Source organism: Cornus florida, unplaced genomic scaffold (assembly GCF_030987335.1).
Source record: "Cornus florida cultivar Cherokee Brave unplaced genomic scaffold, ASM3098733v1 CherokeeBrave_3.0.0_Hap2_Chr10, whole genome shotgun sequence".
Taxonomy (NCBI): Eukaryota; Viridiplantae; Streptophyta; class Magnoliopsida; order Cornales; family Cornaceae; genus Cornus; species Cornus florida.
Window position 1 is genome coordinate 27427107 of NW_026775580.1, and position 72089 is coordinate 27499195.

General features: G+C 34.7%; 2 protein-coding genes across 13 annotated transcripts; one reads left to right on the forward strand and one right to left on the reverse strand.

Moving 5' to 3' along the window:
* The first annotated feature begins 21872 nt into the window (after nt 1–21872).
* Nucleotides 21873–54403, forward strand: LOC132276505 (uncharacterized). 12 transcript variants are annotated; one of them, XM_059777953.1, is made up of 10 exons: nt 21874–22735; nt 22878–22947; nt 25167–25235; nt 35844–36020; nt 36907–37029; nt 39750–39796; nt 40266–40297; nt 40459–40518; nt 40606–40709; nt 54061–54403. In XM_059777953.1, exons 1-8 carry the CDS (start codon nt 22386–22388, stop codon nt 40515–40517), a joined length of 927 nt encoding a protein of 308 aa, XP_059633936.1. In that variant the 5' UTR covers nt 21874–22385; the 3' UTR covers nt 40518; nt 40606–40709; nt 54061–54403. The 12 variants fall into 12 exon arrangements, with proteins under 12 accessions (XP_059633934.1, XP_059633936.1, XP_059633939.1 ...); XM_059777956.1 differs by lacking the exon at nt 40459–40518 and having other exon boundaries at nt 40266–40382; XM_059777952.1 differs by lacking the exon at nt 54061–54403 and having other exon boundaries at nt 40383–40518; nt 40606–40687.
* Nucleotides 54404–69258: 14855 nt separating this feature from the next.
* On the reverse strand, nt 69259–69993 carry LOC132277450 (uncharacterized). Its single transcript, XM_059779306.1, has one exon. It carries the CDS (start codon nt 69991–69993, stop codon nt 69259–69261), a length of 735 nt encoding a protein of 244 aa, XP_059635289.1.
* Nucleotides 69994–72089: the final 2096 nt, after the last annotated feature.

Consider the following 72089-nt stretch of genomic DNA (forward strand, 5'->3'; position numbering starts at 1 on the left):
CACATTTATGTCATGGATGTTGATTTTTGCCTTTAATGAGATTATATGAAATTCATACGTTTTAGTATGCTATTTTGCGCCGGAGTGTGCATTGTATATGAAAATTTTTCCATTAGCATTCATTCATCATGTATGAAGTGTGGCCAAGGGCCAAACGGCATTTTGAAACCATTTCATGATTTTGAATTCCAAGTTTTCATTCCAAACTTCACTTTTGGCATTTTGGCCGTTGGGGGGTCAAATTTTGTATCGGCCATATTTTTAAGCCATGGACCATTGTAGCACATCTTATTAGGTAAGTTACATTTACGTGCATGGTCGTTTCCGGGCAAAGCTTCTTCTTTGGTGAAAAGAGCCTCCTACGGACTCATTTTACACTTTTGTTGCATAATCTGACCTAAGGGTATTTTGGGAATTTTCTTTAGAAAATAAATTCTATTCTTCACATGGTTGAATTGAAAATGTGATTTTAGGGGGGGTTTCTTCTTTGTGTTTTTCCAGAAAATGCCATCTTGGTATCGGAAATCGATCGCAAAGTTCAACTTTTTGTTTTCCATTTAGCAGCTTTTTCGACCCTCTGGACCAGATTTCTTGGGAGGGCATTTTGGGCATTTCACAGTGAGTATTTTTTGATTTTCCTAACGAGTTATGTAGAAAACTCAATTTTAAGGGGGGTTTCTTCTTTGTGTTTTTCCAGAAAATGTCATCTAGGGCCTCAAAATCTTATTTTTTCCGGAAAAACCCCTACTGCCAAGTTTTTGCTGAGTTGTAGTACAAGTGTACGGGTGGTGAATCTCGTAACCGGTTAGATGAGCGTGGGCAATGAGTTGGTCACTAATTTTTGGTCTTCTAATCGATTAGAAGGATCTCCTAATCGATTAGATGGTCTTGGGTTGACTTTTTGACCGTTTTGCCCCTTCTTCTTCCATTAGCCATATCTTCTTCATCCGGACTCCGAATCAAGTGATTCTTGAGTCTAAATTCATTAATTTTTCGTTGTCTTTCCAATGGCGTACTCAGTGGTACCTACTTTTAAGCTAGAAATGATGTTTTTTCCCCCAGGTTCATTCTTGTTCGTTTTTTAAAACGTTGCTTCCGCATTTGATTCCTTTGGGTTCCGTGACCTCATTGAGTGTCACATTGGTGTCTTAGGGATGTGTTGTGTCTCTAGAGACCGTTATTTTGTCTTTTGCTTCCACATTTCGGATCCGTCATCGGTGTCATCTTTTGGTTCATCACTAACGCACCGGGTTGAAAAACTTGGGCCTTCACAAAAGGTGACAAGAAGGTTACAACTTTATCAAGTGGTACAAACACCTCTGCAAGTTCAATGATGTGAAGCATGGTCAAATCATCCGTTCTTGCCAAAAGACAGCACGATGCGATGAGAGTCAATTCTGCCAAATCTGTCAAAATAACAACTCAAACTCATACCGTCTTCACCTCGCTGGGGACAAGAAGGAAGGTTCCTATAACCTCAAAGGTTGCTCCAGTTACAAGTTCAAGTTCCACCTCGCTGAGGACAAGAAGGAAGGTTCTTACAACCTCAAAGGTTGCTCTAGTCACAAGTTCAAGTTCAAGGCTGGTCCACCCAAGGCCAAAGATTTTTTCTGACTCCATCACTATGCCAGTCATGATGACGAGTACTACTTCGTACGAAGAGCAATTGACGACTATGGCCCATGTAATTGAAAGATTACAACACTCTCTCAAGGAGCAAGATTTGAAAATTGCCTCACTGACAGAAAAGTTAAAATTGCGTGATGACAATGCTGAGTCCAGCAAAGGCCGAATTCCTCATTCTAATTCTATGCCAGAGAACACTCCAATTAATAATCAAAATGACGTGTCCGCCAATCCAACAATTGAAGTTGCCTCCATCACCTCACTTTCTGTCCAATAACTTCAAGACATGATAGTGAATTGCATAAGAGAACAATACAATGGTGTCCCTCAAAGTGCTCGCATGTTCTCAAAGCCTTACACAGAAAGAATTGACATCTTAAAAATGCCAGTTGGGTATCAACCTCCAAAGCTTCAACAGTTTGACGGAAAAGGCAATCTCAAGCAACATGTCACACACTTTGTAGAGACTTGCGGTAATGCTGGTACAAACGGAGATCTCCTTGTCAATAAATTCATTCGTTCCCTCAAAAGGAATGCATTTGATTGGTACACAGACCTCAGAGCTAGAGGTATTGACAGTTGGGAACAGATGGAACTAGAATTTCTCAACCATTTCTACAACACTCGTCGTTCTGTAAGTATGCTGGAGCTTACAAACACAAAACAGATGAAGGGTGAACCCATGGTTAACTACATCAACCATTGGCGAACTCTAAGTCTTGACTGCAAGGATCGTTTATCTGAAATTTCTGTAGTTAAAGCATGTATGCAAGGCATGCGTTGGGAGCTTCTTTACATCCTACAAGGGATTAAGCCTCACACATTTGAAGAGCTTGTTAATCGAGCCCACGACATGGAGCTTAGCATGGAAAATCATGGTGCTAGGAAAGATGTTCCAGATATACTCGACAACCTTCAAGAAGATGAGGGAAGTGAGTCAGAAGAAGAAGACAATATACTTCTTAACTCAGACGACGAAATAGTATCATCTTTCATTATAAGCATCAACTCAAGAGACTTACATCAAGAAATACACCATGCTATAACAATGACTTCAACCGAAAGTGCAAAATCACAAGGGGCATTAAGTCAAGGAAACCAAGAAGAAAATCCTCAAAATGACGATAAGATAGTCTATACCCTTCAGCATAGGTTTGGATTGTTGTCTGATTCTTGCAAAGTAGAAGAATAATTAAAGTTGAAGTGTTCCCAGATACAAGCCTAAATTGTCGATGATACTCCCTGGCACGAGTATAAACTGTCAACTTGAAAAAAAAAATTACACTCCTTCGCACGACTATAAACTATCTAGTTGAAAAACAAATTAAGAACTCCTTGACACGAGTTTAAACTGTCTACTTGAAAAACAAATCAAGAATTCCTTGACACGAGTTTAAACTGTTGACACGAGTTTAAACTGTCTACTTGAAAAACAAATCAAGAACTCCTTGACATAAGTTTAAACTGTCTACTTGAAAAATAAATCAAGAACTTCTTGACACGAGTTTAAACTGTCTACTTGAAAAAAAATCAAGAACTCCTTGATACGAGTTTAAACTGTCTACCTGAAAAGGAAAAAAAAAATGGCACTCCTTGACACGAGTATAAACTATTTGCCCAAAAACAAAATTTCGATGATACTCCCTAACACGAGTGTAAACTGTCAACTTTAAAATAAAAAAAAAAAAAAAAAAATTGACACTCCTTGACACGAGTTTAAACTATCTACCTGAAGGAAAAAAAACTGACACTCCTTGATACAAGCTTAAACTGTCTACCTGAAACAAAAAAAATGACACGAGTATAAACTGTTTTCAGAAACAAAAAAAAAAAAAAAATGTGTCTTTATTAAACTACGTGATGACTTAATCCCTTTCTCTTTTGAGGGTACGTAGCTTAGGATGTTATTCTAAGTTCAGTTCGACCAAAAAAAAAAACTCCTTAGAGTTGCAAAATAGTAAAGTGTGCTCGTCACATGATATCAAAAACGCTCATCACAAATTTTCAACTTGGATTGCTATCAAGATGTTGTCACTCATCATGCGATATCAAAAGTGCTCGTCGCGACCTGTCAACTTGGCACGTCACTGAATTGTAGCTGTAAAAGAAATTTTGGTCTGTCGCCAAACTGTAGCTGCAAGAAAGAAATTAGGTCCGCCGCCAAAGTGTAGCTGCAAACAATAATTTTGATTCGTCGCCAAATTGTAATTGCAAAGGAAAATTTGATCCATCTGCAAAGTATAGCTGCAAAGAAATAAATTGGTTCGTCACCAAACTGTAGCTACCTAGAAAATTCTGCTCACCGCCAAGGTATTTCTAAAAGAGAAATTTGGCTATCCACTGAGGTGTCGCTGAAGAAAACAATTCTGCTCACCACTGAGGGGTTGCTGAAAGAGAAATCTAGTTTTCCAATGAGGCAGTGCTTCAAGGAAAATTCATTATTGTCTGATCTATGGCTAATGAAGGCTAATAGACTGCATCTACATCTATCGTTGCTCTCCGAATTGATTCGGGGCTGCTGACGACACTGTCTATGCTGGTCGCATGACCTCTCGGAGTCTGATCTCGCTCTATCAATGGCTGTTAGATGATCCATGGCTGATGAAGACGCTCTCGCGGCGGGTGTTGACAATGTTATCTGTACTAGTCGTATGACCTCTCGGAGTCTGGTCTCGCTCTATCAATGGCTGCTGGATGATCCATGGCTGATGAAGACGCTCTGGCGACAGGTGTTGACAATTTTGTCTGAGTTAGTGGTAAAAACTTCTCTCCATCTGCATCTGTAGTTACTCTCTGGGCTGATTCGTGGTTGCTGACGACACTGTCTGTGCTGGTGGCATGACCTCTCAGAGTTTGTTTGCGCTCCAAAACGGTGATAGTATGGGGCTTGAAACTCTTGAAAAACACCATGGTTGCCTAGCACCCTTGTTAAAAAAAAAAAAAAAAATGAAAAGAAAAAAGTGCGAATTGGCATGCATGGAAGATTTTTGTTCCAAATGAACAAAGGGTCCTTATGGACTAGATGCGTTCCAAAAGAACAAAGGGTCCTTGCGGACTAGTTACGTTCCAAAGAAACAAAGGGCCCTTATGGACTAGATGCGTTCCAAATGAACAAAGGGTCCTTACGAACTAGTTGCGTTCCAAAGGAACAAAGGGTCCTTGCGGACTAGGAACGTTCTAAAGGAACAAAGGATCCTTGCGGACTAAGGGCGTTCTAAAGGAACAAAGGGTCCTTGCAGACTAGGCGCGTTCCAAAGGAACAAAGGGTCCTTGCGGACTAGGTGCGTTCCAAAGGAACAATGGGTCCGGACTAGGTGCGTTCCAAAGGAACAATGGGTCCCAAAGGGACTAAAAAAAAAAATTATTTCCTCCAGCAAGCATGAATATATATATATATATATATATATATATATATATATATTTGTTTCCTCCAGCAAGTGGAGAAGGAAAAAAAAAAAAAAAAATTATTTCTCCAGCAAGCATGGAGAAGAGAGAAAAAAAAAATAATTTTGTTTCCTCCAGCAAGTGTGGAGAAGGAAAAAAAAATAATAATAAAATAAATAAATAATTTCTCCAGCAAGTGTGGAGAAGGAAAATAAAAATAAAAAAAAAATTGTTTCCTCCAGCAAGCGTGAAGAAAAGGAAAGAAAAATAAAAAGAAAAAAAGAAAGTGAGTGAAAAAAAAAACAAAACAAAACAAAACAAAAAAAAAAAAAAAAAAAAAAAGAGGCGCATGAAAAAAAAAAAAAAAAAAAAAAAAAAAAAAAAGAGAAAAAAAAAAAAAAAGGAAAGAAAAAAAAAAAAAAAAAGAAGAAGGAAAAAAAAAGGGCATTGAAAAAAAAGTTCGTTTAAAAAAAAAAAAAGGCGCATGAAACAAAAAAGAGAGGAAAAAAAAAAAAGTCGTGAAAAAAAGTGAGAAAAAAAAAAGGAAAGAAAAAGAAAAAAAAAAAAAAAAAAGAAAAAAAAAAAAAAGAAGTAAAAGAAGAGTCATACCAATTATTTGTTCGAATAGTTGCCGCAATCCAACACAATCTTCAGAGGTTGTAATCTGACAAGTTTTCAGAAACTAATGGAATTGAAGTCAAACTCTACAATATTGAGGGTATATGTAAGCAACAAGATACCTCCAAGTTGTATTGGGATTTAGACAATTCAGTTGAAATAGGAAAGTAAAATTTCAATCCAAAGTTGGAGATAAAAATAAATAAATAAAATAAAATAAAAAATTAGATACTTCAAGTCCCACTTGAAAAAGGAGATAAGTCTTGTCAATCTTGGGACTTGAAGTGGGGGCAATTTGTAGACACTAAAATTTTAGTGGGCTTTAGTTTTGACAAATGGACCCATTAAATATGGGCCTAATGTTTAATTAAGTTATTTAATTGGACCAATCCTGGTCCACTTAAATTATTGAATTAGCCCAGCCCAGATGATTAAATGGAAAGATAATTATTTCTAATAAAATATATTTGGAATAATTATTTTTAAGGATAATTATCATAATATAACCGGCCCGACCCAGTTATGATATTTTCCTTATCAGAAAGGACACGTGTCATCATCCTATGGATCCAAGAAGCCTATAAATAGAGGCCTGGAGGAAGGGAGAAGGGGGACAAATTTCAGAGTCCAGAAATTGAAAGACTTAGAAGTCTAGAAGGTCCAGAAATTGAGAGGGCCAGAAATCCCAAGGGCATACCTAAAGGCGAAGAACACCAAACACATTTAAAGTCGTGCCGTTCTTCACCAAATTCAACAAATTCTCTTCTCTTTAAAGACGAAGAATAACAAGCACATCCAAAGACGTGTCGTTCTTCCTCAAATTCAACAAAGGACACAAATTCAGAATTCAGAAGTCCAGAAATTCAGACACAAATTCAGAATTCAGAAATCCAGAAATTCAGACACGAATTCAGAAGTCCAGAAATTCAGACACAAATTCAGAATTCAGAAGTCCAGAAATTCAGACACACAAATTCAGAATTCAGAAGTCCAGAAATCCAGAGACTCTGAAATCCAGAAACTCAAATTTAGAATCCAAACCCAAAAGCGAAGAACATTGAGCACATCCAAAGACGTGTCGTTCTTCATCAAATTCCACAGTGATCAACAACAAGCACATCCAAAGATGTACCATTCTTCATCCAAATTCCACGGTGATTCAAGATTAAGCTCGTGCAGCCCTTGGATTCAACCAACCAAAAAGGAGATCGAATCAGAGGACCTTATTCCTTGGAATATTATTACAAAGGATTGTACTCCAAATTCACAAATTAATAAAAGTTTTATTTTGCCCATGTTTTGTTTCTTATTATTCAGATTACAAAATTTGTGTTTACATCCATATCAAACGCATATGTACAAGACTACCCCATATGTGTATGTGATTCAAACTAAGATTTAGTCAAAAACACAGCTCAAAAGATATCCTTGAGACAGACTAAGATGGAATGCAATTCATAATGTGCACTGATATCGTCAAAGCTAAACTCTAAAATGAAAGAGATAATGTAGCATAACAGATCATAGATCTAACTATGTTAAGTGGAATTCTGTTATTCCTTTTTGACACCTTAATTTATTGAGCGTCAATTGCGGAAAAACTAGTACACAACACCCTCATTGACCATATAGTCTTTACACTATCCTAAGAAATATTCATAACCACGATCAGATCGAAGTGTTTTGATAAGTTTACCTAATATGTGCTCTACATCAGTCTTGACACTCTCGAAATATACCAAAAGTTTAAGACTCGTGTCACATCAGATAAATTTATCCAAAATGTGAGTAATCTTGCTTGGATGTTCATAAGACCATATGTGTCTGTGTGTACCGACTCTAATTATTCTTTATGTCTATTTCATTTGGCTGATTAAGCCCTTAGGATTCTCTATCATTCAATACAAGATTCACAAGTTGGTTTAGGCTCCCATACCTCACTAGGTTATAAACATTCTTTGACCAATCTTTGAATCTTATTTTGACTGATTACAACCCAAAAATAAAACTAAAACAAAACAATGAGTCAGGAATAACAACTTTTCTCTTAACATTCAATCTAGAAGATGCAACATTAGTTTCTACATCCTGCAAATATTAAGAGTTTGTGGTTATAGTCTATCAACCATCTTTCAATGCACCAGAAGCAATCGCACATCTATTCAATTTTATAAAACCAGTTTTATAAAATAACAATACAGTTTTTATAAACCAAAAGTGAAACAAGAATGAGATTGTGTCTAACATTTGTGCATAAAGATAGTTCTCTAATACCAATATCCTCATACTCTTTACTTTCAGATGTAATACTCCCACTGACTTAGTTACAATCTTGGCATCAGGTCAAGGACAAATATATATCTATATCATCGAGGCTTCTAGATTCCTGAAATCCTTACAACGAATTGCAAACATGTTTAGTGGCTCCATAATCTATCCATCAGGAATTAATAGATACAACCACATAACATGGCTCAATGATTAAATATACATTTTCCTATGCCATGTCATTGCTTAAACAGTTCGTCCTTTAGTGTCTTACTTAGCGACAAAAGAAACAGTTTCCTTCACCCTCAACATACACTGCATTACTCCCTTTAATCTTTTGGATACCCATGGTTTGTGCTAGCCTAGTCCTATTATCATCCTTCGTCTTTCATTTGCCCGTCCACTTAGGCCTAGAAGAAGATGGTATAGACTAGATTAGATTGATAAGAATGCTTATACTTTTTATTATCCATTTATCTGTTACCAATTCTATAAGAATATCAACGAGTGTGAACTCAAACTGGTTCCTTATTTAGTTCACTCTAAAAGAGTCAAATGAGTTTGGTAACAAGGTAATAATCATGTTAACTTGAAACTTACCATCCAAGTCAGCCTTATTGACCTCCAGTTAAATTTTTAAATAATAAACAATCATTTTCAAAATACGATCTCTTACTGGAGTTCCTTAGACTATCTCAATGGTAATCAAGTCTGACACAGTACTAAGGCATAAACTCTATCTAATCTCACCAAAATATCTCATTGATTTTTAACATGATGCTTGAAGAAAATAAAATAATGCAAATGTTAGATTTGGAGAGTATTCGAGATAAATTCTAGAATATTGCATCAAGTCCTATCATTTGTCTTATTTCACTTATTAAAATTATTAATGTTCTCTTGGGTATCTTAAAGTAAAAGGATTAGGTTTAGGAGTAGTAAATATATTTTGTACCACTACGTTGTGAATAAAATATCTAAGTGCCTTTTCCAGTCAATATAACTGAGGTCCAAATACATTGAATATGTAAGCAAGCAGATAAAATGGATTAGACATAATATCTGAATATAAATGCATTCATACAATATGCAAGGTGAATTATTAATACTATCATGCATATTTAAAATTAAAATGAGTTTGTTAACCGCATAATATAATAAATCTCAATAGAATAAGAGATCATTATCATTATTGATAAACAATCCCTTTTAATTAATGTGGGTCCCTCAACTTCGTAGCAAAATAAATCACACAATCAATACATCAATAACTTATCCTGATGGAGAAATTCATTATTACTATGTAATACCACAATAATTTTAAAAGATTTATTAATTAGGATTAATTATTTTATTTTAGTTTTCAATGATTTATTTTATTTTATTGAGTGCTAGATTAATTATCTTATTTTAATTAAGTTATATTTCGTGATTATGTATGATGATTGATTGTTTGTGTGGTTGATTATTGATTGAATTATTGGTGTGTTGATTTTATTGGTATTATATGACTTAGTTGTAAATTCTTGTTTGTTTATGTGCTTCATGTAATTAGTTATTTTAATTTCTGTATTTAATTAATTATCTTATTTATTTAAATTAATTGGATTGGGCTTAAGGAAAGTTGGACCAAAAGATGTGGTCTTGGGCTTGTATGAAACCTTATTGGGTTAATTAATGAAGGTCCGTGGTTATTTAATTATTTAAATGATCACTTTTGTATCAATTATATTTATATATATATATATATATATATATATATATATATAATTATATATAAATATAATTAATTAATAATTGTTATGGAAAGATATATATATAGATATATATTTATTGATATTTATAAGTATATATGATTTAATTAACTAATGAGTTAATTATGGAAGGAATATATATTTATATATAATATATGTTTATAGATATAAATTATTTAAAGGTTATTATTTTAATTCATAATACTAGTTGGAATAGGATTTGGAATTTAAGGTGTATAAAAATACACATAAGGCTTTAGGGTTAAAGGTTTTACACGTTAGAAAAATAAAACAGACAAAGAGAGAGGAAGAAGAAGGGCTGACAAGGAGGAGGTCGGATCTGAAAAGGAAGACGTCGGAATTGGAAGAGATAATTAAAGCTTAAAGCGTCGGTTTCGTTTCGAAACCTTCAGGCAAGTTTTCTCTAACTTTCCTCTTAGAACTCATAAGGATTTCACCTTGAATATCAAGGCTTTAATTAAATTTATTTGTTTAAAAATTATGGTTAGATCGGAATAATTAAAAAGTATAAACTATTATATTTGATTTTTAGATTATTGGATTTTAATTGATATATATAGGTGTTATGTATATTTTAAAATCAATCTATAGGTGGATTTGTGACCCAAGAGAGTTAATTATGGTTTCTTTATTATCTAGAATTGTTCTGTAATTTTCTGGAATTTTTCTGATATTTTTAGGAATTTATTAGGATTTATTTTCCTATTATTTGTTAGGAAAATAATTATATATATATACTAGGTAACTGGCGCATGTGGAGCGGCGGCACAATAAAGAATTGATCCAGTGCGGCGCGGTGTAGGATAATAGGGTGTATACGCCAATTAGGGCCATTTGATTAATTAAACTTATGTGAATTGATATGGTGCATCGCGGCGCATAAAACTTTGGTGTGCATGTGTATCTGGACCATAGAAGTGGTCTGGTCAACTATGGGATTATTTGGTGTATTGCAGACTATGAGAAGATGGTGCACTCGCTGATCTGGACCTTAGATCTATTATAGTTAATAGAAAATAATCTAGTGTGAGCGTGTTCATTTGCGCACTCATTTATGACCATTGGATGCGGCATAAAGGAAGTGATGGATTCAGTGTGGTGAGCTCACGGTAGCTGAAAGAGCTTAGCCAATACCAGCACACAAGGAGGCTTGAATCTAGCGCGTGCAAGTGCATAGTAAGCACGTGGGCGCGCGTGGGAAACTATGTTGGCCTAATTCGACACTAGAAATTAAAACGGTCATAACTTAGTCATTTTAAATCGAAATTGGGTCATTCTTGAGCTCAAATTCAAGAATTTTTCGTCTTCTTTCCAATGGTACCAATTTCATTATCAGATTCCCATCCTACTAGGAGATATTTATGTTTTAGTGAGAAAGTGTCGGAAAACTATTTAAACCAATATGGAGTATTTAAAGGAAACTATTTCTGACATATTTAGTTGCACTAATTTGTGTAAATATAATAAATTAATAATTTGTTATGGAAGGAAGTGTATATATATATATATATATATAAAATTATTTATATATGTGTATATATAGTTTAATTTGTCTATGAGTTGTATGGAAGGATGAATATATATATATATGTATGTATATATATATATATATATATATATATATGTATGTATGTATGTATATTGATTTTAAATAATCAAGGATTATTAAAGAATGTGTTAAACACATATATACATTAAATAACATATGTGTAGGTATATATATATATAAATCATTTAAGATGATTAATATTATCATTCTTATTTGGCATATCTTAATAGGCTGGTTGTTAAATTAATGATATGCGTATAATATGCATGTGATGGCTATGTATGATTTAGCGTATTGTTAATTTTAAAGTTAATTCATGGTTAAAGTGTGGGCATGGATGAATTGTCAAATGATTAAATATATTACCTAAATATTTGTATAAATAGAATACATATATGGAAAGCATGGATGAATTGCTAATTAAATGTATGAATAAATATACCTGTGGAGGCATGGTTGAATTGCCAATGTATAAATATACATACACGGAGGCATGGTTGAATTGCCAATGTATAAATAAATATACTTATGGAGGCATGGTTGAATTGCCAATATATAAATAAAAATATTTACAATAGCATGGTTGATTTGCCAAAGCATAATTACGTTGTTATGTGTTAGATGATTAAAATATCATCTATGGTTGTTGTATGTACGGATTGGATTAGGGTTAGATATTCTTAAATGAGAATAGTTTAGTACTTACTGGTTAATGTATTATTTTCCATTAATAAAATAATATTGGGGAAGACGTGGATGATTTGTCAAAACTTGGATTTTGGATATGTGATTTAAACAATTAAAATCATTATCGGGTTGGGATTAAATAGAGTATTTCTTTTATTATAATTTGTTGTTTAAATGATTAGACAACTGACTAGGATGGGATTAAGGTCAAAGGAGTTTTTATAAAATGAAATGGTAGATTGGTCTAGGTATGAATATTATTTTAATAATTATTTAATAGGTATGGAAATTTAATAAACCTATTAATGGATGTGATTAGTATAGTATATATAATTATATATAGACATGTATATCGTGCTTTATTAAAGTTAAAACTTTATTAGGTTTGGTTTTGATCAGAGATGATCTGCTTATTGGTTTTCAGAGGCCTGGTAGAGTGAACTTGCTCGTAGGGTTTAACCCACGATTTATTTTTCAGGTTATTAGAGGTTCCAGTCTCGAGGTTGAGGATCCGCAGCTGGGAGACTGTCATTCGTCTATTCATCTTGTGTACTTTTAAATAGTATTGGATTATGGGATAATGTTTTAAGGGGTCCTTGAGTTATGGGATTTCCGAATTGTAATTGTTGGAGAATCATTAAGTAATATTTATTTATTAGTTTTCTTCAGCGGTTTATTTATTCTTTATTATTCATCTTTGTATTATGTGCTTGTTAAATACTTAAATTGTTTTGATATCCCTTGATTTTGTGCGCGGACTTGATCAATCCGTGTTCCAAAATTAGGGGGTATTACAGTTGGTATCAGAGCATTCCAGGTTCAAGTGTCCCTAGGGTGTCTTTCGTTGTGTGACTTCCGCGTTGTGTACTCTTTTACTTAGAGCTTAAGTTTAGGATTCATTGTATTCTATATTCGGTCCGTTAGTGTGTCCTAATGGTAAATCATTGAGTCTTATCAGGAAAATGGTAAGACATCGATTTAGAAGGTATTGGTAAATCGTTGAGTCTTCCCCTAATTTTGAAGTATGGGTTTTATGGATTTATGCACCAATAAAATAATATGGAGGTATTTTAGGGACGGATTAACGGAATAGTTAAGTCCTACCTATTTATTTATGAATTGTATGGTTTAATACACCGGTATGGAACGGTGGCATTTGAGGGACGGATTAACCAAAGAAGTTAAGCCCTACCTATATATTTATAAGGGAACGGATTAACCATAGCGTTAAGTCCTACTTATTCGTGTCAGGTCAACGGAATAGTTGGATGGTATGCCATTGAAATAATATGGTTGGATAGTTTACTTTTATGTGGATATAATGGATTATATATATATATACACATACACACACACATATATGGGCCATGATATAAGCTTGAGTCTCAGGATCAGTGGTTAGGATGGAGGCGTATATTGCCGATTGAGATGGGTAGCTGGGTTTAAGGATGTGTGGGCTCTGGTAGAAGGAGGACTCGTAACCACCTTTGTGTGCGTTTTACATGAGATACCCACTATCCGGTTGAAACTGCTTTAGTCCAGTGAGAGTCTCTAGTGTGTACTTATATTTATCAATTATATAAATATGGAATTAGCTAATTACGTGATGTGTCTGCTAATAATGAATATGTGTGGATGGGTTAATTTCCACACGGATAAAAGGAATAATGAAATTTGAAATTAAATAATCAAAGTTTTTATTTCATGGATTTGTGAATTCCGAGGACGGAATTCCGTTTGTTAGGGGGGAAGAATGTAATACCCCGATAATTTTAAAAGATTTATTAATTAGGATTAATTATTTTATTTTATTTTTCAATGATTTATTTTATTTTATTGAGTGCTAGATTAATTATCTTATTTTAATTAAGTTATATTTCGTGATTATGTATGATGATTGATTGTTTGTGTGGTTGATTATTGATTGAATTATTGGTGTGTTGATTTTATTGGTATTATATGACTTAGTTGTAAATTCTTGTTTGTTTATGTGCTTCATGTAATTAGTTATTTTAATTTCTGTATTTAATTAATTATCTTATTTATTTAAATTAATTGGATTGGGCTTAAGGAAAGTTGGACCAAAAGATGTGGTCTTGGGCTTGTATGAAACCTTATTGGGTTAATTAATGAAGGTCCGTGGTTATTTAATTATTTAAATGATCACTTTTGTATCAATTATATTTATATATATATATATATATATATATATATATATAATTATATATAAATATAATTAATTAATAATTGTTATGGAAAGATATATATATAGATATATATTTATTGATATTTATAAGTATATATGATTTAATTAACTAATGAGTTAATTATGGAAGGAATATATATTTATATATAATATATGTTTATAGATATAAATTATTTAAAGGTTATTATTTTAATTCATAATACTAGTTGGAATAGGATTTGGAATTTAAGGTGTATAAAAATACACATAAGGCTTTAGGGTTAAAGGTTTTACACGTTAGAAAAATAAAACAGACAGAGAGAGAGGAAGAAGAAGGGCTGACAAGGAGGAGGTCGGATCTGAAAAGGAAGACGTCGGAATTGGAAGAGATAATTAAAGCTTAAAGCGTCGGTTTCGTTTCGAAACCTTCAGGCAAGTTTTCTCTAACTTTCCTCTTAGAACTCATAAGGATTTCACCTTGAATATCAAGGCTTTAATTAAATTTATTTGTTTAAAAATTATGGTTAGATCGGGATAATTAAAAAGTATAAACTATTATATTTGATTTTTAGACTATTGGATTTTAATTGATATATATAGGTGTTATGTATATTTTAAAATCAATCTATAGGTGGATTTGTGACCCAAGAGAGTTAATTATGGTTTCTTTATTATCTAGAATTGTTCTGTAATTTTCTGGAATTTTTCTGATATTTTTAGGAATTTATTAGGATTTATTTTCCTATTATTTGTTAGGAAAATAATTATATATATATACTAGGTAACTGGCGCATGTGGAGCGGCGGCACAATAAAGAATTGATTCAGTGCGGCGCGGTGTAGGATAATAGGGTGTATACGCCAATTAGGGCCATTTGATTAATTAAACTTATGTGAATTGATATGGTGCATCGCGGCGCATAAAACTTTGGTGTGCATGTGTATCTGGACCATAGAAGTGGTCTGGTCAACTATGGGATTATTTGGTGTATTGCAGACTATGAGAAGATGGTGCACTCGCTGATCTGGACCTTAGATCTATTATAGTTAATAGAAAATAATCTAGTATGAGCGTGTTCATTTGCGCACTCATTTATGACCATTGGATGCGGCATAAAGGAAGTGATGGATTCAGTGTGGTGAGCTCACGGTAGCTGAAAGAGCTTAGCCAATACCAGCACACAAGGAGGCTTGAATCTAGCGCGTGCAAGTGCATAGTAAGCACGTGGGCGCGCGTGGGAAACTATGTTGGCCTAATTCGACACTAGAAATTAAAACGGTCATAACTTAGTCATTTTAAATCGAAATTGGGTCATTCTTGAGCTCAAATTCAAGAATTTTTCGTCTTCTTTCCAATGGTACCAATTTCATTATCAGATTCCCATCCTACTAGGAGATATTTATGTTTTAGTGAGAAAGTGTCGGAAAACTATTTAAACCAATATGGAGTATTTAAAGGAAACTATTTCTGACATATTTAGTTGCACTAATTTGTGTAAATATAATAAATTAATAATTTGTTATGGAAGGAAGTGTATATATATATATATATATATAAAATTATTTATATATGTGTATATATAGTTTAATTTGTCTATGAGTTGTATGGAAGGATGAATATATATATATATGTATGTATATATTTATATATATATATGTATGTATGTATGTATATTGATTTTAAATAATCAAGGATTATTAAAGAAGGTGTTAAACACATATATACATTAAATAACATATGTGTAGGTATATATATATATAAATCATTTAAGATGATTAATATTATCATTCTTATTTGGCATATCTTAATAGGCTGGTTGTTAAATTAATGATATGCGTATAATATGCATGTGATGGCTATGTATGATTTAGCGTATTGTTAATTTTAAAGTTAATTCATGGTTAAAGTGTGGGCATGGATGAATTGTCAAATGATTAAATATATTACCTAAATATTTGTATAAATAGAATACATATATGGAAAGCATGGATGAATTGCTAATTAAATGTATGAATAAATATACCTGTGGAGGCATGGTTGAATTGCCAATGTATAAATATACATACACGGAGGCATGGTTGAATTGCCAATGTATAAATAAATATACTTATGGAGGCATGGTTGAATTGCCAATATATAAATAAAAATATTTACAATGGCATGGTTGATTTGCCAAAGCATAATTACGTTGTTATGTGTTAGATGATTAAAATATCATCTATGGTTGTTGTATGTACGGATTGGATTAGGGTTAAATATTCTTAAATGAGAATAGTTTAGTACTTACTGGTTAATGTATTATTTTCCATTAATAAAATAATATTGGGGAAGACGTGGATGATTTGTCAAAACTTGGATTTTGGATATGTGATTTAAACAATTAAAATCATTATCGGGTTGGGATTAAATAGAGTATTTCTTTTATTATAATTTGTTGTTTAAATGATTAGACAACTGACTAGGATGGGATTAAGGTCAAAGGAGTTTTTATAAAATGAAATGGTAGATTGGTCTAGGTATGAATATTATTTTAATAATTATTTAATAGGTATGGAAATTTAATAAACCTATTAATGGATGTGATTAGTATAGTATATATAATTATATATAGACATGTATATCGTGCTTTATTAAAGTTAAAACTTTATTAGGTTTGGTTTTGATCAGAGATGATCTGCTTATTGGTTTTCAGAGGCCTGGTAGAGTGAACTTGCTCGTAGGGTTTAACCCACGATTTATTTTTCAGGTTATTAGAGGTTCCAGTCTCGAGGTTGAGGATCCGCAGCTGGGAGACTGTCATTCGTCTATTCATCTTGTGTACTTTTAAATAGTATTGGATTATTGGATAATGTTTTAAGGGGTCCTTGAGTTATAGGATTTCCGAATTGTAATTGTTGGAGAATCATTAAGTAATATTTATTTATTAGTTTTCTTCAGCGGTTTATTTATTCTTTATTATTCATCTTTGTATTATGTGCTTGTTAAATACTTAAATTGTTTTGATATCCCTTGATTTTGTGCGCGAACTTGATCAATCCGTGTTCCAAAATTAGGGGGTATTACATACTATTACTGAAATTAATTTGTTATTAGGCAAGCACTTCCATTAAAATAGTATGTGGGTCCCTTAACCACTAAATGAAAAATCGGATAACCAATATGGCAATAACTTATTCGGTTGGCGAAGTTCATTATTACTATTGGCGGGCAAATCTCATCATTTCCATATCTTTGAAGACAATGCCTTGTCTATCATATGAATTGATTCTCGATTTTGTTTAGCCTTTCTAAAATCACCTAGTGTAGACCACTCCGTTAGGGAGCTGACACTATTAATTTTAGATTAAGTATATAACGTTATTAAAGCTCTAATGAAAAATAAAACATTAAATATCTTGTCATTATAATCTAGACTCTTTAAATCATGCGTAGGGCCTTATTTTTAAAGATCTAATTATAATGAACATTTAATATTTTTATTTTCATGAGACAATCATTCTTGTAATATTAAGACTCTTCAAATCATGCGTGGGGTCTTATTTTTAAAGATCTAATTACAATCGTTTTAATAATGAAGGTCATGGGGTAATGTATAAAACTCCCCGCTCCCACTCAATTTTTAATCATTCATAATTAGGGTTTTCATTTTATTCATTTACATGATATAATGCATGCAAAACGCTTTGATCTTAATCTAATTAAATTTAGAAAATATTTGGACTTCTAAATGATTCACTAATATTTAATTTGAAGCACACTTTAAAAATAATTTACAAAAATAATTTTTCGTTTCCCAATAAGTGCCCTCAAATTAATTAGTAATCAAATCCAATTAATTTTCATAATTTAATTGATATAAATCAAGTCATTTAATTAAATATCATGGATCAAATGCATGAATAATAATTAATAAATAATTATATATTCCATGCATCACATACATCAATAACTGACAGATAAAACAAACAAAAATGGCCAATGGAATTAGCTTTTAATATTTAATGCTCTAAGTATTGCGCGAGGGTCAATCAAAGGCTTGTGAACACTTGCAGAGGCTTGTACGCTGCCCCCATGCGCTATCGAACACCATCGGAAGCCCCTAGGTGCATTTGACGAGCCTGTACGTGCCAGGAAAGCTTTCCAGCGCGTGCCACGCGCTCCCACGCACCTGCATGTGATGGAGGAAGGTTCCTTGCATTAGTCACGCGCTCCCACGCGCGTGTGGGAGTTGCCAGCGCGTTGCACGAGCTGGCACACACCGGTAGGCTTTTGCTGCCAATGCGTGTGTACCTCACGCGCCCTTTTGTTTGTTGGTGCATCAAACGGCTTGATGATGCACTACACAGGATCAATTCCTTCGCCGCATAATGAAGATCAAAGGCTGCCGATGTGGATGCATGTGCACCGCACCGGATCAGCCTCCCCTATTCCGCCGCTGCTCTCGCCGCCAGCGACCCTCCGGTCGTTGGAAAACTGCCGAAATTGCTAAAAATAGTTTAAAAATTTTCCAGAAAATTAAATTTAGCCCAAAAAATTCCAGAAAAATTCCGAAAAAATTGTAGAAAATTTTTGAAGCCTAATTTAACCCTTTTGGAACTTCTTGAAGCTTCATAACTTCCTTTGATGAAGATTACATGGCTTTAAAAATATTTATAATTTGAAATACAATGAAAAAAATTAAATTACATCATTGAACTTTCAAACGGCTAAATCAAAGCCTTAATTACATTCATCCAAAGATAAAATTATATTCAATTAACTTATAAACTTCATCCATGACCCAACCATACATCATCATCCATTCACAATTATACATACATCATCAAATATCAATATATATCAATATATTAATTCATACATCAACATACATCAATAAATAAATATATGCATATCAAAATTGGATCCATGAATGATGAATTTTGATAAAAACATGATCTCTAGTAATGAATCAAACCATGCTCTGATACCACTGTTGGGAAACGTGCAAGATTTAAAAACTTTTTCGAGGGATTTTCATTCACAGATCTTGATTCATCACATAGAAACAAGTTTTATGCAAAAATAAAATATGATGTATCATTCAATTAACAGAATGAATACTTACATCAAAGATTTGAGTAAACCTTAGATCTCTCCTCTAAAGTGAATGTTCTCACTTATTGTAGATCCTTTTGCTAGATGCATTCTCCTTAAATCTCCATCTACTTGGTAATTGTCTTGTCTTTAGGAATCACTCATAAGCCACCATGAACGACCTTAGAAAACTAGCTTGTGGGAGCCTCCATTAGATGAGAACATTAACCCTAATTTTCTACAGAGAAAAAATATATTCCTTTTTCCTTTTTCCAAAAATCACCCCAAAAATATACATAAACCATCTATATATATAGGCAACATAAAGATAAGGAAAAAAAAACAATAAATCCTTCTTAATCTCTAATTCACATGTCTCAAATCTAATAGGATTCCAACATCAAGTTGGGTTATGAGTGAGAATCCTTTGGACTTCTTATGTATTGGCTACAATGAATTAATAATTGGCCCGATTCATGGACCCAATTCAATTAATTCATAAACTAATTTCTATTGCACTAAAAGAAATTAATTGAATTTCAATTAAATAATAAATAACCTCTAAGTCAATATTACACTTTGACCCCTTTATGCATAATTAGTTATCGGATAAATAAAGACATCAATCTGACAACTGAATTAATATATTTATTTTGGTACCTTTGATTATTTCTAACTCGATCATAATAAAACATTTGTTTGACAAAAATAATAATTTAAATAAATATATATATAATAAATTATTTTGTCTAAAAACACACGAAGACCTTCGAATTTAATTTGTGATCAAATATAATCAATACCAAATAAATACAAGTAGCATTGATGCAAATATTGATAATATAATCCTCTGACTATTAATTACATAATTACCCAAAGTGTTGGCCTAAGAATCCGGAAATATCTGCCGAACAAATCAAAGTAATTATTAATTAATAAAAGAGTCTATACTTCTTTCATACTTAAGAGTCAAATGTCATGACGGTGATAGGGAGCAATTGTATACGACGGCTCTCGTAATATATCTCAACCTAGTGCGAATCCAATTCAAACCTTAATTAATTATGAGTCCATCCATAATTACCGATTATAAACAATTTATGATTACAATTTATATTCATATATTGATTGTCATCACATACATATATAAATATATTTTGTAATCAAGTGGACGCTATCAATTCCATAATGAATCGAAACATAATATATTGAATTCACCAATTGTATAAAGTATAAATATTTCAAAAACGTCAGCAATATATGTCACTATAATCTAAATAAGAATTTGTCACATATAAATTTCTAAGGCAGAGTGCCCCGCTAACTTTGAAATATGGGAATCCAAAGAATCAGAAGTCAGTAAATTTAGTGTTATAAAGACGTAGAGAACCCATACAAATTTGGATTAAAAAAAACCCAAGAGGAAGGTATTTTGTCATAGTTTCTTTATTATCAACGTAAACATATATTAATTAATGTGGCGGTGCATAAAATATTACCGTAATTGTTGACCCAATTGTTGAGTTGTACAATCAATATATATTTAAAATATTGTGATAGGCGACTTGTCCCAGTCAGTGTGCGTTTATCATTTTTCAAAAATAAAATATGACTCCTGTTTTGGACCTGGTCGGCCAAAAGATCTTGGGAACTACGCCTTCAATCCAAGCTTCGTGATGCGTCAAAAACAGTCAGATATATATATATATATATATATATATACTGATAATTTAGTAGGATATATCAACAGGTTACATGGTTTTCTCTTCTCGATGGAGCTGTACTCTCGTTGAAGGTCTGGGGTATGTAGTGGACCAGAGCTTGGCCGGGTTAGAGAAGGTGAAGTTATATAATTAATTAGGAATATATATATTTTTGTTGGATGGCGCGCAATTAGATTTTTTTTGCTCATCTATTTGATTCTGATGATGAGATGAGTGATGCTAAAACAATTTCAACGTTGTTCCGGAAGTCAGATAGTTTAGTTTAATTTGCTGCAATTGGAATTAGATGGAAGCTCAATGATTCTATGTTTGAGAGTACGAAATCAAAATTTTAAATTTAGAATTAAAGTAAATTTAGTTTTAAGTTTAAAATGTCCATTCATACTCTCAAAAACAATATTAGCTTAATTTGTAAGGAAATTAGATAGATCATGATAAACTTATCAGTCTGTTGTGGTAAGAGGTAGCTCATTTAATTTGGTTGGTTGGTTCACAGGTCTTTGGGTTAATTTTTGGATATATTATTTTTCAAGTCTCTACGTTACGGATTGATTAAATTATGATGAGGTTACTGCATACATCGATGCATGTGTTCAGCTATATATATATGTAATATAATATATATAGTAGGATATATTAAATAAGCCGTGTCTGTAACTTTCCTCCATTGCTCTTTAAATCTTCTACTACTAGTATTTTTTTCTTTTAAGTTATTCAATCATTATGAGTTAATTTTTTATCATTCGATGCAAATCAGTGAAGAAAGTTAAATTGATGTAATAGTAAATTGTAATTATATTTATTCACCTATTGCACGAAATCCAATTATTATTATTATTATTATTATTTTATAATCAAGTTCGAATTAAGCCCATTTCAAAGATAACAACCAAAGTTCATTCGGGCCTGGGTTTCGCAAAATGCATTTAGACTGTGCCGGGCTGGTGATCAATCAGGCCTTGGTCTTTGGTTCTCAAAATTGCGGCCTGCTAGGTTAGCCGTGTTTAAGGGCACAATCATCCTCATCCCCCCACCTTAAGGCTTTGTTTGGATAGACAATTGCTCTTGTAACATCCGGAAGAAACCATTCTTAAACTTTTTGTTTCTTGTAACATCCGCCCCAGTATCCCTTGCCTGAATAAGGTAAGATCTGAGGATTGAAAAGAAAAAATAAATAAATAAATAAATAAAATAAAATATTAGACAAAAAATAATAATAATAATACTAACTATAATTTATACTCATATTTGAATAGATGGGAAAAACTTTTTTGGTGGGTTAGCAGTGCAAAATCATTTCAGCCTCCCAATAGCCTCGATCTCATTCTCAGCCTCCCCGTCTCTCTCTCTTTGCAACTGCAAAACTATATATATATATATATATAAATATATTCAAAACCCATATACACGAATCAGAAGTTCAAAACCCATATGTATTCCTCTCTCTCTCATCACACTGAACCGTGTGGAACTGAGCTCTGTGATTTTGTGTTTCAATGGCATCTTTAACAGATCTTGCTCGTATGCTTTGCATGCTAGTAACTGAATACCCCGAAACCGACAAAGTAGAGATCATACCGGAGTATTCGGGAGTAATAGACAAAAACCAGGCCATCACTTTAAATAGTCGGAAACCTACCGGAATAGACGTTATGCTATTCCGGGGCAAAAGTGTCGGCGGCGGCGAGGGTGTAGTCTTGTTAATTTACAAGAATGGCCGCGACACAGGAGCGACACTCAATCCTGCTCACTTAATCAAGTACGTTCTAATTGTTGTTAAACCAGAACATGGAAATGTGGCTACGTTTGGAAAGCTAGCAAAAGGCGACTTCTTCAGGCGGATTTCGTAATCTCTCTATCTCTTTTGTGTGCGTGTGTGTGTGTGTGTGTGTATATATATATATATATATATATCATATACTATACATGTGCAGCTGTGCTGATTATGTTCTTTTATATATTTCCTTTTGTTCTGGTTGCATCATCAGCGGGCTGGGCTTCCTACTGCCCAAGGTATATTCATCGAGGCCTCTGGTGCGGATTCCTCAATACTATCAGGTTCAATCTGCTTCATTATATATGATCCACCCAATATCTATCTCTGTATATCTATGGACAAAGTACTGTTTGATTTTATATGTACTCTTTACTCGAGTGACCTATAGATCTCAAAGACCACTAACAGTGACTCACCCAGAAAAAAATTTGACAGGGTGTGGCCACCCCTAAAGGAAATTTTCATAGCTCCATCCTTGATTGCTACAAGTTGTTACGTTTTCTGCTACAAAAGTTTTCATAGCAAAAGGTTATTTTTTTTGTAACATAAAGATTTTTGAGAAAAAAAGAAATGTTAATTCAGTCGCAACAAATTTTGAGTTTTGTCTACAACTTGATTTTGTAGCAGTGTTAAGGTATTTGCTACAAAGATAGGACGTAGCAATTTAACCATTGTCTATGGTCCAATTTCGAAGCAAATAATTTGTTTCAAAAAGAAAATATTAAATTAAATCTAAATTTAAAATCAAAACAAATTCTAAAAAAAGTAGAACAATTGGAAAGCCTTGTAAAAATTTTAAATTTTAATTTATAAGAAAGGTCAACAACAAAATTCAAACTCTGAGAATGATCCCCCCAATGTTCAAACATAGCCCGGATCCTCTCCTCTATAATAGAGATGACCCTCTCCTTGATCCTTTGCCCGAACCTCTCCTTGATCCTTTGCCCAACCCTCTCATCGAACCACCCTCTCGAACCACCCTCTGCTTGATCTCTCCTCCAATTGCTTTGCAACTAGTTGCCTCCGATTTTGTTCTCGTCCATCTGATGAAATGAGCTTTATGCCATACATGAGCCCACAACTGTAGTTAGGTTCTTTCAAGGATCTAAAAAACACCTACTGGAGAACCTGTTTGTATTAGAGCCCCAAAATTCATCCTTTAAACTATGTTTGGTTAGAGGGAAGGACTGAGGGTGATGGATGAGAGGAGGGATGGATAAATACTTTCGTGTCTGGTTGGAGGGAAGGGAAGAAAGGGAGGAAACAAGGAGGGATGCATCCCTCCTTCCTTTATGTTTTTCTATCCGCCCACTTTTGGGGGGAAGAGAGGAGAGAAAGAAGACATAACTACCTATAAATATGTAATTTACAATTTTAACCTTTTCAAAAAAATTGAAATAAATATCTACCTTTTATAGTTTTATATAAAAGGGTGTATTGGTAAAAATAATATAAGAACTCTCCTTCCCTTCCTTTTAACCAAACAAAAAAAAAATATCACTCCATTCATCCTTTCTACTATCCATTCCATTCAACCAAACACAAAATGGGAAAGACACCTTCCCTTCCTTAGGGATATCTCATCCATCCCTCCCTCTATTTCTTCCATCCATTTCTCCATCCCTCCAACCAAACGGAGCATTAGTGTTCTGGCTCAGTCGAGATGAATCCTCTGGGTGACACACAAGCACCTGCTCATTAACCACAAAGATCACAACTTTCAAATTCTAAAAAAATACTATTTATTAATTTACACATTGACTATTAAGGCTACAAAGTTAGCAGTTGAATTTCACAAACTCGGTTTAGGTGTGTGTTTGATGATACGTCAAACAATTATAAAATTCTTACATATTGCTACTCAGTTTATTCTAGCTCTTCAGTTATTAGACATTAATAACTTGAGGTTTATATTCTCAATTTGCTGTCTAAAGTACTGAATTGGTTACTTGATAACTTCAAACACCATGAAATTCTAGTCAATTCATATATAGACAAATGATAAAAGCATCTCTAAGCATCGTCTTTTTATATAGACAAATGGTCATGCTGATATATTCAATTAAGAAAAACAGGACTTCTACCATATTGCAATCTAAAGTGATAATAGATTCATGTTTTACTACTTGTGATAATTATCCATAATTTGACAAAATAACAAGTGTGGAAATCAGAATATAAACAAATATATATATATATATATATATATATATATATATATCTATAGAAAGAGAAGTTATTGGCACTTAATCCTCAGCTATTAAAAGCATTATACAAGACCTTAGCAATAATTGACAAAGGAATGCCTTTTTTCATAATTAATACATTGGATGCAGCGTACCTGCTTCTTGAGGTAGCGAACATAAGATTTTGATCCAGCATAGTGTGGCATCTTTAGACAACTTCAATTCCTGCAATTTATCATTTTTATCATCTTCAAATACATCTTGAAGCCAATTAAAATGAACCGAAGACTGCTGACATGAGTGACATCTTGAAGGTGTCAAGGTTTCCATTTTGTGCTGTGGTTATGGCTGCCACAAACCAGAGGATTGCCCTACTTCAGCAGGTTTGATTCCTAGGGTTCTGACTCATTTTCACGTGTTTTTGCTAGAACAGAAGAACCTAGAATATGCACTCTTCAGTCAACAAAACCTAGCCTTTTCCTTGCTATTTGAAGCAAAACCTGGAATAGATACCATGTTAATAATTGGGAATCATAGACCAGGATATTATGCTGGAAAAAAGGTTGGACTCTGCATTTTTCCAATGTCAATGATGCTTGTTTGACCAACCTAAGACTGTGAGTATGTAGTAAGCGTAACAAAATTGAATGACTTATCAATTTTTTTTAATAATCGACATAGAATTGATTGAGACTCTTTTTATGAGATGATAATTTTTTATGGATATCAATGTAGAATTTTCACATGTGTTGTATGTTTTGTGCCCTTTTATGTTGTGTAATATTCTAATAATTACATGCGATGATGATTTGAAGCTTACTCTGAATAACTATCATGTGCCATACTACTAATTTTGGGTTTCTTAGCTCGCACATGCTCATGTTGCCTTTTGTTGATTGTGCTGTCAACTCAGTTAACTATATTTATCCCCTGTTGATGTTACTTGTGATTTATTTTTCTTTTCTTTTTCATATATATTTGTTTGGCTTTGATTGCACACATTCAAGTTTTATTATTCTTGGTAAGTCATCAGTAAGAGATACCTGTTAAATTCCCCAAAGTTGCTCACCAATGGTTTTATGCCAGCTGGTTTAAACATTTGATTAACTTATGTAATAAAAAGTTCTTTGTACTTTGAAAAATACAGTTCGTTCATTATTAAAGTATAAGGTCTGCTTTATTTGTGATAGAGAAAGTGATATTAGAATGTTGATTTTTGTGATGATGATTTCTTAATTGTGCATAATTAAAAAAAAAAAAAAAAAGGGTTTTATAAGTATAAGAAATAATTCAAGTGACTCAACAAAAGTAAAAAAAAAATCATAATAATTTGATTGCAGGTTTTTGTCTTTGTCAAAACATATTTCTTTTGATAATAGGGATTTTATTATTTTATTATATTTTATTTTTGTTTGTGCGAGTATATGGCCAAAATATTTAGATGCCCTAGGTTTTTTAGTTCATTAAAGATGGTTTAGGATTTTGATTTCACTTGAGTCTCAAGGGGATCTCGTTACAAAATTTGGATTCAACTCTACTGATTCAATTGAACCTTTGCCTACTTACAAGTAACCAATTGTTGCATGAAAAAAATCCTATAAAAGCATGGTGAAGAGTTATTATTTATCTCAAATAATGGTTGAGTTATGATAACCCATTATCTTTTCCCACCCCCTTGGCGAATTTTTTTTTTTAAACTTCATTTGCTAACATAAAGTAAAGAAACTCTAGTTGGGAAAGGGTGTACTTGAGAAACATGTACATTGATAGTGATTCTAAGATGGTTATAGCGGTTTATATGCATAATTATGTATCTCAATCATTTTATTAATCTGCTGCACATACTGATTGCCAGTCTACAATTCCTAGTTTGTTAGATATCATATATTTCCTTGTAAATATATCCACACATCATCCTTAGATTTCCTGTTCTTCTCCTGCTGTTGCTGCATATGATATTATTTGGGAAGTTTTGAATTTCTTTTCTCTTGGTCTAGCAGACATTCTAACCCATTCATTAAAAAATAAAAAAAATAAAAAAAAATAGATTTCCTGCTCTCCTCATGGACTAGTTTAGTTCTATCTTCTTGGAATTCGTTCTCGTGAAAAGAAAATTCTCGTATTGGAGCTCTAGAGAGTAACTTTGGAAGTGATAGTTCAAGCAATCTAATGTTTGTCTTTGATATTTGCAAGATATTGTGTTAGTTTGACTGTGTTATGGCATGTATGTTGATCCTGCAGCCTGTAATATGGCAACTTGCATTGATGATAAACCCAATGTTCTTGCGAGATTGATGGCCTGGTAACCAACAATATTTGATTGAATGAATGGAGGACCGACTGACCAGGGTTTTCTCTAGTATTGATGGGGTTTTCAAGGATACATTATTTTATAAGGATTGTAGAAGCTTGGTTGTCTTGCAAAAGATGACAAGCTGATGCATGGTTATCAAGGGTTTTCTGGCTTGCGGAAAGAAAGAATTTGCTAGGTTATCCTTTTTTTGCAATTAATAAATGTAATGCTAAGATTAGCGTTGGGAGATTCTAGAGGATGCGATTAACGTTGGTAGGTTATTTCAAAATCCATTGCAAATCAACTGATTTCATATCAGGTTCTCCAAAAATTGACGATTTTTCAAACATTAAGAAAATAAAGATTGTAGTCAAAGGAGGTAGCCTTTTAAAAAAAAAAAATGAATTGTGTTGTAGTCAAAGGAGGTAGCCTTGATGTCATTGCGAAGGAGGACAAAGTAATACACGGTAATTGAGGTTTAGTGGCTAGAGGAAGGAACTAATGTTCTTCTTATCTTCTTCTTGTTCTTGTTTTTTTTTTTTTTTTTTTTTTGGTTCTAATAACAAATTTAGCACAGAGATAACTTATTTATTTTATTAGCAGTGGGTGCTGGGAGAAATCATATCAAGAGGTTAGCTTTGTAAAGGTTCCTTTGAAATACTATATGAAGTGGTGTTGTTAGTATTCTCCTTTATAGTCAGTTCGCTAGAAATTGATGATTGTTGAAGCTTTAAGAGATGGCAATGAAATCCTTTGTCCTGGTAGTTTCAGTTTTCCACTATATGTGTAGATTTGGGGCTTGATTCAAGAGGCCCCAATAGTTCCTGCACAGTATATATTATGTGAACTGCATTGTACCTTTATCATATTGATTTTGTTCCTTGGGTGTGTGAATTCAGTGATGTGAGTTAGTTTACTGTTTTGCATCATACTGTTGGATTGCCTTTGCACATGTAACAATAATAGGTTATTAATTTAAATCCTAATTAGATAAAGGGTAGTGAGACCAGGGGTTTCGGGCAATATAGGTACAAAGAACGCAAATGGCTATATCTTATTGAATGGATCTTGGGGTGGAGGAGCAAGTATGTTGAGTGATGCATTTCAGAGGCATCCCCTTTTTATGCTCATTAATGGGATAGAATTTATTTCTTGTTTAATTCTTGGGGATCAAAGCGAAGTGAGACCCTGTTGCCTTTTCATTACATCATGTGTTGGAAGCCCTCACAAGCTAATCCTCTTAATTTTTGCTTTGTTTGAGAACTAAGATCTTATAGGTTCAGAGATTCAATTCACAAATCCCAATGTTTTGTAATGTCATGATTGTCATAACCAATTTTAGGTAATCAAATGTATTTTAAGATGTTTAAGGAACCATTGAGATAGCATTTGAGTTAAAAGTTGGGTATAGGCTTATGGCATAATTCTGGGGTGGGATGTAGAGAATTGGAGCTGTAACATGTACTAGAAATTTAGACATCAGCCTGCAAATTTTAGTTTTCATTAAGGAGTAGCATGGGTTTTGTAACTCTGTTGGCGGAGAGGCATGAGAGGAGGTTAGTGACATATTGAACAAATTAGGCACTTCTTTAACATCTTGTTTGCCTTCATACCCTCTTATTGCCCTTAGCTGGTAGTTTCGATGAGAAAAACACGCATTTGTATCTACGACCATTATTACACATGGTTTTATTTTATCTTTTCATTCCTTAAACAAGATTCATCTGCTATTGGTAAGGCTATAAGCCAGGAATTAGATTTCTCAAACTACTGCCTGCTTTGTTGCTACAATCTGCATCTGCTGCTGCTGCTTTTCTGCATCTGCTGCTGCTGTTTTGGTGGTAGCCATTTTTGACCTGAAGAGATTTTGTTTCGTAGTAAGCAGGTTTGAATTAAATAAATCCAAAAGTGAGCTGGTTTGATGAGGTAACTGACTATAACAAGAGGTGGAATGGCTTTGGATTGGGAGGTATGTTCGTTGTCATCATCATCATCCCTTCTTATTTTGGTTTCCCTCTCCGTTTCTTACCTTCTATTACAACTAGTTTTTCCCTTCTTTTTTTATTTTTTATTTTTTATTTTTTATTTTTTATTTTTTTTTTATAAGTAAATATGTATTAAAGAGTGTTCAAAAGGGGAACGCATCCCACGGAAACAAGAAGACCTAGTAGGGCCTTTAAACTCTCAAAGAGTCCAAAAAATCAACAATCTCATCCACGGATTTACAATTTCTCCCAAGAACCCAACAAAAAATAGTACTAATAATGGAGAATTTCAGCGTGCCAATAGGGGTCTCCTTTCCTTCAAAAGATCGCCTATTTTTTTCAAGCCATAAGTGCCACCAAACGTATAAAGGTTTGACCCTCTAGAAGTCACGAGCTTGGGCCCCACTATACAACCTTTCCAAGCCTCAACCAAATCTCTGGAAGACCTGAGCATAACCCACTGAACCCCAAACAAAGTCAACATCAAAGCCCAACAGTCCCAGGGCAATGCAAAAGAAGATGATCTACTGCTTCCTCATTTATCAAAGACATGCAGCAACAATTGACCACTTTGAGAGGAGCCTTAGATAGCCAAATAGCCTTCCACGGGAGCGCTTCCCTGGAGCCTCTGTAAGACACCAAAAGAAAGATCGAACCTCAAAGCGACCCTGGGGAGATGAATCTACACCATAGAATCAGGAACTCCGTCCACAATCTAGTGACGATACAACAGCTCCAAAAAGCCAATAGCCTCCTCAATATCTCAATCTTGAAAGTTCCTTGCAAAATGCATACCCTAGGACGTTCTCCCACTATCAAGGTGATAGCAGTCAAACACCAAAGCATTTTTTGTCTGTGGCAATCTTGAAGAGTCTGGGACATAATAGGGCGAGAGGACGCTCACCACACCAAATATCCTCCCAAAAACGAATCCTGCTACCATCCCTAACTCAAAACATGATGTTTTTGGCATGCTTGGTTTTTGTATAGACATGAGGTGGATGGTAGAGGGTCTGATTCTTTGGTTTGGGTGCCTTCTCCTCAGGGGAGGTTCAAGGTATGTTCTTTTTTCCTCTGCCTTGCCGGGTTTCATGGTTCCAATTTCTCGTGAAAGATGGTGTGGCGTTCGAAGGCTCCTCTCAGAGTGGCTTTTTTGTCTGGACTACAAATTAGGACAAGATCTTGACCTTGGAGAATTTGAGAAAGAAAAGACAGATCACAGTCAAGTCGACTTAACTGGTGTTTGTCTATGTAAGAATGATGGAGAGTCTGTGGATCACCTTTTTTTGTATTGCCCTGTGGATCATGTGTGCTGGAGTCTTATTTTTGGTTTGTTCGGCGTTTAGTGGGTTTTGCCTTGGTCCTCGAGGGCTTTCATTGACGGTTGGAGAGGCTTTAGTGTGGGGGCCAACGCTCGGGATTTTTGGAGGGCATCTTCCCTTTGTGTTTGGTGGTGTATTTGGAAGGAGCAGAATAGAAGATCTTTTGATGAGAAGGAATCTTCCATTAGGGTGCTAAAATTTAATATTATTAGTTTTATTTTTAGTTGAGTGGTGGGGAGAAATTGTATATCTTTAGATGAAATCATGGATTTTTTGAGTTCTTTGGGTCCCTAGGACCTTTCTTTGTTTTGTTTTTGGGATGCGTTTCCTTTTTAAATGCTCTCTAATATACTCTTTATTTAAATAAAAAAAAATGAATTTCCAAACCCCAACACCACCCGAGATTCTCACCTAAAGAGAACACCGTCTGCCAAAATCCTCCCCAATTCTACTTGCTATCACCATCCATAAACGATGTCTCTCCACCCCAAATCTCCAAAGCCACTTCCCTAAGAGAGTCTTATTGACAGGTACCAGTCTTTTGATACCCAACCCACCCTTTCGAATCGGACTACACACCTGCTCCCAAAGCCACTACTTTTTTGACCAACGCGTCACTAGGTCTCCGATGTATATGACCAAACCATTTAAGTCTTCCGACAATACTCTTAAATTTTTTCACCAATGGGAGTCGCGCCTAATTTCCCTCTCATTAGTGACCCTATCTCTTCTAGTTACTCCACTTATCCATCTTAACATTTTTATTTCCGCTACATTAAGGCATTGTTCTTGTTTCTTTTTTACCTCTCTATACAACGTAGCATGGTTATCAAAATCGCAATTTTGGGTCGTAGGATCGCACGATCCTACGAACCAACATGCCCAAATCGATCCGAATTGCATCGAAATCATAGCTTGTGCAGAATCGCGGGTAGAATCGCTGGGATCGTGGGTAGAATCGTGGGATCCCAGCGATTCTGAATTACTCCATATTTGTGGTCTTGTTTTGGGTAGAAGAAGCCCTAGATTGATTACAGACTTTACGGTTCTTCTTTTTCGCGATCGACAAAGCAACTCTGATGAAGAGATAAGATGCCTAAGGAAAAAAAAGAGTTGCTAGGGTTTTGGGTGAAGAAGAAGAAGAAGAAGCAGAGGAGGAGGAGGAGAGAGGGAGCAATATCGAGACTAAGAGAACATACCTGAGAAAGACGAAAGGAGCTGCCGCTGATCTTTGGGTGTCGGCTGATTTCGTAGACTCGTACCATAGATATAGACAAAAGATGTATACTTGACCTAAAATCTATAAACTTACCGTATTACCCTTCTTGATATATTAGAGGCACTATGTTATGTAGCAGGGTCTATTATAACTATTATGCAACCAATCATATTTTAACCAACAAAGGGAAATAAAAAAATAAAAAATTATGAATTTAAAAGAATCTGTTTGAATATTTTTATATGAACTTATCCGTTATATAATGTACTTATATATATATATATATTTTTGATGACCCAGAACTCCCCAAGACAGGACCCTTTGGACCCCACCCTAGGCACCAAACTGGGGATACTGTAGCCTGCCCACAGCTACAATACCGGGTAAGTCAAGAATCTAGCAGGGGGTAAGGCTCGAACCCGGGCGAGTGATTACCCAAGGCCAACACCTTACCATCACTGCTAGGCCCCGGGGGCTCTTATATATATATATATATATATATATATATATATATATATATATTTATTGTGCTTTGGCGTATTCTCTATTTATTTTAAAGATAACTTTTGTTTACAAAGCTAGTTTGAGTTGTATTTTTATTAGTTTGGTAGAATCTTACGATTCACAATCCGATTCTACTATTCCGATTCTACGAAGTCCAAAACGATTCCACGTAGAATCCCGATTTTAACAACCTTGCAACGTAGTTGGTCCAATAACGGTCCTATAGAATTTTCCTTTTACACAAAATCACTCTAGCTTGCCTCTAATTTGTCCAATCCGCTCCAATTCTACTATTACATCACCATCTATCTCTCCATCTTTTTGTATCATTGATCCTAGATATTTAAAGTGGTTGTTTTAAGTAATCCTTTGCTTTTGAAGTGCTATCATTATATTATTGATATTCGAATCTCTATTAAATTTGCACTCCATATACTCGGTTTTAATTCAACTAGTTCTCAATCCTTTTGATTCTAAAGCATTTCTTCACATTTCTAGTTTTATTGGCAAGTCTTCTTTAGAGATATCCAAAAGTACGATATCATCGGCAAACATCATGCACCATGGAATCTCATTTTGAATTCTTTTTTATTTCATCTAAGATTATTGCGAATATGGGCTTAGCAATGATCTTGACGCAATCCTATGTGTATGCAAAACTCACTAGTGTCACCAGACATGGTACGAACTTTAGCTTTTGTATTCGTATACATATCTTGAATAGTTTTTTATGATTTGTAAGGGAATTTGTTTTCTTTGTAGGGCCCACCAAATTATACCTCTTGGGACCCTATCATATGCTTTTTTCTATGTATATAAAATTCATATGTAGGTCTTGTTGCTTATTCCTACATTCTTCAACGATTTGTCCAAGTATATAGCTTCCACTGTTGATCTCCCGGGAATGAATCCGAATTGGTTATCGGATACCATGGATTCTTTCCTTGGTCCGTGTTCTATAATCCTTTCCCATATTTTTGTTGTATGACTCATTAATTTGATTCCTCTATATTTGCCACATTTTTTAATATCCCCTTTATTTTTGTAAATTGGTACTATTGTACTTTTTCTCCACTCAATTGGCATCACGCCTTGTTTTAGGATGTTGTTCAATAATTTTGAAAGCCATTCAATTCCTACATTTCCTAATGTTCTCCAAGTCTCTAAGGGTATATTATCCAGCCCTACGGCTTTATTAATCCCCTTCTTCTGAAGTGTGTCCTCTACCTCCTTGTTGGTGATTTTATTTATCATGCTTATGTTAAGTTAATTTCCCTCTACTTCTTCTCTAGGGTATTCCTCATTTAATAGATTTTGAAAATAATTCTTCTATCTAATTAATATATCACTTTCTTTGACTAAAATTGTGTTGTCTATGTCCTTGATGCATCTAATTTGATCTAGGTCTTTAGTTGATGTATCTCAATTCTTTGCTAATTTACAAATATTTTTCTTGCCCTCTTTTGTGTAGATTTTCATATAAGACATTTAATGAGCTTTACTTAGCTTTCATTACTGTCTTCTTTGTTTCACATTTGAGTTTATTGAATGAGCTTTACTTGGCTTTCAATAATCAATTTGTGTTTTATTTGTTTCACTTTTAAATGCTATTAAATGTTTTTCTCTTCTTTTTTTTTTTTTTTTTTTTTTTTCAAAGAAAGTTTTTGTTATCACTAAGTCATATGCTTTTGCAAAGTCTAAAAGTGTTTCTCCTATCTCATTTGCGCTCCCCAAAACCATATCCTCCATTGAAACGTGTATATCCACATCTCATTATCCATTAAAATCACCATCTACAAATATGCTTTAATGATCAGTTATAGATTGTATCAATTCATCTAACGAGTCCCAAAAGAGTTTCTTTGTATTGTTATCTAATGCTCCTCGAGGCACACTTAGTATATTCAAGATGTGATCATGGCAATTTTAGTAGTTATTAATCTATCTCCTTGTTTTCTCACCCCTAGTACTTTATCCCTCATGTAATGATCTATTATTATACCTACTCCGTTTCGTTGGTAATCTTTCCCCGAGTAAAAAAGTTTATATCCTTCCCCAATCTCCCAAGCTTTTTCACCTTTCCATTTATGATTCGTTCGGTAGGAAGGAAAAAATTAGATTGAAGGGAGCGAAGAAGGGATGGATGAGACATCCCTAGAGAATAGATTGTGTCCTTCCCTCTTTTTGTTTGGTTGGATGGATGAGTAGAGAAGATGCTGACAATTTATTGGGTTTGTTAGGAGAGAAAGGAAGAGAGTTTTAAATTATTTTTACCATTATACCCATCACTATATGTGGTATTGTAATTTATGAAGTATAATATTGTAATTTTAAACTTTTATAATAACCCCACTTGTCTTCCCTCCTCTCTTCTATCCATATTTGGAGGAATGAAAATTTGTGAAGGAGAAAGGATGATTCATCCATCCTATTATCATTTCTCTCCTTGTATTCTTTCTACCGTACGAAGGAACTTCATTTTAAGGTATCCACTTGTTTAATACACCTACCTGTTAATGCCCCTATCTTCCATGTTGCTGTCCTATTTTTTTGTGACTTAATTATGTCATATTTTTTATTTGAGGAGAATTCATCAAAATGATTTGATGATAGGTTTTACAGTCAATTGTCTACCTGATACTAAACCACCTCCTTTGTCGCTTCTGGCCTTGGGTACCCGATTGGGAGTTATGTTAAGTCATGATACTAGCCCATAGGATACACAGGAATAGCCTTATCCCTTTCCTCTTGGGGAGGATTGTACTTTATTTTATTTTATTTTTTCTCTTTGAGGCTTGGGTTGGGTAAAAAAAAAAATCATTTGTCTATCATTGTGTTGCTGCTCACATGTTGATTTTTTAGCAGAAAATTCAAGGGATATTTTAGTATTATGTTGTCTTGTTATGTGGCCGGGGCGCAAGTTAAAACCAATCTTTTTTCTGAAGAATTCTCTGTTAGGGTTTCAAATTATGTGCTTTGTTTTCGACATTGTAATCATATGCGCAATATGTACCTGTTGATAGCTTTCAAATTGCTTTGATGGAATTTGATGTGTCTTCCTTTTGCCACATTTAATGGTTGAGTTCAACCTAGATTTGTTGATCCATGGAATAGAAGAGCAACTAGGTTCCTTTTGCCAACAAAAAATAAAGGTGATTCATTTCTCATCTCTTATGTTACTTGTTCAACTTGGCGTTGTCAGGTTTGTGTTGAACTATATAGTGTGTATGAATCTCATCAATGGTTGTTCCATTTATATATCCCAATCTTTTCCAGAATAATGTGTAACACGTCATTTTTTTCTCGTATCTGTTATAATTTGTGTCTATGGTCTGCCATGAAAGACCATATTCCATACAGAAAGTAACATCATTTTGCACACGAGGTAGTTAGAATTTCATCCATTTTAAGTCAATTCTCGTTCTGTGTGTGCGTGTGCGTGTGCGTACTGAAGTCATGTGACAACAAACTTGCTTTATGTAATTTGTTTGATTATCAGCATCTATCATCTTGAAAGCTGAATACCAGTTTTTCTGTTTATGTCTGCGTGCGTACTGCAGTCATTTGACAACAAACTTGCTTTATTTAATTTGTTCGATTATCAGCTATCATCTTGACGGTCGAATGTTTTTCTTTTTTTTTTCTTTGTTCTTATCATCTTGCTGCAGAGAGTGCTTGAAGAGAATGCTCCTGCTCTTGTTGCAGAAGAAGGAAGAAACAACACGTGTTCGAGGGAGGAGCAATATGCTGCTTCTCGAACAGCAATTGATGCTGATCTAGTACATTACTTTTTGGCTTTGGGCATTGCTTTATATTATCCTGAAACAGGTTTTGATGTAATGCAAGTAATCCCCTCCTGTTTGAACCGACTCTTAAAATTTTTAAAATTCATGGCAATTTAACTAACCATAAAGGGGTCCAACCCCTTGATATTTTGTTGAAAAAGCCAATGTTTCACTCATAGTCATTTATGCTATATGAAGATCATATTGACTTATATAAGCTGATGTCCTCTTTGGAACAAACTCATCCATTTCATAGCCATTGTATGTCAACTCTCCCCAAACCTATGGTATGCATAAACAATATATGATTACAAGAGCCATACTGAAAATATATGCGCGTATAAAAGATAAGCGGATGAAGCAAATCTGGGAATTAGTTAAAGGACTACAATATTTCTTACTTTTAGATCTGAACCAAGTTTCCCAGCCAGAGCTAGCAGCAGTGTGGTTTTTCCAGAGGGTGGTGAACCTAAAGGCAATGCCATTCTAAGTAAATTATCGTTCTCTATGCGTGTATGCGTGTTTGTACTGAAGTCATGTGACGACAAACTTGCTTTATATAATTTGTTTGGTTATCATCTATCATCTTGAAAGCTGAATGTTTGTTTTTCTGTTCATGTTTGCATGCGTACTGCAGTCGTTTGACAACAAACTTGCTTTATTTAATTTGTTCAGTTATCAGCTATCATCTTGTAGTTGGGAAAAGGCTTTGGTGGTGGTTGTTTTTGTTGTATCAGTTATCATCTTGAAAGCTGAATGTTTGTTTCTCCAGTTAACTGTGGTCCTGCGTGAATTTACTTTACTAGTTTGTCTGTGTGTCTGTACTGTAATCATCTGACAACGAACCTGCTTTACTTCATTTGTTCGGTTATCAGCTATCATCTTGACGGCCGAATGTTTTTTTTCTGTTTATGTCCTTATTCTTATCATCTTGCTGGTATCGCAGAGAATGCTTGAAGAGAATGCTCCTGCTCTTGTTGTGGCAGGGCTTGATGCAGGAGGAAGAAACAACATGTGTCTGAGGGAGGAGCAAGCTGCTACTTATCGAGCAGCACTAGAAGTTGATCTGGTATGTTACTTTTTAGCTTTGTTCATTGCTTTATATTATTCTGAAAAAGGACTTGATGTAACTCAAGTAATCCCCTCCTGTTTGAAATTGCTCTTAATTTTTTTAAAATTCGTGGCCATTTAACTAACCATAACAGGATCCAACCCCTTGACATCTTGCTGAAAAAGCTAATGTTTCGCTCAGTCATTTATGCTATATGAAGATCATATTGACTTATATTAGCTGATGTCCTCTGTGGAACAAACTCATCCATTTCATAGCCTTTGTATGTCACTCTCCCCATACCTGTAGTATGTATAAATAATATATGATTACAAGAGCCTTACTGAGAACACGCGCGCGCGCGTATAAAAGATAAGTTTTCTAGATCACAGACTACAATATCTCTTACTTTTAGATCTGAAGTTAGTTTTCCAGCCATAACAGGGTCCAACCCCTTGACATCTTGCTGAAAAAGCTAATGTTTCGCTAGGGGTGGCAAATGGGTGGGTTGGGCCGGGTTTGGGTTGGGTTAAAATGGGCGGGTCAACATGGGTCAAGACCCATATTTAACCCGTTCAGAACGGGTCGAAAATGGGCAGGCTCAACCCGTTATGACCCGTGGACCCATTAATTATTATTTTTAATTATTTTAATTTTTAATTTTTAAAATTTTTTAATTATTTTTAATTATCTTTAAATTTTTTTTTAATTTATTTTTAAATTTTTAAATTTTTTTTATTTAATTATTTAATTTGTTTAATTTTTTTTTAAATTATTTTTCATTTTGAAATTATTTTTTCGGAAGGTTTTAAATTATTTTTTAATTTTTAAAATTATTTTTTTTAGAAAAAATTTCTAGAGAGAGAAACTTAAAGAGAGGGGATTGATGAGAGACAAATTTAGAGAGAGAATTTTAGACAGAGAAATGAGTTGAGTGCAATATAAAATAGATGTGTGTTGTGTGTTTATTATGTGATGGGTGAAATATGGGTTGAATGTGGTTAACCATATTCAACCCATCTTGACCCTCAAATTAAGTGGTTAAAAATTACCCAACCCATCTTGACCCTCAAATTAAATATGGTTCACCCATAACCATTAAAAAGCGAGCGGATATGGGCGGTTGATGGTTTCTGATCCATTTTGCCACCCCTATGTTTCGTTCAGTCATTTATGCTATATGAAAATCATATTGACTTATATTAGCTGATGTCCTCTGTGGAACAAACTCATCCATTTCATAGCCATTGTATGTCACTCTCCCCAAACCTGTAGTATGTATAAATAATATATGATTACAAGAGCCTTACTGAGAACACACACACACACACACACACACACGTATAAAAGATAAGTTTTCTAGATCTGAAGAATGTGGGAATTAGTTAAATGACCACAATATCTCTTACTTTTAGATCTGAAGCAAGTTTTCCAGCCAGAGCTAGCAGCAGTGTGGTTTTTTCCGAGCTTGGTGGGCCTAAAGGAAATGTCATTCTGCAAAAATGATTAAATAAAATGAGAATCTAAGAGAGTTCATTATGGACAGTTATAATATTTTGTCCTCTCCACCTTCCAGGCTTGATGATTCCACTGACATCATGAAGGATTGGTAATGGTTTTTCTCTACTAGGAAGAATGTGGGGATAATTCATGAACCCCTTTAGAGAGAGAGAAAAAGAGAGATTGTAGGGTGAGTCTAATTTTTAAATGAAAAGATAATATTATAAATCATGCAAATATATGTTTGTATTAATTTAAAAGATGAATTAAATCTAGCATACTCATCAAGAAATTGAATATAGTAGGCAATGCTCTACTGCCAGCTAACTCCAACTCTGCATTTTTAAAAACAAGGAAAACCAAAATGAATAAATTATTAAAACATGCTTCAGGGATTTTTTTTTTAAACATGTAGACCAGCGTACAGTCTAATGAAGCAAGAGATGTATGTTTTTTTGTGAGATTACCGCTCAATGCGTTCCTTGAGCTTCAACAAGAAGCTCTCATTATCTTCCTTTTCAACTTTTACAAACCTCTCCAACAAATTCTTTTTCTCAGGTAGTCCAAGATTCTTAATATCAATTTCTCTTGGTTGGCCCTCTTCTTCAGTCACTATACTTCTCTTTATACATAGATATGGTGAATAGCAGCCCATTTGAGAGACTCTTCATCATCTTCTTCCCAAGAAGACTTTGAAATTTTTTCTATGGCATTGTATTAGAACTACTTCTACTACTCTCCATTATCACTGCACAGAGCTGCAGAGGTTAATCAACCAAAGTCCAATAAATTCTTTCCAAGTTTCCTGCAAAGAAACTTAAATGCTTGAATTTCTGCTCTCTGTCTTTCTTCCAGTGTTTATTTGAGAATCAGAAAGATACAATAATGTATCCCTCTTTTCTAATTCACCTATAGTTTGTTTTTGAAGGGACTTGGTAAGAAGGGTATATATACAAGTACAGGGGGTCAACTTTAAAATGCTTTGTTGTTGGTTGGCATGAGGGTATGTAATTGCAGTTCACAGAAACATGAAAAAGTCTAAAATAATTGAAACTGTGGACTTGATAAACTTGCACTTAAGATGCCAACTATTTATGAATAGATGGGTATAGGAATTTAATTTCACTCGAATATGCAATATTTTTTGGGTCAATGTAAGATTTTCCAAATAATTTTCAGTTGAGGTCTAATGAAAATATGCATACAACGTGTGTTTGTTTTCTCCTCTTATTTTACAGCAAAATGACCATCTTCGTGAGGGTGCATCCACTTCGCAAATAATTTGGTACTTGTTAACTTTTTCAAGCTATTATTGTGAATGTTACCCTTTTTAGCAGAACCAGCACAGGTATTACTGGAACTATCACCTACCAAATTAACTCATTCTCTAGAAGGTCGCATGATTTGGTACTCTAAAGAAAATAATTCGATCAACTCATTTAGGATGGGGCTTCTTGTAGAGTTGTCTGCCTGTCTGCCTTTAAATCTTTACCATATTTCTCCTGTATTGATTCCGGTGATCACCATTTGTATATGGGTTGGTGCTATCGCTAAATTTAGAGTTGTGTCCCAAAACCATGGATGGATTGACTCATTTCTTGTGATCTTGAGTTCATTAGGGGTGTGTGTGTGTGTGTGTGTGTGTGTGTATATTTACCGTATTTCTTCCTTTTTTCTATCAAATTGGTTCTGATATTTTATATATATTTGGTTTAAATTGTTTAGTTTATTATTTGTTTTTGTTTTATTTTCAGGTTGCAGATAGAGTCATCCCTCGTTATTATAGGTATAATTTGCATGCTTCACCTCTAAAGTAACATAAATTGTCATAGACTCGAAGAACCTGAACATGATTTCCATTTACCAACAAGGTACTTTTTGTCACCAAAATTTTTTCTTTTTCGCGGGCTTGCGGGCTTTTACACCGACTCTCTACACTCACATCAGCTGACTACTTATGCAATTGGTTTAAAGTCGATTCCAGTTCTGTTCGTAACTATACATGAGGTCTTCTTTTTATCACACATCATTACTACATTTTAAAATTTCTGATTATATATAATCAATATAATCTTAAGAATTCCTTGCATACAGGATTCATTTTTGCTGTCTCCATCTGCATACTTGATTTCGTCCAAGCGACGTAAGCGGAAGCTATGAATGTTCACAAGGAACGATAACAACTTTGAATCCACCAAGTAAGAGATAAATTCAGAGAAAATCTGATATTGTATTGATAATTGAATGAATGATTCTGCTCTTTGCATTACATATATTTATAATGAAAGAAAACCTTAAATCATAAGGAAACTAATTGCATCAGGAAAAATACCGGGAAACATAAATCTCGAAAGGAAACTAAAACTCAAAAATAAACCTAAAAGTAAAGTTTCTCTAAAAATTCTAAAAAAATAGATTAAGAAACCTAATCAATAAAAACTATTAAATATAAAAATTGAGAGCAATCCAAGTTCATTTAGACAATGAACGAAAAAATCCTGAAATAATGCCCTCCTATACAACAAAAACTCCATTTTGAGGCCCTAAATTGTGGAACTCAGCTGAAAAAACGACGTACATCATGGCGTAGCGGTGTCTTTGGGCCGTTAAAAAAAAAAAAAAAAAAAAAAAAACTCTCCTTTTGGGTCTGGGTCAAACATAGACACTTTGGGATCAGGCTAAAATATTTGTCGACATGCCCGTTTGGCCCTCTGGCGCTCCAAACGGGCCATATAGGTTACGTCATTCAGTTCTGCATTAGTCTCCCCTGCTTGAAAAGAACTTGTCCCCGAGTTAAGATTGAAAAAGCATGTCTCTTCTAACAGAAAGTACTAAAATAAATCTGCAACATTAAATGTAGGGGAAATAACCATGTCGTTGGGAGGTCAACAACATAAGCATTATCATTAATCTTTTTCAAAATCTGATAAGGCCCATATTTTTTTTGTCAAGCTTATTGTAGGTGCCAACAAGGAAACCTCTCATTGCGTTGAAACACAATAACTAAATACCCTTCTTGAAAAGCTTTCTCCGCCTCTTCTTGTTAGCTGCTTCCTTGTATTTCGCATTGGCTTCTTCAAGATGCTTTTGAACGTCATCTTGAATTGCATGGATGCAATATGCCGTATGCTATGTAGCAACACTCTTTCCAAGCAACTTCGGAAGTGGGACCAATTTCAGCGCATGCTTCGGCGGATGACAGTAAGCAATAGCGAAAGGTGATTTCTTAGTTGATCGATTGACCATGTTGTTTGGCATGTGCCAACACAAGTTTCCGTTGTTTTGGTTTTTCACCAAAAATACAACGAATCAGATTGCCCAAAGTCTAATTAAGCACCTCTATCTGTCCATCAGATTGCAGATGACTAGTCTTGCTGAAATTCAAAGATGTATCAAAACACCACAAAGTCTGCCAAAAGAGTGATAGAAATTTGGTGTCCCTATCTGAAGTGATGGACTTGGGAACTCCATGCAGACGAACAACCACCTTGAAAAATAGATTTGTCATGCTGAAGTGTGACATCTTCAAATAACTATCAACAACCACAAAAACTAAATCTACCTCTCGTTGAGTGTGTGGAAGTCCCAAGACAAAGTTCATGGAAAAATCCTCCCAAGGAATAGGTAGAGGGAGATAAAGACTAGTGTTTTGAGATTAACCCTTAGCAGATTGACAGATTGGACCTCTCTTCACATGGTTGCAAACATCCCTCTTAAGTTGTGACCAATAATATCGCTCTTGACCAGTGCTATGGTCTTATCTCGGCCTAGATGTCCACCCAAACCGCCTCCATGCAATTCATGAATAATCTGCTCATGAAGGAACTCCTCAGAATACAAAGCTGATTATCCTGAATTAGAAATCCCTTTTGTATATGCATACCCTTAGCAGCCTGCCCAGCGTAACACATAGCCAGAATTCCTTGAAGTCATAATATTCCTCATACAACTCCTTTACACAGTTAAACCCCACAACTTCAGCTCGCAAAGTCACCAAGAGTGCTGCTCTTCTACTAAGTGTATCGGTTACTTTAACTGACCCGCAAAGAGAAGGTAAATCGCTGCAGAAAGGAAACCTATCGGGCATGCATCTGGTTAAGACTATTCTGACTGTTGATGAACTTCAAAGCCTGATGATCAGTGTAAAGAACAAAATCTCTCTGAACCAAATAATGTTCCCAAACCTTCAATGCACGTACCACTTAATACAATTCAAGCTCATGGGTAATCCATTTCTTCCTTGGATCACTAAGCTTCCCACTGTAGAATGCAACTGGCCCGCCCTCTTGGGATAGGACAACACCAACTCCGACAACTGAGGCACCACACTCCACTTAAAACAATTTCTCAAAGCTTGGCAATGCTAAAATAGGTGCAGTGGACAGTCTCTCTTTAATTAACGCAAAGCTCTGTTCTACCTCTTCGCCCCATTATATATTCAGTAATGGGAGCCACAAGTTACTAAAAATCCTGATGAATTTTCGGTAAAACATCGCTAAACCATGGAAATTGCGCACATCGCCCACTATTTTCAAAGTAGGCCACTCTCGTATTGCCCGAACCTTTTCCTCATCAACCCGAATGTCTTCAGCACTCACCACAAAACCCAAAAATAGCAAACTGTTGGTCATAAAATTGCACTTCTTCAGATTAATGTTCAACTTGTTTTTTTGCAAAACTATCAGTACCTCTCTCAAGTGCGATTGATGCTCCGTTTTGGACTCAATATAAATCAGGATATAATCAAAATAGACAACAATGAATTGCCCAATAAAAGGTTTTAATACCCCATTCATAAACCGCATGAAAGTGCTTGGAGCACAGCCCAACGGCATCACTAACCACTCATACGAGACTTTTTTGTTTTGAAGGTATTCCATTCGTCCCCTGGTCTAATACGAATCTGATGATAGCCGCTTCTCAAATCAATCTTTGGAAAGATTTTCGAACGATTCAGTATATCTAACATATCATTTAACCGTGGAATAGGAAATCTGTATTTTATGGTGATCTTGTTGATGGCTTTGTTGTCGATACTCATTCACCAACTACCATCCTTCTTTGACATTAACAAAGTTGGAATAACACAAACTCATACTCTTTCTCACCATCCCCTTTTGAACCAACACCTTAACTTGACCCTGCAAAATGTGACTCCTTCGGGTTAATGCAATAGTGCAATAAATGCGGCAGATTAGCACCAGGCACAAGATTTATGTGATGCTAAATGTCTCGCGTAGGAAGAAGCCCACTAGGCAACTTGTCTGGAATAATCTCCTGGAATTCTTCTAGCATAGGTTGTAAAACTATTGGAATTATAGAAGGGGTATTAGACACCTCTTGTCCAACCACCAATGCCAAAACCTGTCTGGACTCCTTGGCCTCCTTAAAAAACCGTTGCTCACTGCCAATTAAAAGAATTGATTTTCCCTTAGCTTGTGAAATCTTGGAAGGACCCAACATAATATTCTTCCCCCCGTTGTCAAACATATAAACATTATCTCTTCCCCTATGAGTGACATTACCGGCAAACTGCAATGGTCTGCCCAGAATCAAGTGTAAAGCATCCATATCAACCACATCGTACAACGCCTTATCAATATACTTATTCCCAATAGAAATGGGAACTCTGCAAATATCTGTAACTCTTGTTTCTGGCTCTTTTTTTAATCCAACCAATTTTGTAGGGACTCAGATGCTTCTCTATCTTCAGCCCTAACTTCTGAACCATCGCCCTTGACATAATATTCTAGTCTTATTGACAGTGCACCGTGTCCGAAATTTATTTTTCCTCTGTGGATGATGTTCCTTCTTCGGGGCTAGTAACAACTTTCGCATTACTAGAGAATGTGAAAGTAACTCCCCTTCATCTTCTCCTATTACCTCTTCCTCGTCTTAGAAAGCCAACTTTTCGTCAGCATCCCTATCTTGATCCTCCACGCCCTCGGGCTTTATTTATTTATTTTTATAAATAAAAATAAAATAAAAAGGCGTTCAAAAGGGGAACGCGTCCCTTATACAAAAGTGGAACCGGGTCTGAGGCCTCTAAGAATCCAAAAAAATGATTAAATCATCGGAAGAGGAGCAAGCACTCCCTTCACATATTTGAAAAGAGAGCGTATAATATGAAGTTTCAGCGTCGCCGTGGACGACTCCTTCCATTCGAACATTCTGCTATTCCTCTCATTCCAAATGCACCACCATACGTAATGTGGAACAATTTTCCAATAATCGCGTACACCACTTCTCAGATAACATCCTCTCCAAGCATGAATCAAATCCTTAGAAGAACGTGGCATTACCCAAAGCATGCCAAACAAACCAAGTATAAGATTCCAATAGTCGTACGCCACGAGACAATGCATGAGGATATGATCAACTGACTCGACATCTTGTTTCCACAGGCCACCAATTTTTTTTTTTTTGATAAGTAAAAATAATATTAAAAAAGGCGTTCAAAAGGAGAACGCGTCCCAATTACAAAAGTGGAACCGGAGCTAAGGCCCCAAAGAATCCAGAAAAGTAATTAAATCATATGAAGAAGAACAAAAGCTCCTCTTCACATAATTGAAGAGAGAACTAAGAATGTAAAGTTTGACCGTTTCCGTAGGCGACTCTTTTCCTTCAAACATTTTGCTGTTTCTCTCCTTCCAAATGCACCACCATACACAATGTGGTACAATTCTCCAGAACTCGCGAACGTCTCTTCTCACTCGACAACCTCTCCAAATATGAATCAATTCCTTAGTAGATCGTGGCATAACCCAACACATGCCAAACAACCCAACAATAAGATTCCAACAGTCAATCGCCACAGGGCAATGCAAAAGGAGGTGGTTAATGGACTCCTCGCCATCCTTGCATAGACAACAGCGATTAACTATACAATTGCCCCTTTTTCTCAAATTATCAATTGTCAGAATCTTTACCCGCACAGCAGTCCAAACAAAGAAAGCCACCCTAGTTGAAGCCATAGACCGCCAAATAGTTTTCCACGAGAAGTCTCGATTAACAAAATTTGACAAACATAAGAACAAAGATCTAACTTCGAAACGATCATGAGAAGAGGGAACCCAACTTAAAACATCATTACCTCTGCCAACGCCCTCCTGTCGATACAGAAGATTCAAAAAAACACATACCTCGTCCATCTCCCAATCCTGAAAAGAGCGCCGAAAATGCACATCTCATATAATCCCGCTGCTATCAAGCCGATAGCAGTCGACTATGTAGGCGTGTTTATTAACGGCAATACTAATCTTGGAAAAGTACGAGAAAGTGACTGATCCCCACACCAGAGATCTTCCCAAAACCGAATGCAACGTCCGTCATGGAGTTTGAATCTGATATGAGCCGAAAAAACATCCCATCCTTTCCGAATAGCCTTCCACATCCCTACTCCTCCCGCTAGGGTAACCGGATGCGTAGACCAACCTCCAGCCTCTTCGCCAAACCGACAAGAGACTAGCCTGTGCCATGGTCGATCAAAACAATTACCTCTTCCTCAAATTGTCAATCGTCAAGATCTTACCCCATACAGCAGACCATACAAAGAATGTCACTCTAGTTGGAGCCATAGAATGCCAAATGGTCTTTCATGGAAAGTCAAGGCTATTAAAGTTAGATAGACATGAGAACAAGGATCGAACTTCGAAGTGACCATGGGAAGAAGGGATCCATGTCAGATCGTCACTACCTCTGCTAACTGCCTCCTGCCTCCTGCCAATACAACATATCCAAAAGAACACATACCTCGTTCATCTCCCAATCCTGAAAGGAACGCCGAAAGTGCACGTCCCACGTAATCCCACTACTATCAAGCCGATAACAGTTAGCTTCGTAGGCATGTCTATCAACTGCAATACTGTATAATCTGGGAAATGTACGAGATAATAGTTGGTCACCACACCAAAGATCTTCCCAAAAACGAACACAACTGCCATCACAAACTTTGAACCTGATGTGAGAAGAGAAGACATCCCAGCCCTTCCGAATGGATTTCCACACCCCGACTCCTCCCACAAGAGAAACCGGATGGGTAGACCAACAGCCACTCTCTTCCCCAAACCGACATAAGAAGGGCGATGTATTTCCCTCCCTTGTCTCCACAACCATTTACCCATGAGAGCTTGATTAAAGAGAACCAATCTCCTGATACCTAGACCACCCAACTTCACGGGCTTGCAAACTGACTCCCATCTGACAAGGTGATACTTAAACTCTTCGCCCCTCCTGCCCCAAAGGAAATCCCTTTGTATTTTTTCAATCCTATCAGCAACAAAGCATAGAATTTGGAACATAGATAAAAAAAAAAAAAATATGTTGAGGCTCGATAAAGTGCTCTTTATAAGAGTAACTTTCCCTCCCTTAGACAAATATTGCAAATATTGTTTCTCACATCCTGCCAATATCTTTGCATACCTGTCAATCACAGGGTCCCAACTCCCCACTCTCCTAGAGGAAACCCCTAGGGGCAAACTGAAATAAGGAATAGGAAAAGAGCTCACCCTACCCCCAAGGACTGCAGCTAAGGAGGAAATATCCTGAACTACCGGGACAAGCACGCTCTTAGCCGCGTTGACCTTCAGCCCAGAAACCGCTTGAAAACAGGCCAGGATGCACCTCAAATATCTAAGTTGAGACACATCAGCATCACAAAAAACCAAGGTGTCTTCCGCAAAAAGTAAATGAGAGATCTTTACCTGATGGACTAGATCTCTACCCGCCCTAAAGCCCTTTATAAGACTGAGATCCTCTGCCCTCCTCATAAGTCTGCTCAAGCCCTCTATAACAATTAGAAAAAGGAAAGACGACAAGGGATCTCCTTGTCTTAAACCCCGGGTACACCCAAATAAACCAGCAGAAGACCCGTTCACAAGAACAGAGAACTTGACAGACGAAAGACATGTCTATTTCCATTTCCTCCATCTACTTCCAAACCCCATTCTCTGTAGCAAATATAGCAGGAAATTCCAATTCACATGATCATAAGCTTTTTCAATGTCAAGTTTGCATAAGACTCCGGGAATACCACTTCGCAATCTAGAATCTACACATTCGCCTGTAATAAGAACTGAATCAAGAATTTGCCGTTCTCCGACAAAAGCATTCTGGGAATCCAAAATAATCCCATCCATGACATCCCTCATCCTAAGAGTAAGAACCTTAGCCATGAGCTTGTAAATACAACCTACTAGGCTAATTGGTCTAAAATCTTTAATGTCAGAAGCGTCACCCTTCTTAGGGATAAGGGCAATGAATAAGGCATTTAACGACTTCTCAAAGATGCCAGTAGAATGAAACTCTTGAAATGTACCCATCACCTCGTTTCTCACTACCGCCCAACTTTCTATCAGAAACCGCATAGTAAACCCATCAGGCCTCGGAGTTTTGTCCCCTTTACAACTTGATAAAGCATTTAGAACTTCGTCTTCAGTAAAAGGAATCTCAGCCCATCTCTATCCAGCTTGGAAATAGCCTCAAAATGGAGAACATCAAGTTTGGGTCTCCAAGCTAACGGCTTGGTATAAATCTTCTGATAAAAAGAAACGATCCCATTACGCATCTCTTCCTCCCTCTACAACTCTACACCATCCACCCGAATTCGTCCTATGTGATTACTCCTTCTGTGGGCATTAGTGAGTCTATGAAAAAATTGTGTTATGATCTCCCTCATTTAGCCAAAGAGCCTGAGATTTTTGTCGCCACGAGATCTCTTCCATACTAGCAATCTCAGCAAGAACTGCTTGACAGGAGGCTCTCCTAAAACGTAGTGACTCCACATCCCCGCCCGCCTCTTCAAGACGATCAATCTCAAAAAAATCAGCAAGGACTCTATTCTTCCTTCATTCAAGATTTCCGAATTCATCCTTATTCCACTTCTTAAGATCGAATTTGAGAGCCCTTAACTTCTTAGTTAACGTAAAGCTGGGCGAACCTGTAACCATTGCTCCCTACCACCAAGACCGAACTTTCCCTTGGAAATCCTCTACTCTCAGCCACATATTCTCAAGTCAAAATGGGGAACTTCGAGAACGCAAACCCCCACAATCCAAAACCAAAGGAACATGATCAGAGGTGACCCTTGCTAAAATCGCCTAAACAACATCCGGGAATTTCTCTTCCCACTCCCCCAGAAATAAAAAATTGATCCAGCCTTGATAAAGTGACTGGTCCCTGCCATTTGACCATGTATAGGTTGCACCTTCCATTGGTAAATCAAATGCTCATCAATAAAGTCAAAAAACTGATCCATATCTGAAGACCTCCTTCCCCCTGTAGACCTCTCTAACGGGGATCTAACAGAATTGAAATCCCCACCCAGGCACCAAGGAAGAGACCGCGGTCCTTGAACATGGCAAAGCTCCTCTTAAAAAATAGGTCGATCACTATCAACAACCAGTCCATAGACCCTAGAAAAAACCTATATGAAATTGTCTTCTTCCATCTTAAACACATAGGACACAGAAAATCTCCCCATCCATACGTCCATCCTAGACAGCCATCTACAATCCAACAAAACTAAAATTCTGCCCGAAGTACTTGTAGCATTTAAGACCTCCCATTCCACAAACCTTCCTCCCCACAAACTCCTAACCATCCCATCAGAAATAGATGCCAACTTGGTTTCTTGCAAACAAATAACCTGGGCTCCTCACTTCCTTAAAGCTACCTTTACCACCCTCCTTTTGTCCGAATCGTTGAGACCACGAACATTCCAAGTAATGATTCGTAGCTTTATTAAGAACTAGATAAGATTATCTCCCCTCCTCCCTTCCTTATACTCCTACTTCTAGTCCTTCCCCTCTCCCTCACCGCCCCTCTCTTCCCTTTATAATTGACATAAGAGATAAGATTCTTGACCTCCTGTTCCCCTTTCCAGGACGATAAAGGCCTCGTGTTCACAACCTCGTTAGTCACTGCAACCTCTCTTCCTTCCACTGTTGCATGAAAAATGGATAATGTCTGGTTGTTGTTACCCTCTGATGAGACACCCAATAGCTCACTAGTAACTCCTATATTTGCGACTACCCAATCCTTTCCCATATTAGCAGTCGTTCCAGAGCAACCAGGTCGCACAATAGCCAATGGTTCCTCCACTACCAAGTCATAATGATCAGTCTCCAAGGGACAAACTCATTAGAACAAACTTGTTGAATGGAAACCAGGTCATCAATCACCTCCTCTTCACTATCTCTTTCATTCACAGGCGGCTTTATCATCGTATTCGAATCTGTAGTATAGTCGCCCATTCCATTACTTAAGAATCTGATAGACTCATTCTCCTTTACGCTTGCAGGTGGCAAACAATTAAGGCCTTTCAAAGCTACACATAGGCAGAGCTCTTTGAGCAGAGCCAAAGCCAAATCATTAGACAGCTGAAAATGGAGATCGCACCCCACACATACCGTAACCCCCTCAGGCGAGTCCTTAACTGCACAATCAGCTGGGTCAGTATGCCCAGAGATAACAGGCCCGTAGGCAGCCTGTCCTTCAGCAATCAAACCGGGCTCAACTTCAGGTGCTGAAGGCACAATTGATAACACAGCTCTTCTCCGTTGCCGTCTTAACATCATTCCTCAACACCCCACAAGAAGTAGAAGAAGAAGGAGCAGTTTGAGAACTCCGAGGGTGAAAAGCAGAGGACATACTTGGGTCGTTAATAGAAGGAGTGCGAGTCCTTTTCTGTTTATCTTTTCTAGATCATCTATTACCATGGCTATGCCTATGAAAGTCCCGAGATGAAAAACTATAGAGTCTTCCCTTCGGCAATGCAGTGATGGGAAAAGACGCTTCTGATGTATCAACATAGCACTGAGTATGACAAAAAATCTTCTCATCTATGCTTACACCAGCCTCGTCTACGCTAAGTTTCATCCATCACCTCTTCTCCGGCGTGGTCCATAAGCTATTTGTAGAAGAGCCGTGAAGAAAACGACGCTGTGGATGTTCAATATTGCTGGGTTCTATAATAATAGATGGGTTGTGCTTGGTGTTTAGAAAAGAAACGGAAATCAGGTTATTGGGCCTCAAGTAACCTTTCTTTTTAAATCTGTAAACTCTTGTGGTCGATTACACAACTTATCTAAAAAGTCATCGTGGCTGGGCTTGGGCAAAGTCTGTGGGTTGGGCTTGTCATTTAGAAAGGAGATGGATAATTGGTTGCTAGGCCCCTACGTAACAGTCCTCTTAAAATCCTTAGTAGCCTGTGGCCCATGACGTACTAACAGCCCATTATCCATAGGCTTAGCAGGCCGAGAACTCAAATCAAGCCCAGACTTAAGGCCCATCAGAGACCATTGCTTGAGAGGCGCCTATGATGCCACGTACTCGTCCACGTGGTTGGTATCCATTAAGGCGATCATAACGAAGATTTGAAGGGCGTTATGCGTATATCTCATGGGTTTGCTTTCCCCACTCGCGATCGGCGCGTTGACAAACACTCGTCTCTGTCCTTGGGGGCCGAGATGGATCTGCAATTGTTGGCGACGTCCACCAATGTTCATTTCAACAGGCATGAGGTGGGAACCCTCACCAACACCATAATAGGACTTCAGAAGGATACAAGGTGAATTTTCCTCCATCAAGTTGACCTTAAAGGCCACTCGCTGGTCTTCAACGAAGACAAACTCCGGCATTGCACCTCCAGCAGAAACATAGAGAAGAACTCTCACCTCTCACCAAATCATCTGCCTCCACACCTCTGAATCCACTGCATAAGTCTCCTATGGCTTCGAACAGCTTCTGGCACTAGAGATGAAGGGGCAAGCCGTACATCATCACACTTCTTTTTCCTTTCTCGGTCTTTCACTGCAAAACATCCCACTGCAAAATACCAAATATCGATGTCTAAAATAGCGCCTCCCCATCTCTTCTTCCCTATATCCAGAACCCTTCGTGCCTCAACCTCCGATGGTAGCCTAAATAGAAAGAGGCCGTCAGGTAGGGATGAAACCGTTACCCCACACGAAACCTTCCAAGACGTCGTCGCCCTCGCCTCAATCCCCTCAATACACCCCCCATCTTGATCAAAAAGGCCAACCAAACAAAATTTCAGAACAGATTCTCGTTCCGTTATGCTTTGGTGATCAACCCTAAAAACCATGTCTTTGCCGATTGTACAGCTTTTGATCTCTTTATGGGGATTGAGGCGTGAAAGAGTCGCCACATTGAGATATGACCGTAGCATATCACGAATCGCCACATTGAGATAAATTGACTGTGTTCCTTTGAGGACATTTGATTAGAACGATGACCTGGCTGCCTGAATCGATAACACTTAATGGGGTTTGGCCGATTGTAAGGATTATTTTTGGGCGCGTTCCTACTTGTTACAGGTGGTGTTATGGTTTTTTTGAGCCGAGTACTGATTCTACCTGAATCAGGCACTGCTGTAACGGAAGGCTGAGGGTACATGGGTGGTTTTGTTTTTATCATTGCAGAGCACGTCGAATTAAAGTAATTTCTGGAGCCAGCCTATGTTTTCCCCTCAAAAAATGCTTATGCCCTCATCATTGCATTCGTGGCTTCTTCTACGGTGTAGATTATCTACATTGACACACTTTTCTTGAATGGCAAATTGGAACTCGTTCAGATAACGAGTAACCCGCTGCATCTCAGTTTCCATCAAATTGTTTTGGGACGTTAACTGAATAAATTCCTCCGTACAGGCCTGAACCGTTCTACTTTCTTGCTCAATCCTGATACTTCTGGAATAGGGTCTGTTCATAATCTAGTGGCAAGAATCTGCCCTTATCAAACGCTGCATCTTCTGCCTGGAGCGTACTGGTGTCTTCCGTTGCTGTTAGCAAGAAACCTAAAATTGTTCCCACCGCTCCTCCCTTGAGCCTATACGCCACCAGTTTCACTTTCTTATCTTCTTGGATATGCATATAATCAAAGAATCTCTCAACTTCTGCCAAGTAGTCCAAGATTTCTTCTATATTAAAGTGACCATTAAAACTGTGAAAGTCCATATTCATACGAAACTCTCTAGAATCACGATCTCCTTGATCTCGATATCTTCTTGCACTTCTATGTGCCCCAAGCACCTCTTCATCGTAGTCTTCTTCATCACTGAAGTTGTCCTTGTAGGTTGGTTGTCTACGTGGCGGGATGGGGTTGTGATTCTGAAAAACACAAACATGATCTTCGTCGACGTTACACAACATGTTATTATCGTGATTCTAATTCGGACCTAACACTAGCTCAGCAAGGGTTGCTTGTATATCTTGCAACACAATTTGCTTGTAATGCCTGCCCGGTTGTCTGTTGAAAGTCCTGAAATTCGGCCCTCGAAAGTGCCTCTCCTTACCGATCTACGTTGCCATCAGCCTAGGAAAAGACAAGACTCTAATACCAACTGACGTAAGCGGAAGCTATGAATGTTTACAAAGAACGATACAACTTTGAATCCACAATGTAAGAGACAAATTCAAAGAAATTTTGATATTGTATTGATAATTGAATGAATGATTCTGCTCTCTGCATTACATATATTTATAATGAAAGAAACACTAAATCATAAGGAAACTAGCTGCAACGGGAAACCTTATAACATAAGGAAACCTAATCTCGAAAGGAAACTAACACTCGAAAATTAGCCTAAAAATAAAGTTTCTCTAAAAATTCTAAAAAAAAAAATATTGTAAGAAACTTAATCAGTAAGGACTGCTAAATATAAAAATTGAGAGCAATCCAAGTTCATTTAGACAACGAACAAAAATCCTGAAATAATCAGCAGACCTCTTATACGACTGGAAATCCCGTTTTGAGGCCCCAAACGATGGAATTTGGCCGAGAAACGGCATACATCACAGCATGGCGGTGAGTCTTTCTCGTTGGGCCGTTTCCAGTCAAAAACTCTCATTTTGGGTAAAAAACAGACACTTTGGGATTAGGCTAAAAAATCTATCAGCGTTCCCATTTGGTCCTCTGGCGATTCAAATGGGCCATATGAGTTTCGACAATCAGTTCTACATCACCAAGGAACACAATGAGGAATTGTAAAATACATATTCAAGAATGAGCAACAAAGGTTTGAAATATTTTAGTTCATGAGTAATAGGCAATTAAGGTAATACTAATATATAGGTAGTAATTCTTTTGCTCTCCACCGTGGGTTCTAGGTTTGAAGTTTACTTGATCAGGATACCTAGCCTTCTTGCTAATCTAGAGATGCCCGTCCAATCCTTCTTGCTTCTCATTTTTCAAGCTACTTTCTTTACGTCTTCCTTTGTTCTTTATGGCTTCATTTCTAAAAAAGATATGGACAATGTTTATTCATAGATGCTTTATTTATACTCTCTCTCATTTTACTCCTACTGTTTGTGAAATTTGTGAACGGTGCTTCAAATTAATATATCATTTTGAGTAGTTTAGAGTTGAATTAAAGAACTCTGTCTATTTGTATTACTAATGCTTCGTTTGTTCTTTGCATGACACTTTTTCTTTTTCCTTTTTCTTGTTAAGGATGTCTATGGTAGCGACTTATGCACTATACCAACTATTCTTAATTTTTAACATTTTAAAATTTTATTCTATTTTCAGGGTTCTTGAAGAGGAGGATGATACATGCAGAACACTTGATATTTATATCATACATTTTTTTTTTTTTTTACCTGAGAGAGAGAGAGAGCACAGACACACACACACCATATTTTTGGATAATTTCACCATAGTTCACATTTTCTTTGAACTTGTTGGGGGATGGATTTATTTATATCATTTTCAAATATAGTTTTTGGATGGACATCATGCTAACCCTTGTTAGCAGGGCTTCAATGCTTTAAAATGTGAACATTTGTAAAATGGAAATTGATGTGCAGCATCTTGTGGACATTCTATTTGCATTTTGAATAAGTAGTTTTTTTAATACTTTTCCCAGCCGTAATTATTGCTAGTGATTCCTCATTAACATTGCTTCTGGTAAAAACAAGATTTGTGTGAAATCCTTTATAGTAGGGAGATTTTATATAGAACTCAGTGATTGCACTATTTGAGCAATTTTGTGGCTTCTTAATGGCTGGACTGAGCCCAGTACTTGATACTAATGAGCTGTGAGCTTGGGTTCATACGAATAGATTTTTGCTTGAGCCTTGGGCCGGCTTGCTCCTGGAACTTATAGTATTGGTATTCAATTTCGAAAAGGTCGTTTTCCTGTTTTTGGTTCTCATTTTCATTCTGCAATATCCATACATATCCTCCATTTATTAGGAATTATCCCTATCTTTATTTTATTTCATTTTTGTTGTTTCTTACTCATTTTATGACTTTTATTTTAATTTGTGTCTTTTTCTTCATTAAAAAAAAAAAAAAAAAAAATGTTGGGAGGTTTTTTAATAATGACATTGTGATAATAATTGGTATCAGAATTTCAAAAAGTATCGCAACTTGCAATCAATTAAGGAAGGAATATCTTATCTGTACATACATGCCTAAGCATAATGTTAGTAAAATGAGAGAGTTGCTCTTTCTTTTCTTTTTTTTAATTATTGACAAACAAAACACACAACAACAACTACTGATAATTAAAAATTAAAACATATATTAGACTAAAAGAAAGCCATATGTGTAAAGGATTGTCATTGAAGGATTTAAATATTCCAGTTATATCTCTCACAGTTTAAATTTTTAGATTAAATTAGAACAAATTCACATACTTTGTTCTGGTGTAAAAAAATTCTGTCCCATTGTGCTTTAAAGCTACTCCCTTTTGTCTTTTTGGAAAATTACTAAATTGTCTTTTGAAGTTTTTAATATTTAAGTTTGAAATTCATAACTCAAAGTATATATATGGAAAGATGTAAAATATATTGTTTAAAAAAGAAAAGTGAACAATTATTTTGAAACAGATACGTATGACACTTATTTTGGGACAGAGGGAATCTTCTGATTTTCTATTATGTTTGTATTCATTTTTAATTCGATGAGACAAAACTTTGACCTCCTTGACCTGAAAAAATAAATAAATAAATTATCTTCCTTGTTAATTATATTATACAAGTTTGTCAATAGGAGCAACATTTAATGCTCCTACTAGCTTCATGTTTTTTAGCCCAAACTATATAACACTTCATGTATTAACAATGGGTGCTTTTTTTTTTTTTTTTTTCTTTTTCTTTCCGAAATAAAAACAAACTTCATTCAAGAGCAGAAACATTACAATCATAAATTCAGAGAAGCAAGAAGCCATGGGGGATAGACATCCCAATCAACTTCCCCAATTTGATTTTGAAATGCAAATCTATTTAAACAGTGAGCAACCTTATTGCAGGACCTTGGACACCAACTCAAAGCCCCGTTTAGGATGAAGCTTAAGAAGGTGTTTAATGTCAGCACAAACCATGGCAGCAAGACAATCAACCGGAGTCAAAGCAACAACCCATTTGCAGTCACCTTCAATAATAACATCTTCAGCATAACCCCATTGTAACAGAAACTTTAAACCTTCCCGAAACATCGCCGCTTCAACCGTCTTTGCATTCCCCACATGCATCACAGTAGTAGCAACCTTTACAACTCTTCTACGAGAGTCCCGCAACACAAAACCCCCACCACAGAAGATTTTCCCTGACACAAATGATGCATCAAAATTTAACTTCCAACATTCCACTATTTGGAGCAATCCACTTTTGAACCGGAGTAGAAGGGTCAGCAAGATTAGAATTTGGCAAGTCCATGGCTTTATCTTGAAAAGAAATACCTTCCAACTCATAAAAGTTAAACATAATTTTATCGAGAATTTTAGAAGGTTCCCATCTAACCCCATTAAAGCACTAAGAATTTCTGGCCTTCCATAATTGCCAACAAATAAAAGCGCCCCCAAACTTAACAAATCAGTATAATTTTCCAATTGAGACCAAAGACAATTCAAGCGGATCCACACTTGCTTCCAAGAAAATTGAGTTTACTCACCAAAATAGGACTAGCTTTCCATACAACCTTTGCAACAAGGCAGAAACAAAAAAGATGAGACGTAGTCTCCTTTCTCCCCCCGCACAAATTACATTCTACGCACTTCACTAAACCTCGAATTTTCAGATTACTCAACACAGGAAGTCTCTCGTGACAGCACTGCCACGTGAAAAATTGAATCTTCCTAAGAGTTTTTAACTTCCAAATACCCTTCCATAAAGGAATAAACTCCCTCTCAATGTTACTGCAAGACCTTCCGTCATCAGACCGGGAACAATCAACCAAGTATTAACAATGGTTGCTTTGGAAAAGTCAACAATTGCATGCTGGAAGAATTTTGGATGTAAATAACAACATACATTCTGCCTCAAGATATATAAAGAGCAAAGAGCTCAAAGTGAGCAATTGGAGGGTAATAGAGTTTAACCCTTTTGGATTTTGATATTAGTGCATTGATCTTGATTTTCTTGTGGACGTAGGCATATTATTGAACCACGTAAATCTTTACCTTCTTTTGTGTGTGTTCTCTGAAGAAAGGGAGCTCTGTAATAAGATGTTGTAAGAGCAAATTACAGTACATTTTTCTATATCTTTGTACATAACTATAAAACATTTATAAAGAGAAGAAAGACTACAAGGTATAAGAATTAGGAGAGATTTCAGGACTAGATTAAGCAAGATTTGGGAAGATCATAGGAGGAAAATCTGTTAGTAAACTCTCTAAAGATTCAGAGCAATCTTAAAGATAAATCTTTACCAGCTGTTATGGAATTAATGGAAGACTTTCCATTCTTGTTTTCTCTTGGGCACCATTGATTTTCCACATGAGCAAAATTGATTCTCATTAATTTTGCACATGTTTAATCATTCCGCAAACATATCTTTTTGATATCTTCATTTTCAGTCCCCTTCAAAAATAGGATGTGGGTGCAAACAAATGCCCAATTTGACTTTGAGATCACAGAACACCTTCGGAGCCAATGGTTTATTGAATATGTCAGCAGCTTGTTGATCTGATCGATGGCACAAACTGTGTGAGCAATGCTCCATATGCAACTTTTTCTGGCACATAATGACAGTCTTCAATATATTTAGTCCTACCATGAAAGACTCCATTCACTGACATATATCACAAAGCGCAAATGTGAGCCAAGTTAACTCAGTTGCAGTATACACCATTGACCTGTATTCAGCTTCAGCACTTAATCAGGCAACTGTAGTCTGCTTCTTAGCACACCCGGAATTACAATTGCTTCCAAGAAAAGTAGAAAACCCCGTTGTTGAACGACGAGTTAGAGGACAACCTGCCCAATCAGCATCAGGAAAAACATATAAGCCTAAAGAGCTATTAGAGTTTCACTCACATAACGCAAAATACGCTTCACAATCTGGTAACGTTTCGAAGTAGGTGCATGCATGTATTGGCACACAAAATTAACACAGTCACTTAAATAAGGTCTTGTAAAAGTAAGGTGTATTGTAAAGCTCCCACGATGGTTCTATAATGCGTGGGATCTTGGTATGGTGAATCTTCGAATGTAAAAATAAATACATTTGCTGCCATGGGTGTTGAAATGGATTTACAATCTTTCATTTGAGCAAGCTCTAGTAGTTCTCAAGCATACTTTGATTGGCAGACAAAAAGACCATTTATCTGTTAAAAATACTTCTACTCCAAGAAAATAATGAAGTTTTCCCAAGTCTTTGATAGCAAATTCACGGCTCAAACATGAAACAAACCAGTCGAAAAGACATGGACTATCACTAGTAAAAATCATATCGTCGACATATAGTAACAAAATAAGAGTACCTCTGGTTGAGTGACGAATAAAGAGAGAGGAGGGCTTAGCGATGTTGCAGAAGATATGAGCTGAGCCTATCAAACCAAGCTCTGATTTTATTTATATTAATTGCTTTAAATTATTTTATGTGTATTTAATGTTAATTATTTAATGTGATTATTTTGTATGTGTAAATTGATGTGTTAGTGTTATTAATTGTTGTGTGAATTAATGTGTTACTATTTATTAATGTTTTATTAGTGAATTATTTCTTTTGCATTGGCCGGATTTAGTATAGTGGACCATATGATTTATTAGTTGGACTATGCTATTGGATGTTTTGATGGGCTTTAATGGGATTTAAGCCCATAGAGTATATTATTATATGTATTTTACAATGTATTATTTAAACTAATTATTAGGATTAAGTTATTATATTATTATTTATATAATACATTATATACTTATAATTATATAGTTCTAGAGAGTGAACGAGAAAGAAAAAAGAGCGGCGGCAGAGAGAGGGAGGAAGGGAGAAGACGACCGAACCCCAGGGCTGCCGGCGTGAGAAGAGAACTTCAGCAAAGTGACTGCCACTTAGGCTGCCATTTTTGTGTGTCAACAATTGTTTAAAAAGGTTTGAGTATGATTTTCTCAGTGAAGATTGCAAGTAGTGATTAAACACCAAATTTCATTTAACCCATAAAATAATAATCTAATAATAATAATAATAATTCACTTACCTCAAGCCCAAACCTGACTTTGGGTATTTGAAACACTCAAATCTATAATCTTATCTCAAATACCCAAATCAAACTAAAATCTTTGTAGCCTCAAGACGTTGTTAGTGGAGGTCGAGATTGAATAGCAAAGAGAGAATGCGAATTGTTTTCTTTGATGTAGAGAGAATCTCTATGAGTATTGATGAATGAGAGAGAATGAAATGTAGGGGTTCTTTAGTGAAATAGAGTGAAGATTGAGATAGGGAGGAGAGAAATTGAGAGGGAGAAGCTAGGGAAATTTTGGTAAGAAATTTCTACATAAAACTTGTTAACTTGGCATTTGAGTTGAACGATATAGTATTTTTTTTTTTTAATTGGTACTCACACGTACTTGTTCGTTGATAACGATGTACCATTATTAAGTGCTTTAGAAGATAAAGTGTTCTTTTTATATCCCTTAGATTTAGCTCCAGGGAATGCAGCAGATAGATGCCCTTATGCGTGGATCCAAGTCCTTTATATTATATCTTAGTGTTGCTATTTTTTTAAACATATCTCAATAAATTAAACAACCTGAAATGGTGATTAAACAAATTCATAGGTTTTTTTTTAATGTATCTTGACAAGATATTTTTCACACAAGATATGTTTAGATATCTGATATTCCTTTAATTTTCTTATCCCACACAAATATATTTTTTACAAAGTATGTTTAATTATTCAACTGAATCAGTATAGTACTAACATTTAACAAATCTAGAGATACCCATATGACTATGAGACTAATTGTGACTATATAACTACAAAACTTGTTACACCATTAATATATAATGTGGGTCACACATAATGTCATATTATCAAATATTCATTGATTAATTGTATTGTTAGTTGATTTTTTAGCTTTTCAATTTAAGAAGCATTTTTCAAACAAAAAAGGATGAGCCTACTCTACAGTCCTTGCTGTGGAAATAACAATTTTGCCAAACACAGAAGCAGTGTTCCTACTTCCAAAAATAAAAAAATAAAGGGAAATGAATGCTTTTTTGTATAGAAGAATAATGGGTAGTTAAAGTTGGAATTAGACAGGGTTTTTTATTGTATTGTGTTTGGTCCAAACAGTGCGTACTTGTAGATTTAACATGTATGAATGCAGAGTGTAAATTAGGTTTTTTCTTTTTCCTGGACAAAAATGTTAGGGATTAGTGATTAGTTGTTAGAGAAGAAGAGAAGGGTGCAAGTTTCGGGTTCTTAAATACGGGTAGCAACCTAACAACTCGAACAATACCGCACTTGCAATGATAAATTGGACTGAGGAGGTTGGGAATTTAGGAAGGCATTTTTGCTTAGTTGCTTACAATAATATTATTTAAAGAAATTTTTTTATTTTTTTAAGTTAATATTATTTAATGATTGTTGTATGATGATTAATTGATATATATTATTTGCGTTATCATCCAATTTGAAGTAAAGACATAATTGTCAATTAAATCTTGGCTTTTTTTATATATGTATGTGTGTATATGTATATTCATACAAGTTGCATATGATTTTTTTGGGACATTTATTTCTGTTTTGATGGACATTCTTCTGTATCCTTTTAAACAAGAACAATAAGAAAGTCAAGGGTGAGTGGAGGATTATTAGTGAGGTTTCCAGTATGGGCTTGTGATCTGCATAGGCGATGCCAGCTTAAATGCAGACTGTTGATGCATGAATCATCCTAGCGGCCCAAAACTGTCTTGAGACAATCTTGACCATATAATTAGCTACCTAGCCAGCAAAAATGTAATAATATATAATAAAGCTAATACAAGCTGTATAATATCAAGATTTTTGTTGTTATAGTATGTGATACGTGATAATTTAAGGTGTCCAACAATAATAATAATAATAATAATAATAATAATAATAATAACAAATAATAACTAAAAAGAAGGGACCGAGCTAAATAGGTCCTGCTAAATAAAAAAATAAAAATAAAAATAAAAATAAAAAATTTAAGGTCCAGTGGGGGCTACTTTCCCCACTGAATTTTTATGCCCAAAAAATGTCTAAGACATTGTTGGTATGGTGCCTAGTGGTATGTCATTTACTTTATTAAAAAGCCCAAAAAAATGTTCAAGGGTATAAAATTGGAGCTTGAATCCTGAATCCCATTTAGGTGTGTGTGTGTATAGATATATATATATATATATATATATATATATATAGATAGATTATGACGATGATGAAAAAAAATCACCAGGCACTTTAAAAATGATCTCATTGTTATTGTTTCTTGTCTCACATCCGATCCACATAGGGAGGGTAAGTCTTGGACGAGTCAGGATTTGAAAATGAGAGAGAATTGGGGGGGTGGGGGGGGAGCAGAAAAGATGAAAACACCAAAAATAATACCACATCATCCCAAATGGGGGGGAGGGGGGGGGGGGGGGGGGGGTGGCTACTAGGAAAAAATAATGATAATAATAAAATAAAAATTCAAGCAGAAAAGATGAAAACACCAAAAACAATACCACATCATCCCAAATAGCTCCTAGGTCTTCTTCAATCTTCTAATTCTATTTTGTTTGTAGGCTTGTTTTCTGAGTTGAGCCATTTATCATTTACGTTTTATTATGGATTGGGTAGTTTGGGCTAGGTTATGACTAATAGGAAATAGTAGTATTAATTTTTGTTTTTTTGTATTTTTTTTGGACCTGGGCTATAGCCCAGGTTAGCCCACAAGGAGCTCCACCCCTAGAATCACCTAATAGTTTAAGTTTTTAGATCACATGACAAGTACACAACCTGTTACAAGTGGTATAAGGTAGGGTGGTCCAACCATCATTAGATACGACTGGGTACATGAGATAGCTAATCTTATATTGAACAACTATCTTATAAGGGTAATAAAAAATTAGGAGTGACACCTATTTGAGATAAAAATGTGAAAAAAATATACTTAAATGGTATAGATACATAAAACTTGAATAGATACATACATTACTAAAAAAAGGAAGATTAAATAGACATGCAAAAACTCCATATGATTAAATATTAACAAAGACCATGAATATGATGTATATGTCTATATATGTATATAAGGACAGGATGTACCCTTGATCCTAGGGGAAAAGACAAAGGACACCAAAATTGATGCTCAAGCAATTCTCTGCTGTCCTCCAATTTGGGATTGGCAAACTAAAACTGATTTTGCAGAAAATTTTGAATCATTGGACTACAATATATAGACAAAATGTATTAAATTAAAAGAGTAGACAGTTGAGGTGTCCCGTTTCATTTAGGGTAAGCCTCAATCCTTTGGTACTTCATGACCAATCCCATCACCAACTTGCTCATTTCAAATTGTTTAAGACTGTCTCCCCAACCACACCAAAACAACAGAATGGATGAAATTTACACACACACACACACACAAATATATATATGGGCAAGTATGTATAAGGATATTATTGATGATTGAGTGGCCTCATCTTATATAATGCAATATGTCCCTGTGCATTGTTTAGGCATGTCTACCACCCAATTCCTTTTGGAAATGTCACTGCCCCTCTTGTGGACCATACCACCAAGCGACACAGACATTGTTATATATATATATATCATTACTTTAGTGCTAAGTAATGCCTATCTAGCCCTAGTGGTTTTATTGTGACCTACTAATTAATATTCAATTTGTCTCTTTGTTGAAAAAATAAAGAAAATAAAATAAGGGTGTGACTAGAAGGAAACTTTCAAGCAAGATTTATTTCTAATTTTGTTTTAACAAACTGACAGATATTTTTTTATGATTTATTTTTGTTTGATAATCATCTAATCTGAATTTTCAAGCAATTCCTTGAGAAAGAGAGTGGTCTTCCTTGTTTTAATGGTCCATTTGGAGGATAAAACAATAAAATGAGTAATTGACAACTAATTATAAGCATTTAAAACACACTACCAAAAATTCTGTTGGCGCCAAAGGATTAATAGAATATTTCTTAGGCTACGTACTCTAGGAGATATTTTCTTGCAAGCTTTCTACACCTATGTTGCACAAAGATATTCTCAACAAGTGTTTTTTTTTTTTTTTATTATTATTTTATTTTAAACGTAAATGACAAAAATATCCCGAATATAGTTAGACTTGATTATCTTATTTATGAATTAGGAACAATAATGTGATTTTATTTATATGGTGAAATGCATTTATAAATAATAAATATAAATAAAAAAAAAAAAAAGTGTGAATATGGGAACTTCGCTTGCTCGGTATAGTGGAAAAGAAAAGAAATGATAAGAAAAGAATAGTATTAAATATTTCTCGTATTTGATTAATTAATAAAGAAAAAGATAATAATTATGTTTTGGGAAAGAAAGGAAATAAAATTATCTTAATAAATTTACTATCTTACCTTTTTTTTTCATAGAGTTTGTCTTTTATTAAAATAAGGGTAAATTTAGAATTAACAAAGTTTCATTAAAAATATTAACTTTTTCTTCTCTTTCTTTGTATTTCCTCTCATTTTTGGGACGATAACAAAAACTATTATTCATGTTTTATTCTATCCCTTTAAATCTTTCATTTTCCTTTCATTTCCTTTCAATATTTCCTACGGAGTACATTTTTTTTTTATTCCCTTCTATTACCATTCTTTTCTTTTCCTTCAATTTCTATTTTACCAAACTGACCTAGGATGACCTTATTTATCTCCTCTCTTACTTCAAGACTAGAAGTAGTGACTTTATCTTGAAACACACGGGACAAAATTGTTCAAGATCGATCCTTGTAAGTATAAATAATTTTTAAGAATCAAGTCTGCGAACATAATGTAAACTTTACTTAATTTGTGTGGAGAGCGTTTTGTACAGATCTCGTGAATCAAACGAGAGACAAAATTACTTTCTTTTTTTTTTTACTTCTTAAATGGCAGAGTGTATGGTGTTGATACATCAAATTACTAAGGCAGGGAAAGGGCTGCAGCACAGATTTTTTAATTATAATATTATTCATTTATCATAAAGTGATCATTTCTTGTATTAATTATTTTGTATGTTTATCAAAAATCCACAAGAAGATGTCCTATCAATTCATTATCTAATTCCCCAGCATTATCTTGCTGCTGTCCTTTTCAGTTTTCAGCTGCTCTGATAAAAGATTAAAAAATAAAATAAACTATCTATGCATCATGATTAGTCAAATTAGTGAATAGTGATTTTGAATAAAAAATAAAAAAAGAAAAGAAAAGAAAAGAAATTAGTCATCCAACATACCATATAATATATATATATGTCCAACTTAATAAACCATTATTATTGTATGATTAGCACTTAAAAAGTAATAAGACTCGGGTGTTGGGCAGCTAAAGAAACAAAATGTGGGGACCCAAATTACTTTTTGATTAAAATTTGTTGCAATTAAATTTCTTCTCATCATCACCCATTATATTTGGTTGTGATGTTGACTTACCCTATCAAATAATGATTTTTAAGAGTATTTTATTATTCCATTTAATTCTCCAAACTCTCAACATAATCTAATGCTTTTTTTCTAATACTCCATTATCTCTTTTGTCACTTGGATTATATTGATGTGGTGCCAAACAATCCTAGGACCAACCTCAGCATTTAATTTATTGACTAGCCCACTCATCGTTTGTTACATTTTTTTTTTTTTTTTTTTTTCCGGGAAAAAAGATATTGGTATAGAAAATTGAAGTTGACAGCTAGTGTACATTATTATTACAAATATTATATATATATATATATATATATATATGACAAACTGGAGAGACACAGATTTATTGCTCTATATATAATAATATTATTTCGGTTCATCATCAATACTACACTTTTAATCAGGACATATTTGACCGGGGGTTTTGAATTTGATATTTTATTTTAACTCAGAAATAAAATAATAAATGTTTTGTTATTGAGTATTTTGATTTGCAATTGGAATCATGATTGGTAACATTTATTTATTGTAAAATTTTTAAAAATAGAAATAAAAAAAAATATTTAATAAAAAAATATTACAAATTTGAAAAATATACAATAGTTAGTTTAAAAATATCATTTAAAAATTTTTTTGAAAAAAAAAAATAATTATTCACCGCTAAAGTAACAAACGCTATAATGCCAAAACATATAAAGCACATCATATTAGTGTTTCAATTTTTTGTCATTATTCATCAAACGCGTACCAAGCAAAATAAATTTTACCAAAAGTGATTTTGTCAATGTTCACTGTTATAATACTCAACAAAAATAAAAACACCAAAAATTAAATGCGTACCAAATATATCCTTAAAGTGTTTCTATTAAGTTTTATTAAAATTATTATCAAGTTACTGTTAGAGGGTCTTAATCCCTTAAAAGACACAAATTGTAAACTTGTTTTGTTCAATGGTCAAGTGAAAATATTATTAATACACACATAAGGAATCAAATTATGACCATGTAAATTATAAAAAAATTATAATTATAATTATAAAATATATAAATAATAATAATAATTCTTTGTAAAGTTTGAATTAATGGCCCAGAAGTATTTGAATTCCGGCGCATTTATTAGTGTTTGTCCGTGGACACAGCTCTTGGATCACTGTACGGACAAAAGAAGGTGTCCAAACACAATAATTGATCTGTATTTTATTTTATGATATATATACAACAGTTGTTGGTGACCCTTAAGGTCTTGTTTGATCAGGTAGAAATAGCTTTAAAAAAAAAATATTGTAATGATTGGGTAGGGCTGCGATACATTGATATACTATGACTCTAATAAGTTATGAGTGTACAATTTCACATTGTTTGGAAAAAAAAAAAAAAAGGTGAAGTACTTATATATAAGTTTGTCACTCCAATTGGTATGAGACCTTTTAAGGTAAAGTTCAAGAACAAAATCGTACGGGCTCAGACGTATCATATCATGTAGTGGAGTGGGTCATTACACAACAGTTGTTGTTCCAAAATTTTATTTTCATGTTAAAAAAACTCAAAATAAATCATGCTGCTAAATAGAATTTTTTATTTTTTTTGTAATTGTCTTCTATGTTGCAATTCTAACCACTTATAATCCCGTATAAATATATATATATAGATATATATATTATATGATGAAATATTTGATTTTTCTTCTAAAAAGTAGTATTATGAAGCCTTATTCTAAATATAAATAATAAAATATGAATATAAACAATTATATATTTGAATTTAATAATCCATCATTTTACTTCACAATAATAGTTTTGGTATGCATAATCACTTTCTTTTTACTTTTATGCTATCCAAACTAACAAACTAATATTTTTCACAAGGGTAGTTGTGGTATGTATAATTACTATTCAAACTAACAAACTAATATTTTTCTACAATTTTCTTTCATAAATTTTCATATTAACCAAATGCATATTAGAAAATTTATTTACTTCTCATTCACTTCACTTTTCTTTCATTTTCTATTTCTTTTCTTTTCTATTCTTTTCTACTTCATTTCTCATGGTTGAATTTGTCCCTCCGCCAATAAACCTACCCTATGTATACTATACCAATTACTTAAAAAGTAAGCAACTCTTTGAAATTATGTTTCAGTGCATTGAACAGTTTAAATTAAATTTTCTTTAATTTCACATCTAAAGTATTGATTTAAAACTTTTTTTTTTTTTTTTTTTTTACTAAATGATTTGATACTTTCAAAGAGTGACGGAGTCAGGATTTCAAGTGAGGGGGAGCACACTGCCAAAAAATAATAATAATAATACGGAATGTATATATATATATATATATATATATATATATATAACAACTATAAAATTTAAAAAGACAAAGAAGAAGAAAATTATTAAAATATAAAAGGAAAATAAAAATGAAAAAACTTTAATAGGAAATGGTTAAAAAGTTTCAATTGAGGAAGAAAAATTTGACTTTTTCTATTAAGGAAACTTAAGGAATGTGAAAGGTAAAAGAGAAAATAAAGAAAAAATAAGAATATAATTTTAGGAATTACAAATTTGAGGGGGGCACTATATAAATTTTGTTATATATATGAATTTTTTTTTAAAAATTACCACATATATTATAGGTTGCTGGTCAATTCAGGGGGGTACGTGCCTCCTAAGCCTTCATTGGCTCTGTCCCTGTTTCAAACACAGCATATGATAACATTGCATGATGGTTGAAGAGCAACAAATCAACAATTACAATTTTCACAAGAGAGAGCATTGAGGACCATCCTTGGAGCACAAAGAGTGCAGAAAAGAGAGCGAATTTCGTGAGATTAAAACTTGAGTGGGAGTCGGATTATATAGTAGGGATGTTCGTAAATTTTTTTTTTTTTTTTTTATTAACCTGGGGTGTTCGGGATAGTACGAACCCTTAAGATCCCTTAACAACCCAACTAATCCTCGAGGACCCAGAATGGCACCTCTCCACCCGGGCTGGGTAAGTCACTACAGGAGTAGCGAAGGCTAGCCACAAAGAATACCCAGTGGGATTCGAACTCCAGACCTTAGACTTACTAAATTTCAAAATCTAGCAAGTAAATCGCTGGACTATATCCAAAGTGAGATTATATAGTCCGGATGTTCGTAAAATATTTTGTAGGGACATTATTAACAGTTTAATAAAATTATAATCGGGATATGACAAGTGACGACATGTAACAGAGTGTGTTACTGCATGATCTTATTGATGTTTCATGACAAATAAAACCACTTGAAAACCCTTTTGAAAATTTTGTCGACGAAAACACCATAGTGCTTTTAGTTGCCTTTGACCTTTTTAACCGGTTTCCAAACAGACGTACATTTTCTCTTCTCGTAAAAAAAGAACGAAAAATAAAATGATATCACACGCAAGACCCACACTTTTATAAACAATGGCTCGCAAAACCTCCAACTTTACAAAAATGTCCTTCCACTAAGAAGTTAAGTTGAATTATCAAACACAATCTCACATGGACAGGTGGGTGATTAGATGACTTTCATGACTCCATTTTATAAGTTAACTTCAAAAACCCACTTGAATCCCTCTACCAATCCACCACAACCTTCGTATCATAAGTTGCTACTTTGTACCTTGAACCGGTAAGGGATCTGTGAACCGATTGGGACATGGCAGAATGCATTTCAGATTTAAAAATTTTTATTTTTTGAATCACTTAATGATCAAATTAAACCAAAAAAAAATCAACAAACTAAAATAAAAAATCTTTTAAAATTTTATAGTTTTCCATTTTATTTATTTATTTTTATTTAAAAAAAAATACAAAATTAAGAATAAATCATTAAGCAATCAATCAAAGTCATTCAAGTCAACAAATGTGCTAGAGGGGGTCTCTTCCGTCCAAGTCAAGCTGTGATTGATGTGTTAACTTATTTTGAGAAGGGAATGTGTTATGCATGACTTCTACAAGTCAGTCTCCTTCCTTTGTGTTTTTTTTTTGGTTTTTGGAAAAGTGATGAGGAGTACCAAGTCTGTCATTTGCTAGCTGTAGAATTGTCAAGCTGGAGAATCTTTCAAATCTCAAGAAAAAAAAAAAAAGAAGAAAAAAAAAAAGAAGAAAAAGAAAAAAAACCGAAGAAGAAGAAGAAGAAGAAGAAGAAGAAGAAAGAAAGAAAGAAAAAGAAAAAGAAAAACCTGTCCTAATTTAAATGTTAGGTTTGAAGAATAAGAATTTTTAAGAGAATATATGGGGCATGCCTTATCTATATAGAAAGTTATTAATTTGTTTTTATATTCAAATTTTAAACTCGAAAAATATATATGAAAATATATAAAATATATTATTTAAAAAAAAAAAATAGACAATTATTTTAGAACATACCAAAAAGAAAAGTATGACATTTTTTTTTTTGTGACAGAGGAAGTATGTTATATTTGGAGCATCCAATTGGTACATGAATTTGGGATTGAATGAATTTTTTGTTCAAAAGTACTATATTTTTTCCCAGGTGCGAATTAGGTGCCGCCAAACAAGCCAAACATTGCAGAGTGAAAATGCATAAATTCCACAAAATATAATTCCAAAAAAAAAAAAAAAAAAAAAAAAACTGGCTCTGTACATTACATTACAATCCGTGAAACTATCGAGAAAACAGAAAAAACAGAAGAGAAAGTCCTACGAAAATAATTCATACTTTCTTTGTACTGTATCTGATTTTCCTTTTTATTTTAGACTTAGTTTGGTTGTATAGAATTGAAATCTAAATATTAAAATTGCTGTATTTGAAAAAAAAAAAAAAAAAAATTTAATTCAATTTTCTGTAACTTTGAACCAAATTTTTCTTCAATTCAACAAATTCTAATTATAAGTCTCCAATTTCAAGCAACCAAACATATCCTTAGTGATTTTCATCAACCACCTTCTGTGTCCACAAAGACCTCCGGTGCTCTGCAATGACCGCATCAATCGTTTGCTGGAACTCCTCGTTGCTCAGAGTATCCACCGTGTCAAATGACGACATGCTTCGTCTTCCGCCGGAGAGAACGGTGCTCCGGTCATTATCTGTCTCCGATCGCCGTAGCTCTCGCCGTGGCTTCGCTCTGATCTCCCGTTTCAACTTCTCCGACTGAGTCCTCTGAAACCGCCGTATCTCCTTCGTCGCCTGCTTCATGGCTGTCTCCAATTTCGTTACCGCATTCTCCGACACCACCATCTGCCTGTCGTGGTTGGTCGTCTCCTCCGCCGTCTCCGGCGTCATTTTTCCGTCGGGGACGGTGGTTGTTCGCTGACGGTTCCCGCTGCTTTGAATGTACTCGTCGTAGAAATCCGTAGCGAAGCCGCCATTGTCTCCGGGATCGTTTTGGCGGGAAAGCAAGTAGATAGCGACGGCGATGGCGTTACCGATGAGGAAAGCGATGTGAGTGCTAGAGAGAGAAACAGGGAGTTGTTGTAGGAGATACTCGCCGGAGAGTAGGACGGCAGTCGGCAAGCGAGCCGACCACCAGGAGAGGACGGCGAGAGCGACGCACACCTCGAGCAACCGCAACACCTTGGCAATTTTTCGACGCCGACGGTACCTCATCATGGCTTTCTCTTTCTCAACTTTCACGTTATCAATGTCGGAAAATTCCATTTTCTCGAGAAAATTGCTTGATTGGATTATCTGAAAATGGTTTTCAAAAATCCCAAGAACTAATTAACGAGAAAAATGAAACGATCAAATTCAAAACGCCCTTTATGTTTGAGAGAAAACGAGTGAGAATTGTAGGGGAAAATAAAAGAATTTTCCTGGAAAATTGGAAAGAAACTAAGGAAGAAAATCCGAGAAGAGTGAGAATTAGAGTTTTTCTGGGTTTCAATAAATGGAGGAATTAAACTTGAGTAATTCCATTGATGTTGAAGCATTTTATAGGCCTCTCCAAACAATCCATCCACGGTGTCTGCTGTGACTGTGAGAGGATATAAAAAGTCTTGTCACACACTTTGTCAATATTACATTAGCAATAATGTGCGTATATATACTTATAATAAAATATCTATTTTCTCAAATAGTAATTAAAATTAATTTCTTAAAACAATCACACTAAAATATCAATTAAAACAAACAAATTATTTATTTTCTTTATATATTTTCTTTATCTAATTAAACTCATAATAAATAAGTAATTTGAGTTTTATAAAAACCCTTCTAAAAACCTTATATTATCTATGAGACGTATATGTTTCCTTATTTATTAGGGATACGAAATTATTTATTTGTTTATATTTTCTCTATCTAATTAAACTCACAATAAATAGGTAATTTGAGATTTATGAAAATTCTTCTAAGTATTTTATATTAATTATAAATAAATAAAAACTCATAATAAATAGGTAATTTGTGTTTTATAGAAACTCTCTTCTAAACAACTTATATTTATTAATTAAAAAAAAAATAGTTATAAAAACTCGCTTAAAAATTCTTTTTATATTAATTAATAAATATTTTTATATTAATAAATAAATATTGAAATATTAAAATACTGAAACTCTTTACATTTTTATAAAAATAAAAATATAGATTTATAATATATGTAAGAAATATGGATGAGGAAGACACATAAGAACCGATCCGCGATCAAGCCAAAGCACGAGTAGATTGGGTTGGTACACATAGTGAAGTTTAATGGGATTTAGTTTTACTAGGGGTGGCAAAATATATTGGTTAGAAAACATCAACCCGCCCATATTCACTCGCTTTTTAATAGTTTTGGGTGAATCATATTTAAGATGGATAAAAAATGAGTTGACTAATTTTTAATCACTTAATCTGAGGGTCAAGATAGGTTGAATATGGTTACCCATATTCAACCCATATTTCACCTATTATATAATAGACACGCAACATATATTTATTCTATATTGCATTCAACTCATTTCTCTCTCTAAAATTCACTCATTCACGATTAGGGCTGCAAGTCGGGCTGGCCTAACCCAGCCCAGTCCCAACCTAACCTCAACCCGAAATCGGGTTGGGTTGGGCCAGCCCGAATATTTTGGGCTGGTTTCACGGGTCAATTTTTTTTTTTCCCCAAATCTGCAAATTACATTTTCCTTTTCATGTTTATAAATATCAAAAATTTTAAGAAATTTTTATTTTTAAAACATCAATATTTTGGGCAGGTTGGTCGGGTTTCATGGGTCAATTTAAATTTTTTTTTTTTACAAATATACAAATTACATTTTCCTTTTCCAAGTTTGTAAATATCAAAAAAAAAAATTAAAACATCAATATTTTGGGCGGGTCGGTCAGGTTTCACGGGTCAATTTTTTTTTTTTTTTTTTCAAATATGCAAATTACATTTTTCTTTTCCATGTTTGTAAACATCAAAGTTTTTAAGAAAAGTTTATTTTTAAAACATTAATATTTTGGGCGTGGCGATCGGGTTTCACAGGTCATTTTTTTTTTTTTTTTTTTCTCAATTATGCAAATTACATTTTCCTTTTCCATGTTTGTAAACATCAAAATTTTTAAAACATCAATATTTTGGGCGGGTCGGTCGGGTTTCATGGGTCAATATATATATATTTTTTTCAAATATGCAAATTACATTTTCTTTTTCCATGTTGTAAACATCAAAGTTTTTAAGAAAAAATTATTTTTAAAACATCAATATTTTTTGTGGATCGGTCGGGTTTCACAGGATAACTTTTTTTTTACAAATTACATTTTCTTTTTCTATGCTTCTA

Bases quoted from the DNA above. Each gene is read 5' to 3' on its own strand.
- LOC132277450 (XM_059779306.1), bottom strand. From the start codon at position 69,993: ATGGAATTTTCCGACATTGATAACGTGAAAGTTGAGAAAGAGAAAGCC.
- LOC132276505 (XM_059777947.1), top strand. From the start codon at position 22,386: ATGGCATCTTTAACAGATCTTGCTCGTATGCTTTGCATGCTAGTAACT. The intron at 36,021-36,906 runs GTAATCCCCTCC...CTGGTATCGCAG, and splicing joins CAGGTTTTGATGTAATGCAA to AGAATGCTTGAAGAGAATGC. The intron at 40,519-40,605 runs GTCTTCTTTTTA...CCTTGCATACAG, and splicing joins TGTTCGTAACTATACATGAG to GATTCATTTTTGCTGTCTCC.